This window comes from Symphodus melops (genome assembly GCF_947650265.1).
Source record: "Symphodus melops genome assembly, chromosome: 8".
Taxonomy (NCBI): Eukaryota; Metazoa; Chordata; class Actinopteri; order Labriformes; family Labridae; genus Symphodus; species Symphodus melops.
In genome coordinates, this window is record NC_136698.1 from 20100133 (window position 1) to 20172221 (window position 72089).

Here is a 72089-nt window from a genome sequence, read left to right on the forward strand (position 1 = left end):
ACTTGGTGGAGACGTCTAGTCTGGCAGCTGTGCGTGCTGATGTGGATAAAGGGAAAAAATAGAATTCAGAGGTGTGCCTGAGAAGTGCAGGACTTTGTGAAAATATTTCTCAGAATGGATTGCCATTTTTCTGTCTCAGTGAGGGAGAGCGGTTTGTGAGGTAAGGCCTGAGCTGCATGTCTAGTGTTGATATGTTTTATCAGAGGTTTTTACCTATGGGAGTTTTACCTATGGGCTGACACAGGAGTCGAGGCACAGATGCAGAGGGGAAAAAGGTTCCCGGCTGATCTGTTTTTCTTTGACAGAGTGTGAATACGAGAGAATCTGAAGTGTGGATTGGAATGGTAAATGGACTTGAGCTTGTATAGCGCTTTTCTAGTCTTCCGACTACTCAAAGCGCTTTTACACCGCAGATCACACTTACCCATTCACACCCATTCTCACTGATGGCTGGTTATATGCCCATCTAGTAACTAATTCCATTCACGTCACATTCATACGCCCCAGACGCAGCAGGGGGAGCAATTTGGGGTTAAGTGTCTTGCCCAAGGACACATCGGACATGTTGCTCGCAGGAGCTGGGGATCGAACCCTCGACCTTCCAATTGAGGGACGACGACTCTACCAACTGAGCCACAGCCGCCCTAAAGGATTGGAGGATTGGAGTGGTCAGAGGATGAGTAACCTACATGTAACGTGGATGAGAAGGTCAGAGATGAGTGGAAGTTGCTTGACAGCAGCAGCAGGTTTTTGTTTTCTTACACCTTGGATGAACATAGTTATGTAGGAATGAGAGACAGAATACATTGGGTTGTAGTAAATGATTTGGACAAAGAAGTTAATTCCAGCAATGTAAGTCTGACAAAATAGAGGACTGGTGTAGTTTCTTAAATTCTCCTTTGACGATGATGTGTAGATGATGAAGAAATATCCGCTGACACTGACTTGCATGTAATATAAAACATTTATTTACAAGAACAGCATCAGTCCAGGTTAGTCATGTTCCTGGGAGAGTCACCAGCCAAATGTGATCCTCTCGAACAATGAGAAGACCTTCTTATTTATACAGTATTGGTCAACAACATCAAGACATTTACGACTTCATTTAGGCTTTGATCATTCAGGTGTGCCTCTCCTACAGTCCTGCACCCCCTGTGGTTCCTCAGGACATATGGCTTCAAAGGTTACCATAGGTCACCATAAGGTGACTTCTTATCTCTCCCAATGTAGCCTAAGTGTCTGTTCTCATTTCAATACTACATTGTTTATCTTTCTCAGTCTTAAGGAATGCCCTCATAAATAAACCCCTACATTGTCTTTGATGTTAAACCAACCTCTAACTTTAAGAACACCATTTGTCCCACAAAAGGTTCACATGTTCCAGCAGCACATTTACACTTCAAATACTTATTTATATTACATTGTCGCATGTAAAATACACTACACTGGAATAATGGATGCTCTAAGCATAGGTCATGAAGTTGCAGATGGAGGCGAGTCTAAAGAAGGAAAAGCAGCCGAGTCTGCTGAGTGATATGCTTTTGGAATTTCCCGCCAGTTAGATGAGCAGGCAATGTACTGGGAGTGAGACTCTTAAAAATGATTTATGCGAATCACTCAAGAGGTTACAGCTGAGGAGTTAACTATAAGTAAGGTCCTTTACCTGCTTTTTGTAAACATAACAATGAGCATGGTCCTGCTACCATCTCTTTTGTTAATGTTAACAGACAAACAGTAAGGTCCTTTACCTGCTTTTTGTAAAGTGTCTCGAGAGAACACCTGCTATGAATTGACGCTATACAAATAAAGATTGATTGATTGATTGGTTAGACTGAGCAGAATCTACATGATGGTTTACGAGTGAGGACAGCTTTATTATTGATTTCAATGACTGCTGTGGTATTATTGTGTATAACAGGGGTGCCCAACCTTTTTTGACCCACGATCTACTTTTCAAGTAGCCAACTTCCCGTGATCTACCAGTGCAGTGTCAACATCGCAAACCCACACACATTGTTTCCAGTCTGCAGTAACTAACTTCACAACACAACGTTGTCACACAACCACGAGGCATCAATCAATCATCAGAAAGAAAGCTAGCCGGGTTCATTAGCGAAGATATTAAGAAAACAAAGGGAAAAAATTATTCATAACACCATTCTACAAGTCTACAAATGTATTCCTTTGATAGTTAGGTTCAATCAAAACACGAGTAACAGTAATAACAGATTTATTTTTAAAAAATGTCAACGTATGTTCATGTTATCGTGTCCCCCCCCCCTCTATTGTTACCTGCAGAGAAGCTGTTGTTCTCGTATAATGTATTCATAGAGCGCCGGTATGAACACGCAGCAGGTGCATACTTCTCATAGCGACAGGTCTCACAGGACAACTGACAGGAGCGACAGGCACATACATTAATTAATGCTGCAAAAGCACTCTGGACCAGGTGCATCGAGTGTGTGTGCTTATGTCTGTGTTTGTGTGAAGCATTCTGAATGAGTTAAGAGGCTATTGTGCTAATGTGATACTGTGGCCTCTGGCCCTGAACCTAAATGGGCATATTCTTTATGGCTAATCTTTTGCCATTTAACACCCACACACACACAGCTTAAACAGAAACACTGATGGGGTATGAAACCACCAAAAGAATGTCTGACTTCTAGTGGTTATGTTTAACCTTAAAGCCAGGGTGGATACTTTTTGAAAACACCAAAAGCAACGCTCCGCTCTTACATCCACAGGCTCGATTGCTCCAGAAGCGGACCTTAGCTCATCACTTGCATTGAGTAGAAACTACGTCGTCTCATGTGTGATTCAGCAGTAAGCAGTGTTGGATGTAACGTGTTAAAAAGTAATACATTGCTGTAATCACATTAGTAACGAGTGGTGTTAGACATTACTGTTCTGAATGTAGTAATCACATTACAGTTCGTCAAGCTTGTTTCTTATGTTACATTGCTTGGTTAATCAATTTTTACAGCATAATCCCACACATTACACACAATGGGTGGGCGTCAATAATGGAACAGTGATTGGTTGGGTTTGGCACAAGGTGTCTTTTACCATCACCAAGGGAAGATGGGATAACAATGGCAGCGTCAACAAAACGAGACTTAATTTGTTGAAGTTAGGAACATAACTTGACTGTAAGGTGCACACTTGTTGGAAACTTCTCTCCATTGCTTCTAACACTACCTCAAACTTAACAAAGCACTTTTTAACAGAACTAGAAGGTAATTCAGGCAATTTTATAGAGCAAGTAGAAAGAATGTAACAAGTAAAGGCTGGTTCACATGGCAAGATTTTAAAATTGTCGACCGATTTCCCAAACCTTTGAGACCACATACATGGTGATAACTAAGCAGAGGTTTTATAGTTTTAGTCGTACAGTGTGTGGTGTGCAGCCACACGGCAACATCAACACACCATACACAAACCGAAATCTCGCAAAACCTCTCGAGATCAAATGTGATTCCAGAGTTAACAAATTGACAAAGAGGATGCAATATGTGCTGTGTTTTTATCTGAAAACACACATTTTAAAAAGAGGTGTTGGTCAAAAGAGTGGAGACTATGGGGAGCATGAACTATACTTGCTACATGATGATATGGAGGTGAGTTGTTGTTGTTTTGCTCCTGGTGTTTCCTCGCCACTACATCACCTCACTTTCTGATTAGCTACACTCGTTTTCCCCTCGTGGGACACCATACACGGTAAGAAATCAGGCCAAAACAATCCAACATGTTGAGTATCCCCGATTTCAGATCGGAGCGGTCCCGACATCCTTCCAAATCAGATGAGAGCAGTCTAAACACACCACACACGGCAGTGTTGGGGTTTTCAGGAGCGAATACCTGACCAACGGTTAGGTTGGGTTTTATGACGTAAAATTTGATTGTCAAAATAAATTTAATAATTAAGTTTATTTAATTATTAATATAAATCAATAATTATTATTAAACTGAGTTTAATAAACCTCGGGGCACCACCCTGTAAACAGGGAACAACCAAAATATTACAAATATCAGTCTCAAATTAAATACCAATATTAATAATTAATAATCTGTATTTAATTGAAGGTGTGAAATCCAAACACAAAGCCCTTTCACCCAGCCTAAGTCACAATGCAAATACACAGTAATCACAAACGACTGCTCTGTAAATTATAACAGAATTTATTTAACAAAGCAACACCAAGTTAATCAATGAAACTCAATCAAACAACAACTATTATAAACTAAACTAGACAATTCCAGCAGAAATTGTGAGGGTGGTTGCCGTCTGTGTATGTGTTTCTGAGTTATACTGCAGTAAAACTGTTTAACTGTCGTCAGCTAACAGCTAAGACAGAACTCTGTCCCACTGCTATGGTCCCACTCAAATGATGATGTCATCACTCTAACTCTGAATACCTGCTGCTCACTGATTGATAGAATGTTCTGGCAGTTTGGCAGATCAAAGCTGAATGTCAACCAAAGTATTTGAATGGGCTTACCACTGCTCGCAAAGCCTCAAATATCTTAAAAACTAAACATGGTATCACTGATCCGTTTGGACTGTGAGCGACAGCACAAATAGGCGCACGTTTTGATATATTTTATTTGTATGTAACATTCAGACTGGGACCACAATGGCAATTTTAAAACATGAGTGAAAATTGTGAAATTCTGGAGGTTAGGTAGAGTGAGAGCCCAATGTGTGTGTATGTGGTGCGTGACTCAAACATTTTATTGTTTTATTTTTTGCTTTATGAGTGAGAGGACACTCAGAGCTTTCTTTCGATGTATTTTGTTTATATATGCGAGCAATAATGACTTCAGGATGGCGATTTACAAATATGTTTCCAAAACCTAAGTTTTTGGCAGTTACACTCTAGGATTTGAATTTTTGCCATTCATTTTCAATGGGTCAAATTTTTGTCATTTAAACTCGATTTGTGTCCACACCGTGTGACCAAAGTTTCCACAAAGTAATAGCACCCATGTCATGACCGAGCCGGTCGTTTTGATACCTTTTTTGTGTGTGTGTGGCGCAAACGCTGTGGGAGGAGTAGCGTGCGTAAAATTGAGGATATAATAATAAGAATATTAACAATTGTAGTAGTGTGGTTTGCCTTTCAGGCAACCACCCTAACTACAGGTAATCAAACAAAAACAAACAAGCGTGGCACATGTGTGTGTGTGTGTGTGTGTGTGTGTTTCTGTGAGAGTGAGTGAGAAAGAGAGAGAGAGAGGGAGTGAGAGAGAGATCAAAATGGCCGCATGGCAGACGCTGAACACAGGCCTCCTAACCTGGTCTATTGTCTAGAGACGGAGTCAAACACTGTCTCTACCTGATCTATGTTTCTGCAGCGTCTGGAAAGCCACAGATCTCTATGTGTGTGCGTTTGCCGAAAGGTGCGTGTGTTTCTGTGAGAGTGAGAGAGAAAAGAGCGTACCTCAGAAGCTCAATCGCAGCCTGAAGCTCACGCACAACTCAGAGCATAGTTTACCTCACTACTAGAAGCCAGTGGCTGGATTTGTATCAGACGGCGTTCACACTAGTCTTTCTGACAATGAGTCTATTACCCGGTTATGACGCGAGAGTTCACAGAGAAACACACGGGACGCAGCGGCACAAAAAAAGAAAACAAAAGAGGTTTTACTCTGGTAAAACCTAAGACACAGTGGTCAAACACCAAGCAAATATTATCACTGTTAACAATAATAACTCAGTTATTAAACACACTCTCTATATCTAACTGCCCAGACCTAGCTAAGCCTCACTTGTAACCGTTTTGTCCACGGTTGATGAAAGGAGCAACAAAGAGGGTCCTTCGCTGTGGCGGTCTCTAGCGTCTTCCTGCAGTTATATGGTGATGGCGGCGCGTCCCAGAGGGTGAGCAGAACCGCGGTGTCCTCCGTCGAGCTAGGTGATCTCCGTGGATGTCCTTTCTTTAAAGGACGGAACGAAACGTAATCCTTACAATCTCTCTCAATACCGTTTTACTACGGGAGAATTAAGACGCTCTTCTTGGAGATGCCTTCAAATGGATGATCTGAGCTCGGAATTCAGGGCGTCGGTATGCTTCAAGGCCTTTGGATTAGCTGCGCGCCAAAACTTTTAAACAAAGAGAAGCGTGTTGAAACAGGAAGCAGAGTTGGTATCCTCGATCGTCGCCAGACGACGTATGAAAGAGACAGAACACTAGTTGTTCTGGGATTTTGTAACTTGGGCTGTGTGGGGGAGGGGTGCACCTTCAGTCCCATCCAATGAGAGGAGAGGGGTTTCGGGTCCCCCTTCCTTTCACATGTAGGTGTGAAATACTGCAAAGGCCTCTGGGACCTTGAGTCTTTTGTCCTGGTTTTCCAAAGGACACAGCCGGAACTTTGTCATCCTGGCTGGACCCAACAGCAGGATTATTTTATAAGATTATTTTATGATAATCATGTCATGATCTTGATTTCCTGTCTTGTTATTAGTTGTCATGTTTTCCCTAGTGTTTCCCTTGTGTCTGATTACCTGATGTGTCTCACCTGTGTCTTGTTAACTTCACCTCCCTTTTCAGTCAGGTCTGTTGGCTGCATGTCCTTCTCCCAAGTGTTTTTCCACTCTAGTGATTACCTGATTTGTCTCACCTGTGTCTTGTTAACTCCACCCCCTGTTCAGTATATAATGTCTGCCTTCCCCTCATTCTGTGCCAGTTCGTTTTCGTCTCTCTTTGTTCTTTGATTCCAGCATTCCAGCTTAAAATCTGTCTAGCCTTCTGATCCAATCCTGTTTGTTTTTTTACTTCGATTTTTGCCTGCCGTCTTTGTTACCTTTGCCTGGATTTTGTGTACCGACCACTGGACTGAATAAACGGATTGAAACTGCCTGCTGATTTGAGTTGTTGCGTTTGGGCCTCTTCCTCTGTCCGTGACAGATCAGGCGTCTTTAACGTTATCGGAAGGGGAGAATCGGGGCCAAATTCGGACTAATTATCCTGCTGTGTGAACCAGTCTTAAAGTAATTAAGTACTTTCTTCAGGGAGTAATCATGTAATGTAAGGCATCAATATTTTTGAAAGTAATGTGTAATAAATAACTTCTTTGAGTAATAAGTCCCAACACTGGCAGTAAGTAAACACTAAACTTTATCAAAGGGAGTTAATGTATGTTCACTTAGGTTTGTGAGCAGGACCACACCTAAGCCACACCTCCAATCACCAGACAAGTATACTTGTACTAAGCCTACTTATACTAAGCCATCCTACTCTACTGTTTGTTTAGACCCACCCTCCCTAATAATAATAATACATTTTATTTGTAAAGTACTTAACATTTGTGAATTCCACAGGGCTACAGAGTTTAAAAGAATAAGAGTTGTTAAAACATCTAAAAGCAAAATTAGCAGAAGGCTTTTCTAAAAAGTTGTGTCTTAAGGCTTTTTTTAAAGCAGCTGTAGTCTGTGGGGTCTTCAGGTAGTCAGGGAGATCGTTCCACAGTCTTGGGGCAGAAGTAGAGAAAGCCCTATCGCCCATGGTGCGGATCTTGGTCTTTGGTGTTACGAGGGTGTGTGTGGTGGCCTGGGGGGTGAAGAGCTCCTGGAGGTAAGGTTTGGGGGGCAGATCCATGGATGCACTGATGGGTGAAGAGGGAGACCTTATATTCAATTCTGAGTTTGACGGGGAGCCAGCGAAGGGATTTGAGGATGGGCGTGATGTGTTTGTGCACCCTCATCAGTATCCTGGCAGTGCTGTTTTGAATGTACTGAAGCTCTTGATGCTCTTGCCAGGGTACCCAATGAATGAGTGCATTGCAGTAGTCCAACCTGGAGAAGACGAAGGCATGGACGAGCTTCTCTGCATCTACAAGGGTGAGTGAAGGGCGGAGTTTGGCAATGTTTTTGAGGTGGTAGAATGCGATACAATTCTCCAAAATGGAATTCTCCAAAAAATCAAAATTGACTTTCTGCAGCTGCAGGAAGTGACACGAAGCAGCTCTTCAGTTAACTTTATCACTCTCCCGATGCATGGCTCTGGACATGGGGAGTGTTGTTGATAAAGCCAACTACCTGACACATGCATTGGTTCTCCACAGGCATTTTCCTTCAATTTAAAACTGGAGTCAGGAACAAAAATCGTAATGTTAAAAACACGGAAGTGCCTGGTTCAAAGGATGTCAGTCAAATTCTGATTAGCACTTATCAAGCTTTAATATAAGATTAATTCACAAATTTTTCCCAGAAGCACAAAACATTAAATGTGTTTGCATGACAAAAAATTATGATTTATTCAAGAATAGTTTCTTTGTCAGAGCTGTTAAATATGTGTGTGCACAGACAAAATGAAACATAGGAAAGGTCTTTGAATCCCTCTTCGTACAGATCTCACGTCCTCTGGAGGAGTGCCAAACGAGATCAACTGCGGTGGAATTTCTTTGCTTCCAAAGACACAAACGCATCAATTACAGCCCACCCTGGCTCTCCCTCTGATCCCCCTGCCATCCGTCCCTCTACTTCATAATGCAAAGCACTCCTCTCCTCTTCTCTGTCATCTTCCTCTGTGCTTCATTTCCATATGAGAATCCACAGGGAATTAAGCAAACGTATGCAAAATTCTCAAACATATGCATTGCACACTGGTTTCCTATTAAGGGCAGCTTTAAATATGCAAATTAAACATGTAAATACAATAGGTGGGCAAGCATCTCCACATGTTGAAACATAGCCCATACTGTGTAATGTTCAGATAAAACCTCTCACAATTGTGTGTGTATGTTTATATGCACATACATAATCCAGTCCTCTACACATTTTTTTAAAGAGAAACTAAATACAGTTAATTTAAGAAGCATAGTTATGTAATTAGAAATCATTAGTCCAGAGCATGTCATTCATCTGTGGTTTGCTTTGCATTTCAAGACAGCCATGGTCCCTGGTGCCCTCTATTTTTTACAAGAGAAATATTAACAAAGCTGGTGATTGGCAGTTGAAAATGTTAGCATGGCCTTCATAACACACAGCTCGATAATACCGTGGTTGCTGATTGAGAAACCACCCTCTTATCCAATTATACAGGCGTATGTTTCGACACATAGTGTGCTAATAAATGCCTCGGTTTTATGACTGCTTAATCTCAAGGGACACACAGACACAGACACAGACACACAGAACGAGATCAGGAAGGCAGCCGAGCTAAGGAGCCTTTTTTTTAATCACTGGCCACCCACACATTATGTGAGTTAGTGCAGTCAGAAGAAAGAGAGCTTTATGGGCTGACGGAGCAAGGAGAGATTTACACTAAAAATGGGTGGAAAAGAATCACAAAATTGATTGACCAAACAAATACAAATGAAACAAATACATTTCATCTGTTACATGCATGCACTTTTACATCTTACTCCATCTCTGTCTTCTGAATCTAACTCTGTAACTTGTGTGTTTTAACTTGTACTACCATCTAGACACTTTACTCTCTGCTGTTCTTTGTATCTCTCGCTGGTTCACACGGCAGGATTTTGAAATTATTGGCCGATTTCCCAAACTTTAGAGACCACACACAGCGATAAATAATCAGAGGTTTTACATTTTTGGTTGTACAGTGTGTGGCCACACGGCCACATCAACACACCACACACAAACCCGATTTCCCTCGCAAACGTCCCCTGATCAGACAGGAAATCTCGCAAAACCTCACGAGATCAAACGTGATTCCAGAGTCAACAAATGGACAAAGATCATTTGTGCTGTGTTTTTATCTGAAAAAACATGTTTTAAAAAGAGTCGTCGGTCAAAGGAGTGGAGACTACGGGAGCATGAACTGTACTTGCTACATGACGATATGGAGGTGAGTAGTTGTTGTTTTGCTACCGGTGTTTCCTCGCCACTACGTCACCTCGCTTTCTTATTGGCTACACATCACAGTCAACAGGCTCGTGCTCGTTTTCCCCTCAGGGGGAAACACCACACATGATGAGAAATCAGACCAAAACAATCCAACATGTTGAATATCCCCAATTTGAGATCGGAGCGGTCCCGACATTCTTTCGACCAGACGAGAGCAGTCTTAACACACCACACATGGCAGGATTATTTTATAAGATTATTTTATGATGATCAGGGCATCCTTAAGATTATCGGAAGGGGAGAATCTGGGCCAAAATCGGTGTAATCGCGTCAATTACTCTGTAATTGTATTCTAACTTTGTACTAATACTCTCGACACTTATTCCTCTTTGACACTTTATTCTTTGTTGATTGGTAAAATGTTTTAGTATAGTTGCACTGTCGTTATTTGCTGCTCTGTGTGCCCTTGAATTCCCCCCCGGGGACAAATTAAGTTTTTGGAATTGAATTGAACTGAATACATATCATCTTACACAGTATTCTAATGAAGAAATGTGACAACTTCCATGGGTGCAGATTTTGTGATGGACATGTAAAAGGTATTAAGATGCTGCAGGATAAAGGGTTAGGGCAGAGCTGCTTGGTATGTCTCTTCAGAAACTGCTAAATTATGATGAAGAGTGAATTACTTAAAGGAGCAATATGTAACTCTGACCCCATTTGTTTAAAATGGGTTCTGCAGTCCAAATTCAAAACATTGGAGAGCTGAAATTCCACAACCACATTCAGATGGTAACAAAATCGGCTTACTACCATCTAAAAAATATTGTAAAAATCAAAGGTTTTCTGACCAAACAGGATTCAGAGAAACTTGTTCATGCCTTTTATTTTCAGCAGGCTGGATTATTGTAATGGTGTGTTTACAGGCCTCAGTAAAAAATCAGTCAGACAGCTGCAGCTGATCCAGAACGCTGCAGTCACTAACACAAAGACAGTGGAGCACATTACACTTGTGCTTCAATCACTGCACTGGCTGCCTGTGTGTCAGAGGATCAACTTCAAAATCTTACTACTGGTCTATAAAGCATTGAATGGTCTTAGCCCTAAATACATGTCAGATCTACTTGTAGAATATAAAACATCCTGATCACACAGGTCCTCAGGAAGAAATTTACTCAGTGTTCCCAGAGTCAGAAGCAAGCAAGGTGAAGCAGCTTTTAGTTACTACGCTCCTCACCTGTGGAACAAACTCCCTGAACACCTGAGGACTGCTGGTACACTCAACTCCTTTAAATCAGGCCTTGAAACTTTATTCACTCAGGCTTTCCATTAGATATATACACTGTAAAAACTGAGATTGGGGTTAATTAATATTCACCAAATAAATTCAAGTAAAATATACATAATAAAGAAAACTATGGCTTGTTTTGATGAATGATTAGTTAAATTAAACAAATATCAAGAAATTCTTAGTAAAAATTTACAGTGATTGAGTGTGTGTAAAACCAACTTTGAAAATGCATTTTTGGATTGAAACAAAGCAAATGCAAAAAGTTGATTAAATTTAATTAAGGGGAGGTCTTTAATTTTAATGTCTATAGACTTCCGCCCACTTATTTTCTCTTCACGGAGTCATGTTCGTCGTCAGTTGCCACCACACATTGAGGACTCGGCTACTATTTCCTCAGGTAAGACCTGTTTTTCTGATGTCAGTCAAATGTTTGGCACCAAGTGCTTCGAAGTTCAATATGTTTTGGGCTGCTGCGAGTTAGGCTACTAAATAATAGCCTACAACTTTAATTACCTGTTTAGACGCAATAAATACTATTTTTCCCGAACTGAAGCATGAGTAGCAGGGGAGCTAGCAAACGCGCTTCGTCTGCATATTTCACCATAGGTTCATGCTGAAACACCCCCACACAATAAGGACTGTAAAAGTTATTGTTTAATTTTGTTAAAATGTCAATGCATGCGTATTATCGTAGTCCCTAAAGGCTACTTTTAACTCTTTTCCCAATATGTAACCCCCTCCCCCACCACGTACACACGCGTGCGTTTAGTCTATGGCGCGCGCACACTCCGACACAGCTGTGAACGAGGGAAAATGCTAGGACTTGAATCGTCTGCTTCAACGCTCATGGCTGAAAAAGGACAGTCTGTGGTAAGTTAGATATATTAAGCCAACATAATTTCGTTTCAACTGACATTAAGAAATATAGTTTTGTTACATTATTTTTTAATCAAGAAGCGTTTTTCGGTTCATACTTTCAAAATGTGCGTTTTCCGGGAGTAAAATAAAAAAAAGTGGCCGAAATGCTCTTGTTGCACGGTTGTACACGATTTGTTTCCCTCCTTTGCTTTACACAAAGCTCTACTATTGTGTTTTAGATACTCTGGTTCCTAGTGTACACAACATTGTGGGCTTTATCTGGCCAAAATGATAAAAAGAAAAATCCACCGTGCTGACTCAACCGCTCATCTAATGTATTTATAAGTCCATTTGTCTGCACGCTGCATGGTAACGTAAAGCCATTCATATCTTCTATCACAATGTTATGTAGGCTGCAAGAGCTCACCGTCCTCAGGTCCTGTTGATGCTGAAGCTGGGGGTGGGGGCTATCGTGTTGCAGCATTCTCATCTGAAATTAGTTCATCAAGATTTGCGAACTTCTTTTTCTCAACATTTAAATAATTAGCCATTCTGATAAGTCTTTATCCTAGGAAAAATAATCTTCTTACTTTTCAGCAAGATGCTGGAGCTAGAACAAAGACAAAAAGGTAGATCATGTTTTACCCACAAACTGTCACCTGCCACTAAAACTGATCTGAACTAATCTCCAAATACTGTTAATGATAAATGGGAACATTATTTGATTTGACATCACCTTAAATTCAAAGATTTTACACATTTTGTGCCATAATTTGATATCAGTTATGAAAGTGTCTGAACGGGTCTTGTTATTCATGTATGTATGATCTATAGTGTCCAGCATTGTTTTTCATCTGTACGGTAGTTTGGTTTGGTGGTTGTCACAAATTATAATTTTACAAGTTAAATAATTTTGTTGGGATATTTATCTTATAATTACTTTAAATATAAGTTAATGTTCTCCTTTTATCTTACAGAGAAATATCCCCTTGATGAGGAACTCTGACTTTCTATCAACAGGTATGTTTGGCAATAGATGATATTTTATGACACCACATTTCAGCTATAATGATGAGCATGGTTTTGTTATCTGCTCTTTCATTAATGTTAACAGACAAACAGTAAGGTCCTTTACCTGCTTTTGTGTCTCGAGATAACGCCTGTTATCAATTGACACTATATAAATGAAGATTGATTGATTGATTGATAGAGTATATAAATTAAACCCATACAACATAAGAAAATATGCAATGTGCAAGAATTTTATGATATATTGCAATAACAATACAACAAGCAAAATTACAATTAAAGAGTTAATTTAAGCTTTAACTCCAAATATCTGGAGTTCTTCGCATTTTACACTAATCTTGGAATTGTAGTTGTTTTTATCGAACTTCATTAAAATAACATGACAGCTTATTATATGCAGGCCTCTATCCAGATCATGATACTCATTACTCTAACATCCTACATATAATCTAATAGCAAAAGTTTAGTCTGAACATTTTTAGCGGTCTGATTTAAAAACTCCTTATCAACTTAATTTATGTAATATATTCGACAACAACAACCAATACTTAATAATTTATACCAATAAATAAGGTACTTTATCTTTCAAAATGTTAAGTTGTATATTAATTATGAGATATATTGGTGTATTTGGTGTATGGACAATGCGCTTTGAAGCTAAACACAGCTTTTTTAAGCAAGTTGTGAGGCACACCAAGAACTTCAAGAATGTATTGCTGACCCTTTCAACGAGACACCAAATGATGATGGCATACCAGATGCACACATGATGGACAACAGCCACTGTGTGTTACAACAATATCTGAGGTGCCTCTGGATGTGCTACATTCAGACTTACAAGGAGCTTTAAGAGAGAAATCCCCACTTCTGTCTACTGTGCAGATGGCAAACACCATCACCTACCATGGAACTAAGTATGGTGTTGGGATGACCTTGTCTTTTGGCTCCACTGGTGGACTTCCTGACTTTGCAGAGATTAGTCAGATAGTAATTTTGGACAACTGTGTGCATTTTATCGTAAAGTTACTTGCTGCTTGGTATGAAGAGCATCTAAGATCTTTTCAACTGGAGGACACTGGAAAAATAACTCTGTTGGAGCATCAGTAACTTGGTGATGTGTACCCCTTGCCTACATACATTGTCGGTGGAAAACACTTGATGGAGGTCTGTGTACATTTTATAAAGTTTAGAATAGCTTGACAAATGTTAAATGAATGCTTTTGTAAGCATATACCAAAGGAAAAAATACTGCTCAAAGCTTGCACTTAAACAGTGCATGAGACTTTATGGTGATTCTCACCATTAAACAGCACAGCTTCTGGCTGCTTAATGAATACTAAAGTAAGGAAACAATAGATCTAACTACAATTTCAGAAAAAATACATATTGCTTTTGATTAGTTGTGAATTCAATCCTTCATTACAAACCTCAGGGTCTGATTGACAGAAACCATAATTGATTTTTAGTTCTTGGATGGATTTTTGTTTCTTTTGACTTGTCCCTCATCATGAGCCTATTTCTTAACTGAAACTCACTTTTTATGTTAACAGCAAAATAACCTTTTTTACTGCAGGTTAACTATCAATTTAATATTAATAGATATATTTTTGGTCTTCTGTCTGTGATGCTGTTAAACTTGTCTTTTCACAGTGTTGTGAGGAACACAGAGATGGAGGCAAAACTTCGAATATTGATTGATGACCAAATTGAGAAGTTGATCCTTCCATCAGGCATCCCATCCACCGTGGAGGAGCTGCAAACTGTTGTGAAAGAGACTTTTAGTCTATCTGACAAGTTCAGTCTTCAATATCTTGACCCAGAATTTGAAGATTTCTTTACTCTCAAAAGAACAGACCAAATCAAACACAAGGACACAATAAGGGTTGTCAACTCGCCTCCGGTCATTCTCAACTTGTTTCCAGTTGATGAAAGCTTAAGCAGTTCATTTGGCCAGACAACTACTGACTGTGACTCTGCATCAGTGTCATTTACTGTATCGGATTCATCACAGGACACTCTCATTTTGCAGAGCCAAAGTAACGCAGAACGAAGTCAGCCGTGGCCAAAAACGTTTCCCATTCCCCAGTTTGCTTATGAAATGGAAATGTACATTGCAAGAGCAACAGAAGAATTCAAGAAGAGTGGCACTCTCCTGACTCCCTCAAAAATTCAAGGCAGATATACTTGAGAAGCTTGCTGAAACAATATATGCATATACTGCCTATCCATCCAGCGCTCAAATAAGTGATGTTGCAGAATCTCTTGTTGCAAAATTTCCATGTCTCAAGGAACCTGGCTCATACTCTGGATTCTACGGCTGGCAACAAAGCATAAAATACAAGATGGCCAATTATCGCACCAAACTTCGTGGCTTTGGTGTTCCCGAGGTTTTATGCAATGCACTGAAACGCAAGAGCTCTGCTGACCAGAGGTCAGCTAAAAATGTGAGGAAGCCTCGAAAGGCTGAGATCAACTACCTCCCTCCTTACCCAGCAGGTAAGGATGAAAACAGTCTAGAACAAGAGAGGATTCAGTTGCTCAGTGAAGTCGTGAAGAGGGACAACAACAAGATAATAAAAGAAAAAATGGCAAAGACATTTGCCCACAGAAGAAATGAAATCATCAACCATTCACCATGCATTGAAGACATTAAAGCCAGATGGCTAGCTCTTTTTGAGCCATCTCATGTGAGTTACATGTAGTTGCTATTAAGAAATAATTTTTTCTGTTACAAGTTTTAATACAAATCATACATATAATGAAAACATTGGTGTTTTCATGTTGTATAAAGGATTGTCCATCCATTTTCTGCCGCTTATCCGGGGCCGGGTCGCGGGGGCAGCAGTCTAAGCAGAGACACCCAGACGTCCCTCACCCCAGACACCTCCTCCAGCTCTTCCGGTGGGACCCCGAGGCGTTCCCAAGCCAGCCGAGAGACATAGTCTCTCCAGCGTGTCCTGGGTCTACCCCGGGGCCTCCTCCCGGAGGGACATGCCCGGAACACCTCCCTAGGGAGGCGTCCAGGGGGGATCCGGACCAGATGCCCGAACAACCTCAACTCCTCTCGATGTGGAGGAGTAACGGCTCTACTCTGAGCTCCTCCCTGGTGACCGAGCTCCTCACCCTATCTCTAAGGGTGCGCCCAGCCACCCTACGGAGGAAGCCCATTTCGGCCGCTTGTATCCGAGATCTCATTCTTTCGGTCATGACCCAAAGCTCATGACCATAGGTGAGGGTAGGAACGAAGATCAACCGGTAAATCGAGAGCTTCGCCTTTCGGCTTAGCTCCTTCTTCACCACGACGGACCGATACAGCGACCGCATGACTGCAGACGCCGCACCGATCCGTCTGTCGATCTCACGCTCCATCTTCCCCCCACTCGTGAACAAGACCCCGAGATACTTAAACTCCTCCACCTGGGGCAAGGACTCCCCACCGACCCGAAGGGGGCAAACCACCTTTTTCCGGTCGAGAACCATGGCCTCAGATTTAGAGGTGCTGATCCTCATCCCAGCTGCCTCACACTCGGTAGCGAACCGCCCCAGTGCGCGCTGAAGGTCTGGGTTCGATGAAGCCAACAAGACCACATCATCCGCAAAAAGCAGAGACGAGATCCTGTGGTCCCCGAACCGGACCCCCTCCGGCCCCTGACTGCGCCTAGAAATTCTGTCCATAAAAGTAATGAACAGAACCGGTGACAAAGGGCAGCCCTGCCGGAGGCCAACGCGCACCGGGAACAGGTCCGACTTAATACCGGCAATGCAATGCTCGTCCGGAGGTGGGAGTTAAAGACCTCGCTAACAGAGGGTTCAGCCGGACGTTCCCAGCAGACCCTCACTACACGTTTGGGCCTGCCGAGTCTGACCGGCTTCCTCCCCTGCCAGCGCATCCAGCTCACCACCAGGTGGTGATCAGTCCTCTCACCGCGGGCAACTCCAGAGAAGTAGAGAGTCCAGCCCCTCTCAAGGAGCTGGGTTCCAGAGCCCAAGCAGTGCGTGGAGGTGAGCCCGACTATATCTAGCCGGTACCTCTCAACCTCCTGCACAAGCTCAGGCTCCTTCCCCCCCAGTGAGGTGACGTTCCACGTCCCAAACGCCAAAAGCTGCGTCCGGGGATCGGGTCGCCGAGGCCCCCACCGTTGACTGAGGCCCCGACCCGATCCACACTGCACCCGACCCCTACGGCTTCCTCTGTGGATGGTGGGTCCACAGGAGGACGGGCCCGCGCCGTCCTTTCGGGCTGAACCCGGCCGGGCCCCACGGGCAAAGTCCCGGCCACCAGGCGCTCTCCTGCGGGCCCCGACCCCAGGCCTGGCTCCAGGGTGGGGCCCCGGCTCCGCCATGCCGGGCGACGTCACGGTCCTATTTTTGTTAATCATCATAGGGGTTTTATGAACTGCATTTAGTCTGACCCGTCGCCTAGGACCTGTTTGCCTTGGGTGACCCTGCTGGGGGCTCAAAGCCCCCGACAACATAGCTCCTAGGGTCATTCGAGTGCTCAAACTCCCCCACCACGATAAGGTAGCAGTTCAGGGGGGAGAATAAAGGATTGTGAGAACAATATTTACATTTCAAATACTTTAGGGTTTAAAACTGATTTCTTGTTTGTCTCTCAGCTTCATGATGAGTTTCTAAGGATCACGATGGTCAGCCTTGAATCCCAGTTCATGTTCAAGCTTGATGAATACACTCCCAGACTGCTGAAAATCTTCCACTCCAAGGGCGGAAGTATGGGTTTGAAGTTAAAGTCCATCCTACTCAAGGTATCCTCAAACACTTTATGTTAGGCCAAATTGGAGTTCAGACATTTGGGGGTCGAATGACTCTACTATTATCAATTTTAGGATTTGGAAACACATTGCAAGGGTATGCAATGTCAGTCATGTGACCATGAAGAAGTTATGCTGCCATTTATCTGTTGCTTCATTTAAAATAACTCACCAGTTTCTCTTTAACTGTGAATAATGATCACAAAAAGGTCTGATATCACACATGTTCAGCCTGTCACCAGATCACACAGAGAACTGACTGCTTTACATGCTGAACGTGAGCAGACGCATGCTGCTGTAAAGGAAATCTCTAGCCAGAACTTCTGACTCCCTCCATGTTATTTTATAATAATACATTGTTGTCTTATACTATATTAAGTAGATGAATTCTATGCCAGTTAGCCAGCTAACAAACTATTAACCTGTTATAAAAATGCAGTGTAAAGAGTTTTAAGGTTAAATGATGATATTAAGTCATAAAGTTGATTGTTTTTTATTTCAGGTTCCCAGCAGTCCCACCATTGATGAGAGTAGAGAGGCTGTAATTCATTGTTTGTTGGCTTATCTTGGGGAATTTACTGATCAGCTCCTGAAAGAATATGATGTAAGTTTAAGTCCATCTTAAAAAAATGCAAGTGCTGTCAATGTTAACGCAAGTTATGATTTATTCAGAGACCTTGATGCAACTTCTTTTTTTTTTTTTTAAGGCTGTGTGTGAGTTCAGGTAATTCTACAGATTTTGGACTTATGCATTGGCTCCACTTTCCAATATGAAAAATGAAAGAGCAGTTCCTCTAAAAACGGAACTGCATGTGCTCATTACGCAGCCATTAGTGAGTAGGTGTAAAACAACAACCAATAAAAATACTCCCCCCTTATTAGAGTTCATTAGCTTGACCACATGAGTTTATAATAGTGACCTTTGTCTATGGCTGTACAGTATAATGTACACAATATTCTAACAATTTCAGGATACTGATGAAGACAGCGTGGCACAGGACCTGGCTGTACAAAGCATGAAGATTTACAGAATCAAGACCAATGTCTCAGAGGACCCCGAAGACATTGGAATTGTGGTTGACGGTGTCAAAGCTCTTACTGCTTTGAAAAACTTTCCCAGAGCCTGCTCCATGCTTGTTGGGCTGACATGTGCAGTGGATCTGGCCTATCCGAAGGAACTTCGATGCACATTTGAAGTTTTTCAAAAACTCCTTCTTGAGCTGGATAGTTCAAAACTGTCCCCAAAAGTTACCAGCCTCAAGAATAAACTGTTAGCTTGAAGAAAGGGACTATTGAAGAATGAGGTGGATGTTAGTTAAGTCTCTGTCAGGTGTTGCTCAGATGTTCAAGTTCTTTTTAAATGCAGTAATTCCACTGCTCCTGAAGAAAAAAAGTGTCTTCTTTCAAATGTTTTAAAAGGGTATTCCAGATTTGTTAGTATGCCAAGTTATAGCAAAATGAAAGGTAACTCCTTGTTCACCCGACCTTTTTGAAGCTTGCTGCTCAATGAAAATCTGATCAGTTACTTGTTGATGAAACAAATTTCCTGAGGATGTGTGTATGTTGTACACAAAATGTCATACAGTACAAAGACAAGAATACATACTTGCAGTTCAGAAATATTGTTCAAATGCTAAGTACTTCTAAAAATGGAAGTGCTTGTGATGGACAGTTTATTGTGCAGTGTTGTTAAATGTTTGAGCTTTTGAATCTTTGAGTAATAACGGGTTTTTGTTAATACATAGATGGGAGCCTAGAAACTATGTGAACAAGATCCTGTTGCCTGAAGTGAACATGTTTGTGAGCCTTTTTTGTTGCTCCTCCTAATGTTTTACATTTACATAATATAGTAAAAAAGGTTTTATAAGCTTGTTTAGAGAAACCTGCACTTGTACATGTTTATACTGTCCTTTAATGCACTGTAATCTTGTTGCAATATGAAGTAAAGCTTACTACAAAAGAGCCAAAGTATTGAGTAGATTGTGCTAAGAAAATGTATGGCAACAAAGTGACAATCAAATGCATTGAATAGATTTAACGCAATGTGATACTTAATGAATCATAAATTCCATCAATTATTCCGGGTAAAAATAATTAGGAAAGGCTGTATAAATGTGTTGAATTTATTGTTTATATTAAGTGATTCCTAATTTTTTTTTTTGAGATTATCCATAAAAATTATTTAATTTTGATTAAATAATTAGTAAATTCAAATATATTTATACCAAATAGTAAGTACATATTAATACGTTTTCTCTGTATTTTCAGTAGATTTTAATTCATTTCCACCAAATGTGTAATTAAAAAAAAGTAAAATTACCTCATAAATATGATTAATTTTTTTGGGAGAAATTGTGTTTGATTTACTTCAATTTTTTTTTGCCATACAATAGCATGTACTCATTTTTTTGTTTTAAATTTGGTTAAATAATTTAGTAGTTTTTATTTAAAGTTGAAGAACTTTAAATCTACTTAATAAATGTATGTGTCACTTTGTTGCCTTAATTTTTTTTAAGTATCTAATAGTCAGACTTTTTACAGTGTACTTGCTGCCTTACTGCAACACACCTTTCTTAATAGTTTTTAGTAGTTGTTCCTTTATCGAGTACTTTTACATTCTCCTCTGTCTTTTAATGATGTACAATCAATCTTTTGCTGTTTTTTTATTTTTTTGTTTCCTTAATTTCTGTTGCACTCTTTCCTTAAGCTTAGTTTTAATGTATTTCTGTTTTTAGCTCTGTTAGAACTGTGAATTGCCTCGTGTCTGATCAGCGCTATATAAATAGAATTGCTTTTCTTACACTCTGAATAGAGGAGAAATAATCACAAAAGTGATCCTGGTCTGCTTCCTCATCAAGAGTGTTTAGTATAATCTTGAATACAACATTCACAGAATAAACAATATACAAGAGTACACATTTACACATTTTCTTACATTACAATGAATAGCTCATCAAAGTGCATGAATCAAAATACATAGGACATTAAACAAACTCATCTTGGTTCACATTAAACAGAGCTCACAACAGAACACGCTCCACACCACGCGGCTACGGGGTTTCCTACGCAGGGAACACAGGCTTGTGTGCTAGCCTACATACATAAAACTTTTCTTATGTTACTCAAATATCACCATGACAACGTCATGAAACTCTTCACTTGTTAGTAACTTATTTCGGACATTATGAGCTGTATTTTTAACACTAAACATACCTGAACAGAGGAGAAATAATCACAAAAGTGATCCCGGTCTGCTTCCTCATCAAGAGCGTTTAGTATAATGACGAAAACAGCGCGATCACTCAGTGGATCACAGATCAATCTGAGTTTTAACACTTAAGAGTCAATTAAATCACCTGTTTAACATTCTTATTATTATTATTTTAACACTTTAACATTTTTTTAACACTTAACATTTTAACATTCATTAAGCATTTAATGCAACTATACAAGTTATCGCTTTTCAACCTATCACACACACCCCTACAAAAATAGATGTCGTCCTGACATCACTTGATCCATGAATTAAAGTTTTTCAAACTCTCAAACTCATTTCCCTCTGATTTTCCTCACTAGTCCTTAAAAGGGCATCTAAATTAACAGCTTCTGTTATAACCAAGTACTTAATATACTGTTGTCATAACAAAACTTAACGTAAAGATCTTTTTACTCAAACTGTCTCTTACTGTGCTTAATAAACTTTTGTACTTAGTTTCCCTGCATGAATAAGGGTTGGTAAACCAGATATGGGTTAGTCCATATTGTCACTGGCTGAACTTCTCTGTACAGTACAGGTTGATACTGGTAATATGGTTCATTTGCTAGAGCTGTACTATAACATGTTGGGGGTCCTAGTTTGTCATAGATAAAGGTCTTGGCAGCTCATGTCTTTGTTCCCTGTCATCATTATCTAAATATGGCCGCTGGGGTTGAATCTCATCCTGTGCTTCTTCAACTGCTCGTCCATTGTCGCATTGATTCTTGTTTTCCAACAGCATATTGTCCTGCTCTGTACCAGAGTCATCCATAAGTGTTAAGGGAACTTGTTCATGCACTTGTCCATCATCACATAGCACTGGTATGTCTTGGTCACTGTTGTTTTCTGTGTCTGCATGCTCAATGGTTTGATCTACACTTGGCATTTGAAACTGTGTTACTGGTATGTAGTAAGACAAACATGTTCTATTGTGTTTTGGTTGTCGCTGTCTTTGTTTTGTTTTTGTCATGCTTGGGTGCTGTCTTAGGCTGAATTTCCAAAGGTAAGTGATCACATGGCAGCAACAAATTGCGATGCAAGGTTCTTGATCTTCCTTTTCCTTGTTCAGGCTTAACTTCATAGACTGGGATATGTTCTCCAACCTGACGTACAACAACATAAATATGTTCTGATGATTGCGAAGCTTTCCAGTGCCTCCTCTTGGTGTCAAATTTCTCACAAGAACGCGGTCACCCAGGTGCAGCACCGAACTTCTCACTTTTCTATCATAGTGTTATTTACTTCTCTCTGATGATTTCTTTGCATTCTCTCTGACGATTTCATATACGTCTTGTATTTCTCTTTTCCATTTCTCCTCCAGGCAGTGAATCTTCCTCTGGTCACACGCACCGGGTCACCTGCAAATGCAAAGCATATACGCCAGCACGGGGGTACAAGACTATGAAGGCCTTAGGCTACTGTGGTGGAGTGTCGCTACAATACTTACACTCGAGGCAGAGTTTCCTCTGCCCCTGCGTGTGTTAGGCTCATAGACTGTAAAAATAATGGACGGGACAAGGTCCCCTGTGAAGTGAAGCTTTTTTTTTTAGATCGCCCCCTACTGACTGGCTGCAGTATAGGTCATAAACCCCGCCTCCTCAATGATAACAGACGGGACTTGGGTCAAACTGTTAAGTTAAAATACTCGTCACATAATTTTTTTCCAGACCTAAACTCTGCTGTGATCATTAGATATTATCACCCTACATGGTGTTCAAGTGCTCATTTTTCTGTGAAGTTTGTTTTAAATAAGTTATTCGAGGTTAAAAAACGGGATTTTACGTCATACATGGCGATGATTGACAGCTGCGGATCTTGCGTAGCGCTCTTGGTAAATAAGCAGTTACGTCGTGAAGTGAAGCGAGACGACATGGAGCTTTTCTGTTCAGTTTTTTCGTCTTTTTTGAGCTGGTGAAAGCTGTTTTTTCAGCAGTAAACTAATGTCACGGACCTGTGGACTCTAAGGGAGCTTTGCAGTTTTTTCGGTAAGTAATAAAGTTTGATTTATGTGTCATTGCTTAAAGCGCTATCGAGCGAGCTAACATATTAGCAGTCTAAGCTAGGTTAGTTAGGCATGATTTATCTTTTTATTTTACTTTTTAATGTGAGCAAACCTAATAACTGACATACTGTGTTTCTTGATATTGTTATATCGTTTTTGTGAGTGAAATTGTATTTAAAACCAAAACATCTTAATTAAAATCAGCTCATAGATACCGTTCATTGACTGTACAGTTATGTTTCAGTAAATAATAAATCGGTCTGGTAAGGTTTTTAAAAAAGTATCTTGGACAAAAACAAAGCTAAATACTATAAATCTGTCCTGTATCATTACTGATGTGTACATGTTTACAGTCTGTGTAAAGAGTGTGTTATACAGAGATTAACATGTCACCATGCAGCCTGATATTTATAATACTGTATAATGAGGTAGAATATTTCTCTAGATATCAGGATAAAACTAAAGTAAGCTCTGATTTAATATAACTTCTGTCTGATTTAAGAGACTGACAGAAACGTGAACACAAACAATCAGCGGTGGGGTAATATAATATTAACCGAGCATTACGCTGCTTAAACCTGTCAAATATTCAGCATGAGCTGACACACACACTACCAATCCAATAATCACAAGTTGATCATGTTGTACATTTAATGACGCTTATTAATAAATGGTGTTATAACTTCACAAAACCTGACACAGACTACAAAAACAGGCTGCTTGTGATGGTGGTTAGGAGGAGACAGACAGGCTCAATAACAGAAGGCATAAAGATCACGTTTCTCCCAAAATTATATATTAATGTTTTTTATTTTGCATCTATAATCATTAATGAAGATTTTATGTCTTTTAATAGGTATTTCCCTGTTTTCACCAACATATTATACATTAAACTGAGGATTTCCTTTTTCTCATGTTCTCTCTCGCTCTCTCTCTTCCAGCTCGTCCTCGGAGGATTGCAGGACCTGACCACTGCTTCTCTTACCAGGGCGTTTGGTCTGATCTTACACTGGACAGCGGTCTGATGTGAAACAGTGGGCCGAGTGTCGCGCCTGAGCCACAGAGGACGCAGCTCGCACGTCCTGAGCAATGTTTGACTATTCATTCAAAAGATGAACGGAAGAAAAGAGAGGCTGTTTAATACCGAAGTTTTTCTTATAAGCCACATTTTGTTTTTGTTATTTTTAGATTAATCTGCTTTAACTTTAAAATACTGTGCATTCATTTGCCTCTTTCAAACCTGTATAACCCACAAAAACCTTAAATACTACCTCCATCTAACTGAACAATCAAGTGAAAGAAAGTAGCTTAAAATACCACACTATGTTTTTAAGCACAATCTGTATTTGTTAAAGTTACAAGACTAGTGTTACATTTCATGTGATTGAATAAAATATAATAATGTAATTGCCTTCTCAGTCGTGTCTGTATCATACCACTCTACTGTCTTTATGTGCATGCTGTCTTTAACACTAACCTGCATTAAATGTTCAGCACTCGAGTGTTGAAGTACTTTTAAAGCTATTTGTTTCCCAGCTGTGACTTCTGTCATTGCCCTACAAGAACATGAGACATTCTATGTTTTTACAGCTTAAAACAGGAGAGAAAAGGTTTAAATCAATGAATACTTTATTTGATTTATAACACATAGTGTGAATGATGGTTCAGTTATAAAAGTGAGGAGGTTACTGGTTTGAATCCCTGTCTGACAGGAGTCTCTCTGTGAGGAGTTTGCATGCTCTCTTCCTTCCACAGTCCAAAGGTGTTCACCGAGAGGAGAACAAAGTAAGGGAGACCATCAGGTGAGCTGGCAGGGGTATCTGTATCAGCCATCTTTCTTCTTCCTTGTGTCTAAAATGAGGATAATGAAAAACAACGAGATAAACATCTTAGACAAGGAAAAGAACCAGAGAAAAGGTCCATACAAACAGAAACTTTCATGAAACAGATTCATTTACCAACTCCACAGTTATGCACAGAAACACATATACTCTGTAAATGTACATAGAACTGAAGTAACTACTGACAGCAGATATGACTTTAGTACTATGTGCACCACTACTTTCAATCATATAACATATTTTCACCAGCATATGTTAGATCTGTACACAGCTTATGTTGCTAACTTAGCTAAAAATAGTTTTAGTTCGTTTTTTGCCAAAAATAAAAGGTTTAATAACCCACAGAGTTAAAGAAGATAGACAGATAGATAGACAGATAGATAGATAGATCCTGAGCGAAATTCAAGGCATCCAGTAGCAATAAACAAGACATACAGGACACGAAAAAACGTTTAAATTCAATAATTCATATAAAAAGTGTGATTTTCTTAATTTCTGAATGAACGTAGGGTTACGTTGTAACCTTGGTTCTCTGAGTGAAGAGACTATCTCTCCACCCCGTTACATTCTATGTACGGGATATGATCCCTTGCTCGTCAGAGTCCGTGGATATTTCTTTAAGACACACCGGCATAACCGGGCACGCCCCACAGCTCACCTATAAAGCACCTGTGCTGGTGTGCAATCATTGATAGTTTGATTGGAACGTGTCTCCCAGCGGCCTAGAGGCTGGAGAGATAGTCTCTTCACTCAGAGAACCAAGGTTACAACGTAACCCTACGTTCTCTTTCGTCTCGAGACTATCTCTCCACCCCGTTACATTCTATGTACGGGGTAACTCTTTAAGACACCCCGCTGGGAGACAGTGCAACCCAATCCCATACACCAGTGTGTAACAAATGAACTTTTTACAAATATACACTATTTACATGCCATCCAGGACAAGGCGCCGCAAGACGCAAGGCCAAGCCTAGGAGGCAGAGGGGCTGAATGAGCCAGTCTGCAAGACGCGGGACTGACTTAGAACGCGGGCAAGGCCCCACCAAGCCCGTGAATCGAGGCCACTCCGGTCAGCCTACAGCCGCTAGGCCGACCGAGGGACCCCATTGTCTACCGAGAGGTTACACCCAGCACCCGCTCCCCAAAGGAGGGACTGGCTGCCACATTGAGCTGGTAGAATCTGGAAAATGTGGATTTTGATGACCATGTGGCCGCAGCACATATGTCAGCAAGTGAGGCACCGCGCCACAAGGCCCATGAGGTAGCCACACTGCGAGTCGAGTGTGCCCGAATCCCAGATGGAGCAGGCACACCCGAGAGGGCATATGCATGCTGGATAGTCTCCACAACCCAGTGAGACAGTCGAGGTTTTGACAAGGGCCGGCCCAAGTGTCCATGGTCAAAGCAAATGAAGAGCTGGTCAGACCTCCTGAAAGCCTGTGTACGTCGGATGTACTGAGCCAGGGTCCTAACTAGACACAAGACAGGCTGGTTCTGTTCTCCCTCCTGACCATCCGTGCCAGAGGAGAGTGACCGCAACTCGACCACCTGAGACAGATGGAATTTAGATAACACCTTAGGCAGAAATGCCGGGTTGGGTCGGAGGACTACACCAGATCCATCTGGAGAGAATCTGCAGCAGTCTGCATGAACAGACAGTGCGTGGAGCTCACTTATTCTTCTGGCAGAAGTTACAGCCAGCAGAAATGCTGCCTTAAAGGAGAGCCATTTCAGATTCACTTCCTCCAGAGGTTCAAAGGGCGGGTGCCGCAAGGCACTGAGGACTAGATCCAGGTCCCAAGGTGGAACTGGGGGTCCCCTCCTGTGGATAGTAAGCCTCTGTGCACCCCTGAGGAACCGTGAAATTAAGGAACAGCCTTCTTCGGTAAGTGCGTATTCACCAAGTCGAACTGCCTTAATTGCTGCCACCATGCCCCGCAGCGTAACAGCTGAGTTTCGAGCCTCTAGCTGAGACTGCAAGAATTGCAGGACCTCCTGATGCGTGGCCAGGTAGGGGTCCACGTTGTGGGCCCCACACCAAGATGTAAACAGACCCCAACGGTACGCATAAGCAGCCCTAGTAGATGGTGCCCGTGCTTCTTGCATTGTTCTCACTACAGGTTCTGGCAATCCTAAAGCAAGGAGCCTGTCCTTTTCAGGGGCCAGGCCACCAACCTGAGCCCTGCTGGAAATGGATGGAAGAGGGTCCCGCTGGCTTGAGACAGCAGGTCTCGCCGAGGCGGGAGCTCCCATGGCACGCCGTCTAACAGGGGCGGGATTGACGAAAACCACGTCATGTGGGGCCAAAACGGTGCCACCAGTATCAGCCTGACTCCCTCCAACTGCACCCTTCGGAGAAGGGGCTGAAGGAGAGTGAATGGGGGGAAGGCATAGAGCAGAAGCCGTGGCCAAGGATGAGCCAAGGCATCCCACCCCAGAGGAGGATTGTCGTTCTTTAGAGAGAAAAAGAGAGGACAATGAGCCGACTCTCTTGAAGCGAACAGGTCGACTTCCGCTCTGCCCAGGCGACGCCAGATTTCCCTGACTACCTGTGGATGAAGCCTCCACTCCCCAGGGTGTGGGCCCCCTCTCGACATTATGTCCGCCGCTGAGTTTAACAGACCCGGCACATGCACAGCTCTCAAGGAGCAAAAGAGGGGCTGAGCCCACTGCCACAGAGTGGTTGCCAGTCTGCACAGCAAGGGAGACCGCAGGCCCCCCTGCCTGTTTATATAAGCAGCTGTCACTGTGCTGTCTGTCCGAACAATGACATGATGTCCTCTCAGTCTCGGCAGTAGTGCTCTGAGGGCGAGGATAACAGCCCTCAGCTCTAGGACATTTATATGCTGGTTCAACCAGCGGCCGGACCAGTGTCCACTGATCCCGCAGCCCTCGTGAACGGCACCCCAACCTAGTAGGGAGGCGTCTGTGAAGACCAGCTGGCGATAAATCACCGGTCCCAGAGCATGGCCTAACTTGATGTTGGCTGGGTCTCTCCACCACTGGACAGCACTGTGCAGCCTCCGAGAGACAACCACCCTTGTTTGGTGACATCCTTGTGGATGCAAGCCCTGGCCCAACAGACACCTCTGTACAGGTCGCATGTTTAAGAGGGCAAGAGGAACCACCTGCACCATGGCCGCCATAAGACCCATTAGTCGGAGGCAGAGCCCCCAAGTGACCTCGGAATGAAGCCGGAAGTGACTGAGGCACCGTCTGAAGGATTGCACTCTCTCCGGTGTTAGCGAGATGGTCTCCCTCTTGGAGTCCAGAACCATACCCAAAAACGTGGTAACCTGGGAAGGCTGCAGAGTGCTTTTCTCGGTGTTCACTCTGAGACCCAGCTCCTGAATGTGGTTCAGGAGAATGGCCACATGGCGACGGCACTGTTCCTCCGATGACGCACAAATGAGCCAATCGTCCAGATAATTCAGGACCCTGAGCCCTTGCTTCCTCATGGGGGCCAGTACAGCATCCATGCATCTTGTAAACGTTCGGGGAGCGAGAGATATCCCGAAAGGCAGGACACAAAACTCGTACACTCTGCCTTCGAAGCCGAACCTCAGGAAGCGCCAATGGCCCTTCCAGATGGGAATCTGGAAGTACGCATCCTTGAGGTCTATGGTGGAAAACCAATCTCCGGCAGTAATGGCCTGCCTCACCCTGGGAACCGTGAGCATCCTGCACCTCAGGGGCCGAAGAAACTGGTTGAGCCCCCGGAGATCCAGAATTGGCCGAAGGCCCCCATCTCGCTTCGGAACTAAAAAGTAACGGGAGAAAAACCCGGCTTGTTGGTCTTCTCGGTCCACCTCTCTTATGGCCCTTTTCTCCAAAAGGGTGGACAGTTCCTCCCGCAGTACCTGTGCCTGCTGAGGATCGGTTACATTGGTGAAGGTTGGCAATCTTGTCACGGCAGGTTTGCGATAAAATTGAAGGCGGTAGCCACGGGTCATGGTAGACACTACCCACTGATCCGCCCCCAAGGTTAGCCAGGCTCCCCCGTTGACGGCTGGTAGGGGAGGCTGGCATGCCATTGGAACCGTCAGGAAGGAGGGGGGCGCCGTGATGGTCCCTGAGCCTTCGCATATGGCTTTCCAGTTTTCCCACGTTGGTGACTACTACACCGACGGAAGGCGTCCAACTGGGGCCTAAGATCCCCTGGCCCCCATGTCCGGACCTCTGGTGTAGGCCGCAACTGAGGCGTTGGAGTCCTTCTCTGTCTAGAGCCCCTGAAGCGCCTAGCCAGGTCCCCTGAAACCTCTTGTGCACAGCGGCGACCATCTCGTGCCTGCTGGAGCAAAGTAGCTGCCTGAGGTCCAAACATGGCCGAGGGATCCACTGGCACTTTAAGTAAGGTATCCCTGTCTGAGCTGAGATTGGGACAGCCAAAGATGGCGTCGCACAACCCAGAAGGAAGCCATAGAGCAGCCTGCTGCTTCTGCCTGCTCTCTCATTACAGAGGAGAGGCACTGAGAGGCTAATTGAATCTCCCTGGCAATACTAGGGTCTCCCGAACCGTCTCGTAGTTGAGTTGACAACTGACGGAGATAAAGCGACATAATGGACCCAGTGTTAGCCAGACGGGTCTGTGTAGCCATGGCCCTGTGGAGTTTAGCCAGCAGACTGTCCATTACTCTGCAGTTCCTGCTGGAGCATGTAGCTCTGCCAAGAAGCGAGGTGGAAGGGGAAATTAACGGGGAGATAGCCTGATCCACCTGGGGGAGGGTTCCACAGGCGACCTGATCCTTGTCCTGCATGTCTGAGAGCCTTCTACACGCTGATGACCATTTATGTGTTGCTGCCGGAGAAGAAAACTTCTGGCACAACAAGTCCTTAAAATCAGGAAGAAGGGGCACCTGCGTCCGGGACGGACGTGATGCCACATCAACCTCGAACCTGGAAGCAGTGGGTACAGGGTCCTGAGGTAGGGCGATATCCAGAGCCCTGGCTGCCCTGCCAATGACCTCATCATAATGGCGAGCTAGCTCACCTCTAGAGGTGCTAGCTGGCGGTCTCTGCCCACTCGACAAGCCATCGTCCTCAGAAGAAAAGATTGTCTCGATATCAATCTCCTCTCCACCCTCTTCCTCCTCCACTCCGAAGCCCAGAGCGGGAGAAGAGTTGGGACCAGAAGTGGAGTGAAGCACAGAAGGCCTCACAACAGGGGCGGGTAGGGGTACCTGCCAGGCACCTGAACACTCCCCTGTTTTCAAAGTGAGGGCTGTTACCCCTCTCCGCTTTCCCTGCAAAGGAGCAGAAAGGGGGGGGGCAGCCCGTTTTGCGGCAAAGAAGCGGCAACGGGCCTCCCTAGTACGCGCAGGCATTATAAAACAATCCATGCACATCTGAGGATTTTCTTTTGAGGACAACGCATGCTGATGCCCCAAACATAGCACACATCTATCATGCCCATCTTCCAAAGGCATGCTAACTCCACAGCCCACACAGGAATGTCCCTCCCGGGAAGCCATAGTAGCAAGGGGCGGCACTGTCACTACACGGGGGCGGAGCTACAGGTAATTATGCGGAAGCACGGCAACAGGTAGCCACCAGCTACCACACTATCCAGCTAACTCTTCCTTTCCTCTCTTTTTTTTTTTTTTTTTTATACGCCTCCCTTCTTATGGCTTAAGAAGAAGGAAACGTTCATTGGGGGATTATGGGTGTCTGCTGCAGCCGACACAGTCTGCGCCCAACACAGACACGTTAGCGTCTCGGCTAGCGCGTTAGCCCGCAAGCCGCGAGCAATACACTGGCCGGACCTCCCCGATGTTGACAAGCCCTCTTTGACTCTCTTGGGGGATTATGGGTGTCTGCTGTAGCCGACACAGTCTGCGGCCAACACAGACACGTTATCGTCTCAGCTAGCGCGTTAGCCCGCGAGCCGCGAGCAATACACTGGCTGGACACCCCCGATGTTGACAAGACAGCCTGCGTTCGGCACGTATCCTCTGAACGCGTGAGCTCACGAACCGTGAGCAATACGTTCATATGAACACTTTGCCACTGCAGTTAACTGAGAACCGCAATTGGCTCGGCTGATACAGTCACCCCGCTGTTAGCCGACTTCCGTCTGCGCTCAGCACGGGTACCCACCAGACACGATGGCTCTCACGGCACCGCAAGGCTCCGGTGGGGACACAGCCGCCAATCAGGCTTCCCCAGACGCACCGTGACCGGGAGGTCACCAGACACGATGCCCCAGGGAATATAACAGAGGCTACCAGCAATCCAGGGAGGCTGCCAATAGACAGACGCCCAACTTTGGTAAGTGGATAACTGCTGGAAACCCTTTTCCTCCTGTTCTTACTTTTTCTTTTGTTTAGTTTTTAGTTTAGTTTTTCTTCGAAATCACACAGATCGTGAACACTGACTTGAGTGGAGATCAAACAATCAATGATTGCACGCCAGCACAGGTGCTTTATAGGTGAGCTGTGGGGCGTGCCCGGTTATGCCGGTGTGTCTTAAAGAAATATCCACGGACTCTGACGAGCAAGGGATCATATCCCGTACATAGAATGTAACGGGGTGGAGAGATAGTCTCGAGACAAAAGAGAACTACGTTTAGATATTTGACTTGAAATATATGGTGGTTTTGTACTCACGTTTATGGTCGGTAGATGAATTTCTCTCCGTAAAGATTCTTAAGTTCTTGGCGTAGCTGGGCTGCGTAAGCTATCAGAGCGGTACGCAAAGTGGGCGGGGCGTGTTGCCAGGGCTCCTCCCGCCGGACCCTACTGCGCAGACTCTGGTTGCAAAATTCCAAGATGACTGCGCCCATGAGGGCCGTAAAAAAGCTTCACGAACGTAGAACGGAAACAGCTACAGTCCACACCCACTGGTTAGGCTTCACAACACTCCTTCACTCAGTCCCGATCTCTCCCGGCTGGCTCCTGTCCTCTGCACGCTGAGACACCTACGCAGAAACAACAATCGGCAGTCAAACGTCCTAAAACAGCGGGATTCCTGTTTAACTTTTATCCAACAAGTGCTACTATATGTTCCCAAAGGGTACTCACACGGAAGGCAGAGTCCTCCTCTGCCCCTGCATGTGTATCGCCTTGCAGTACTTGCGGTCTTAGCGTGCGTGGTCCCCGATGCGTGTGCCGTCCTATACTTCTAAACTTCTTAGTGGTGGTGCGTAGTCTTCCTGCTCCTCTTCCAGCTCTTCCGGTTCTACTTGCGTTTGTTGCTTCAGGTCTCTTTTATTTGTATTCCTCCGCGCCAAACACAGGTGCACTGATTTTAAGGTCTCAGGGATTGGGGCAAAGTCATGTGATGAATTAAGTGATGAAAGCCTGTGACTATGGCAGTTCTTATAATATAAATAAAAGGTCAAATGCACTGCAATGATAAAACCAACACAAAAACACTCCAAAAACACAGCACACAATAAAAACAAAAAATAAAATGCCATAACACTTATGCTGGATCACAAGTGTTTACTGCGAGGATGGGAGACACTCCATATCGATGAAGATGGCATTCTTCGCAGAAAAACAACTAACAAAACACAGCTTGTATTACCTGAAAAGTACAAAGCCACTGTACTAAAAGAGTTGCATGATCAATTGAGCCATCAAGGCATCGATCGAACAACATCATTGATCAGAGATAGGTTTTTCTGGCCTTACATGCAAAAAGAAATTGAACACTATGTTGCAAGAACATGTAGTTGTTTAAAACAAAAGACACCAAGCAAAGAAACTCAAACACCCATGACCAGCATTGTAACCGCACAGCCATTTGATTTAGTGTCGATTTTTTTCACAGGTTTTTCACCTTTCTATCTTCTTTTCAGAAGATCCCCAAGGTTACCTATCGATCTACTCTTTTGTCTGACTACGGAAACAGGAAAGGCAAATCATCGTACATACATGGACGAAGGGGACGGTGCCATTTCTTTAAACATTCTTAGCCCACGTGTTTTTATGGACTTTTAGCATTATTATTTTTATTTGTGAGTATTTTTTTTTTATCCTGTTTTTATTATCATCCTTGTAATAAATTGTAATTAAGCTGCGTTATTTTTGTTCCTCCTTGTCAACAGTGTGCTCTCACCCGGTCATTCCACTCTACTTGATAATAATTTTCTGGTCAATTTCAGTACACTTCTCATATTCTCCATAGCCCCCTCCTCATTACACACTTACTTTGCATACTGAAAGCATTCAGTTCATGTCCAGGTGGTCTGTTGTCATTAATTTTACACTGTAGTACAGGACCAATGTCTTTGTCTTCTTGTTGTGATCGTCTAATTTCATCAACTGAGAATGGTTTTTGTGTCTCTTCACGTACTGTACACCGGAGAGAGTTAACTGCTGGACACACCCACATTGAGCTTGAATCTTGAGTCTCGACGGCTTGGGTTGTGGCGGCCACACAATCTGATGTCAGCTCTTCAGTGCATTGTTCCATCATCATATCAATGTTCACCGGCATTCTAGAAAGACTATCTGCATCCACATTCTCTTTACCTGGGCGGTAGCGAATAGTGAAGTAGAAGTCTGCAAGCTCTGCGACCCATCTACATCCTGTTGCGTTGAGCTTTGCACTGGATAAAACATATGTAAGGGGATTATTATCAGTAAACACTGTGAAAGTGGGGGCGTAGTAAAGATAATCCCTACATTTTTCTGTAACTGCCCACTTTAAGGCAAGGAATTCTAACTTTCCGGACTGTAGATGATAATTTTTCTCAGCAGCAGTCAATGTTCTTGAGCCATAGGCTATCACTCTGAGTTTGTTATCCTGCTGTTGGTAAAGGACTGCACCGAGGCCTTGGTTGGAAGCATCAGTGTGGAGCACAAATGCTTTTGAGAAGTCTGGAAACCCAAGGACTGGTGGCTCGATCAAACAATCTATTAGCCGCTCTAATATGCGCTGATGTTCTTCCTCCCAAACAATTTGTGTGTTTGAAAGCACTCCTTTGTTTTTAGCTTTCACCTGTCTCGTGTTTGATTTTTTTCTGTTTGGCACATTAGCCTCTCCTTTTGTTCCTTTCAACAAGTTGTATAGTGGGCCAGTAATACGGGAAAAGTCTGCACTTACTGGGTTTAAGCTTGATGCCATAGTTCCTCAGTAGCTTTAGCACTTTTCTGACATGGTTTAGATGTTCATCAAAGGACTGACTGTACACAAGCGTGTCATCAAGATAGGAGACACAGATGTTGTCTTGCACCTCTTCCAGACACTCCTCCATGCAGCGCTGAAATGCGGTGGCAGCGTTCATTAGACCAAACGGAATTCTTATCCATTTGTAGAGGCCCCATGGGGTCACAAATGCAGTGAAGGGCCTGCTGTTTTCATCCATAAAACCTTGATGGCAAGCTTTCCTTTGATCTAGCAATGAAAACCATGAGTTACCTCCAAGACTGTCGAGATAGTCCTGCACGCTTGGGATAGGCTGTCTGTCTGGGTGAGACTTTTTATTCAGTTCTCTGTAGTCGATGCAAAGACCTAAACTCCCATCTTTCTTCCTTACACAAACAGGTGAGGCGTAAGGCGAATTAGATTTCTTCACCCACCCTTGTGCAATAAGATTATGCAGATAATCTTTCATCTCTTCATACAACGGCTTTGGCACAGACAGGTAAGTGCGTGCTACAGCATCCATGTCTTTATGAGAGGTTTATTTATGAGATGCTTAACTTAAACTTTTCAATACATCCGATGTCATCATCTGACTTTGAAAAAGAGGAGCACTCTTCACGAAGCATGTTTTTTACAGCTACTCTTTCATGTTCATGTAAATGACTCAAGTCAATCGGGGGATCCCATGGAGTTTCCTTAACTGACTCAGTGTGCGCTTCTGATCAGGAGCACATACTACAAGATGTGGATATGAGGCTCAGGTAAGGTAAGGCTAAGGTAAGTTGAGTGACAGTAAAAAAAAAAGAAAACAAAACACCTTCCATATCAGATTATCTGTCACTTGCAGTGACAGTGTTCCTGGCAGGATATGTCCCCCAGGGCTCCACAGCCTCCATACAGTCCAAGAACATCAAAGGCATATCTCTGATCACTCTCTGAAAGATTTTTTTTTTAATCAAATCTGAGAACTGTCAGATTTTCACATAGATGTATCAGCGTTACGTTTGGGCAATCCTGTTCGACTTCAACAAGGACCCTGTTTTTCTACCAATGCCTCGATATGATTTTTATTATTTTAATTTTTAGTTTGTCAATGGAACCTGTAGAGCATCATTTTAACTGCACTGCCAAAGGGAATTCCCTCTTCAGTAAATGTAGCTTTGATCAGTTTGTATGAATTCTTTGTCTGTACTTACTGATCTTTTGCATTTTGGTGTCCTGGTTGAAAACAGGTCATGGTCAATACAACAGCCTTCACACATTTCTAGATAACCAACACACAAACCAAACAACCTTAAAGGTAAGGCCAATACGACATGTCTATTGTCAGACTGTAAACATTATTTACTGACACATGTGAGGTTCTCTCATTCATTATTCATTACATTGGGTACACAATATAAGCTGATTGAGGCTATATGTTACCTGTCCAACAATGGCTAGTAAGTGACATGTATGACAACTTAAAGTTCACATATAATACTTCCTTACAACCAGTCCTAGAGCTCCCCAGAAAATGTGTGTGAAGTGTCTTGTTGTAAATCCACTCTGATCCTGTATTTGATCAGCCCTCCTCAGAACAGGCTGTTTCTGTGTCTGTAGCTTTAAATGTAGATGAGTCTGTCTGGAAAGGCTTGGGTGGCTTGGGCTTTCTCACTCTATGACTTATTGTTTACGGTGAGAAGGCAGACTGAGAGGGCAGAACAAACACCTCGCTGTTGGAGTGTCACCCACCTGGGAGAGGGTTTACTGCGCCCTATGTATAGGTGCGTATGAATGGGTTGGGATTCTTGATGGCCGCTTTACAGAACAACCTCTATCATTAGTGTGTGAATATCTAGTTGTAACATCAGTGTGAAAGCAATTTGAGTAGTTGTTATGGAATATATTATTACAGCCTTGGCTGCTACATCAGCCTTTCCTGTGTTTTCCTGTGTTTCCCTACCCCCGCTTGTTCTTGTTTGTGTGGCTCATCACTCTCCGGTCCTGCCTCCTCGTTACCTGGTCAAGACTCTCCACCCCCTCCTTGCTGCTCACCACCAGTGGTAGATAGAGTCGGCTCCTTTGAGAACCAGTCATATCTTTGATGGTTTCAAAAGAATTGTTCCTGTCATCTAATACTTGCTTTCTTTTTTGCTGTAGTTGTCTGCCTGCCTGCCTGCCAGGTTACCTCAACCTCTTTTCTTGGATTCTTTTTGGACAATAAACACCCCTTACGCCAACCACTGTGTTTGTCTGTTGCACTTGGGTCCCAAAGTAGAAATCGTAACAGTACGATCTGGTCACCATGGACCCAGCAACCACACTTACAGACATTCTCCGCCAAGCCCTCTCCTCTCAAGGGACTCTGGTTGGTCAGCATGACCAATTACTCCGTGAAGTTATGGAGAATCTTAAAACCCTGTCCGCTCATGTGGTTCGGATTGGTTTCCAGTCAGCTCGCCGCCCCCACACCTCAGCCCCTGCTTAACCAGCCAGTCACTGCAGAATCACAGTCTCTCCATCTCGTGATATTCAGAGATAGTATTGATATTGATATTCAGGTGATCTAGGATTATGTAAGGCTTTTTTGATGCACTGTAATTTAGTATTTGCGCAGCAACCCTCTGTTTTTTCCACTGACCGAGCTAAGATAAGTTACATTATGGGTTGCTTCAAGGCAATGCTTTTTAGCTTGGGCATTAGCAGTATGGGAGAATCAGCCTATAGTTAATTCTACATATTCTGAGTTCACTGCAGAGATGAGGAAGGTTTTCGACCACCCTGTTTGTGGTAGAGACGCATCCAAGCGCCTCCTTCAGATTCGCCAGGGATTCCGCAGTGTGGCAGAGTATTCTGTAGACTTCAGGACTGTTGCAGCTGAGTCAGGTTGGAATGATTAGTCTCTGCAGGGGTATTTTCTTAAGGGTCTTTATGAGGACATTAAGGATGAGCTCACTGGTAGATTCCCCGGTAGATGCTAATGCGTTGGATGGGAGGCTGTTAGCTCTAGTTACCCATCAGACAGTCCCAGTTCAGTTTATCATCAGTGGTAACTATAGTGAGAGCATCCAATTCCACATTATCACCTCCCCTAGTGTACCGGTCATCCTTGGACAGCCCTGGCTCAGACTGCACAACCCTCATATTGACTGGAAGGCTGGAAAGGTAGTAAGTTGGAGCTCTTTTTGCCATTCATCATGCTTGCAATCTGCTATCCCACCCTCTGAGGGAGCTCTTGCACCATCTGTCCATAAACCCCCAGACCTCTCCAATGTTCCCCCTGAATATCATGATTTAAGCGAAGCCTTCAGTAAGGAACATGCGCTTCTTCTGCCACCTCATCACCCTTATGACTGTGCAATTGATTTACTTCCTGGATCTCCACGTCCTACCAGTAGGCCCTATAACCTGACCAGACCCAAGCGTGAGTCTATGGAGAAGTATTTAAATGATTCTCTCGCTGCAGGCTTAATTCGGCCTTCTTCCTCCCCAGTTGGTGCAGGCTTCTTTTTTGTTAATAAGAAGGATCACATCAGGGAGGGGGATGAGTGGATAACTGCATTCAACACTCGCCTTGGACACTATGAGTATTTGGTAATGACCTTTGGTTTAACTAATGCCCCAGCATACTTTCAAGCCATGGTTAATGATGAGCTCAGGGACTTCCTCAATCCTCAGTTTTTGTTTACCTTGATATTTTGATTTTCTCTCGCACCAAGGAAGAACACACCCAACATGTCCGTGAGGTCCTCAGAGGCTACTTGAGAACAAACTTTACATTAAAGCTGAGAAGATCTAAGAGAGATCTAATCAGGACCTTGAGGCTGCTCTCCGTTGTGTCTCTGCTAAGAACCCTGCCTTCTGGAGTGACCACATTGCATGGATTGAATACGCCCACAACTCGTTGACTAGCTCAGCCACTGGTAGGTCACCATTTGAAGTGATGTTGGGTTATCAGCCTCCCTTGTTCCCTGTGCAGGAGAATGATGTGACAGTTACTTCTGTCCAAACTCTGCTTTGTTGCTGCTGCAAGGTCTGGAGGGACACCAGGGCCGCCCTTATTCGCACTGCGGCTCGTAATTGTCAGATTGCTGATCGCCATCGGGTTCCTGCCCCTGCCTATGACCAGGTCAGAAAGTGTGGTTATCGTCCAAGAATATACCTCTAAAGACTGAGTTCAGAAAGCTTTCACCAAGGTTTATTGGCCCTTATGAAATTGCCTCTGTGATTCACCCCACTGCTGTCAAACTGAAACTGCCCAGGTCCCTTAGGATACACCCCACTTTTCATGTCTCCCAAATCAAGACAGTCTCATCCAGCAACCTGTGCCATCCTGCCGATCCCCCCCCCCCGGTCATTGACAACCACCCAGCCTTCACAGTACGACGTTTGTTGGATGTACGCCATCGGGGACGTGGATTTCAATACCTTGTTGACTGGGAGGGTCCTGGATTTCTAGATAGCTCATATTGGATCCCACTCTCATCCAGGATTTCTATGAGGCTCATCCTGATAAGCCCGGCAGATCGCCAGGAGGCTCCCGTTGAGGGGGGGTACTGTTACAGCCTTGGCTACTACATCGGCCTTTCCTGTGTTTCCCTACCCCCGCTTGTGTCTGTCTGTTCCTGTTTGTGTGGCCGGTCCTGCCTCCTCGTTACCTGTTCAAGACTCTCCACCCCCTCCTTGTTGCTCAGTAGAGGTGGGAGTACCATCATTTACTACCAGTGGTAGATAGAGTCGGCTCCTTTGAGAACCAGTCATATCTTTGATGGTTTTAAAAGAATTGTTCCTGTCATCTAATACTTGTTTTCTTTTTTGCTGTAGTTGTCTGCCTGCCTGCCTGCCAGCCTACCTCAACCTCTTTTCTTGGATTCTTTTTTGACAATAAACACCCCTTACGCCAACCACTGTGTTTGTCTGTTGCACTTGGGTCCCAAAGTGGAAATCGTAACATATATATCCAAATCGAACTGTGAACCAACAGAGGGCTTCTGTCTCTGTTCTCCTGGCTACCTCACTCAGGAACGTTCCAATATTGAATTCCACAGACACAAATCTTGCTCTCCAGGGGGTTTGTAGGACCTCCATCTCATGACTTCAAAGGATCCCAATAAACATTCTGAATTGAAACAGACTTTTTTTTCACCTCTGAGGTATATTTCAGAGACAGGCAGAGTAAACATTCACATCCTGAGGTATCTGATTTACATGACAAGTAAAGGGTCTGTTCTCCTCTGGAATGTGCCGAATGGATTGTACGACAGAACATATGGAGGGACTGAACAAAGATCTACGAACAGTTTGTTTGTTTATTAAGGAAAGTTTGTTTGAGTTCTCAGGGGGATAAGCTTTCTAAGGACATTGAGAGTAACAGTTTCATGCAACCTAGATTCCGATATGACCATGTATGGCAAAGTTATCCGAAATCAACCTTTTCAGAAAATGACCGCGTGCACTTGTTTAAAACTTGTATGGATTTCTTAAGATATCTTCAAGCTCGCAACTTCGTTAGCAATTCATTTCCAGATTTCCCTGCCCTTCCTGAGGTTTTAACTTTTGATGTCTTTTTAGAACCCCTATTGTCACTGAAGGGGGCGATTTCTACTATTTGTTCTATTATTTGTTCAAATATCCACAGCTTTTCCTTAGACTCCTCACCTGGACTGAAGACTGTTTGGGAGACAGATTTGGGAGAAATAATTCCAGATGATTTTTGGGAAGAGATTTTAAAAAGAGTACATAGGTCATCCATTTGTGCCAAGCACAGTCTCACCCAGTGCAGGATTCTGCACCGAGCTCATTATACCAAAGTTCGCCTCGCGAAAATGTTTGAAACAGTGTCACCTTTATGTGACAGATGTCGACAAAGCCCAGCTAATTATACACATATGTTTTGGTGTTGTCCCACTTTGAATAGATTTTGGTGTGAAGTGTTTGACACATTATCTAAGGTCACTGGGAGAGGTCTTACTCCTAATATGCTTACTGATTTGTTTGGTGTGCTGTCAGATTAACCTCTCTTCTTCTAGTAAGGACTTGATAGCATTTACAACTCTATTGGCTAGGAGACTGATATTGTTACAATGGAAATCCGCAGCTCCACCTCCCCATTCGAGATGGATTAAAGAGGTGCTATACTTTGTTAAACTTGAGAAAATCAGGCTGACCCTCTCTGGTACTGGTAGTAAATTTGAAAAGACTTGGAATCCCTTTTTATCATATGTGGAAGGCACAACGTGTCATATTCCTGTGGACTGATTATTCATTTTGCCTTCTGGACCAACTTTTTATTTTGGAGGGGGTATGTGCCGGGGTGGGGTGTTTGTTTGTTGTTTGCTCTTAAACACAATAGCAAAACATTATTGAATGTATGACTGAAACTGCTGGGTTTTTTTATGTTAAAATTCAATAAACAGAGTTGACAAAAAAAAAACAACTTGTATGGCGCACTACTGCCCTCCAGAGGTTGAAACGTAGAAGGTACCTTAGGTACGTTGCATGGTTTGTTCTGTCAGAACAATTAAAAATACATTGATAATCATCAGAAATGATATATCCAGATATTATTCTTTTTCCATTCTCTAAAAAAACCCATCTGTCTGATGTTATGTGTCGTTTCGTTTTTGACGTAAATTATCAGAGTAAAACCTGACTTTCAACATAAAAGCTGGAATTAGATAATAGTTCATGTTTGGTTTTTATGTTGATGTCATCACAATGCATTGTTACTTCAGTATAAGAGTTTGTTTAAATCTTGAGTATGGTGTAGTGCGATACGTCTCAGATAAGAGTTTTTCTTTTTAATCAATAAGGAAACTAATCCAAACCTTTCGATCCGAGCGTCTACGTCATCAAAAGGGGTGGGTGGTGGGTGATTTACTCAGAACATTTGCATGAATGACGTCCGTTGCAAACCTTGTGGAGGCGGTAGTATTTCTGTCAGGCTTTTGCGTGTTCTACTAGTTTACGTCACAAAGAGTTTGGACGGAAAGCTGGACGACTGCAAGCCCAAAATAGGCATAAGTGTCAATGTTGAAATTCTTTAGAATGCAGAGGCTGTGAATGTTCAGTTATAGTTTAATCATTGCATTTCTTGTAAACTATTATTGAAGCAAGATTAAAAAAAAAATGCAGACCATTTATTTTTCTGTCATTTACACATGTTAACACGTCTTTTATTGTGCCTATGTCTCTTCCTAACTGCAGCCTGCAGTGCGTAACACTAGGGCTCTTGGATTAGCACGTTCTTTTCAAGTGAAAGACGCAATCCTCACTGCACGCTGTTAGTAAGTCAGATAGCACATTTTTTTGCAGGTGGTATCAAGATTGCACACATTTTAATACATGAAAACGTTTTGTAAATAAGGCCCATAGTGTCCTCCTAACTCCCAGAATTCAGTTTATCCTCGCCCTTAATCTAAATTAATTTTTCATCTGTTCATCTATTTTTTGTCCTGAACTAAATCAATAAGTTTATCAGACGAATGCTAGACCACCATACCATACTCAACCAGTTGAAATAATATTTAGCATTTCTTGTGTTGACCTCCATCAAATATATCAGTCACTGTAGTTTAGATTTCACATTCATAATGCATTTTATTCATGTCCTTATTCTGTTAATGTACACATTCCTTTAATTAAATTCTGCACATAAAACTCAGAAGGTTGTCAGTGTGATTTTCGGTTAATAAATTGATCCAGAATTCCTGATTCAGATATGAGGTTGATTTAATTCATAATTAATAACTTTATTAACTTTTCATAATTAATATAATTGTTCCTGGCAAGCCAGGTGGTGCCCCTTTTCTTATGAGGTGTGTCTGATCATTTAACACTAAAATATCCCCAACATAGTTCTATGTCTAGAAAAGCACTATACAAGATCAAGTCCATTTACTATATATCATTGCCAAGCCACAGTTAAGAAGTCTACACGGAACGTAGCCATGTGAGGAATTCTGAGAATATTTTTAGAAAAAGGTCATTAAATTCAAATATCACTTGTTTAAATAGTTCATGAGAATTTTCTAGAAATAGAATAGAAATTGCAATCTTACTTCAGAGACATTTCCATATTGAGCAAGACTGTTCATTTCAAACTTAATATGGTATATTAATAAGCAATATATAAATGTAAAAATCAAAGTTTCTCAAACCAATCAGAGAGCAGGACAGAGACATTGCTCTCACTCTACATTCATACAATCTTCCCCTCAACATAACGTGCTGAGATATAATATTGATATGCTCCTTGGCTTCAGAAGTGCTGGATCTTGTGAAACACAGCTATGCAATAGTGTGGAGAGATGATGAAGTGATGAAGCCAACATGGGAGCAGTTGGCTGTTATGATGCTAGCTTAAGGGCTGATCCACATAAGAGGGGAATTGGAACTTCTTCTTCTTCCAGTCCTTACTGTGAACCATGATCTATGTTTGCACCAAAATGACTTACTCAGCATTCTATGATTGTGTGTATACAGTCGATCTCATGAAACAACAAGCCTTTGATGCTCTAAGTACTGATCAAAGTAGATTTTCATAAAAAAAGGAATAAAGCAAAAAGGGATTTATTTAATTTTTTTCTGCAAACGTTACTAATGCATATGCATTAAGAAAACCATGCAGCCTGCTCATATTCTCTCTGCATGTAGTCCAACAATGTGTCAGCCGAGGGTCCCCACTGACAGCAATGTGTCTTTTTCTAATCAATTGTCATTAAGATGAGGATAATAGTAATGAGGTCAAAATATGAGGTCGGAATGAGATACCTTGTACCACAATGTGATTGACTTACTACATGTGTTTTATGTTGTATTTTCTCGGTCCAGTACGAAATTTTGAATAAATAAATGGTCATTGTCATTTAGTGACAAATTTAACTGTTAAAAGGGCAGTACTCTGCCACAAAGTCTTTGAAATTAATACTGCAGTCCAAATTCAAAACTCTGGAGAGAGCTGTCTCCTCCTTTCCTCTCCTCCAGTTGATGTGCATGCAGGTTGCCATGTAGTGGACACTGTAGCTTCAGTATTTCTGCATCGGTCTGTAAACCTTTCTGTCTGTAAACCTCTCTCTATTTTTCGAAAGAATCTCCAATATTGATCCTAGTTTGACCACTTTTCTGCTCATCGAGATTATTAGAAACATGCAAATACTATTTCAGCCGGGTACAATCATTTCTATCTAGACCAGTTCTCTGGGCCGCTTCCATCGTGCAACACCTGACATCTGATCTGATAATGTAGGTTACAAGGTGTAACCATGGTTCTCTGAGTGAGAGACTATCTCTCCACTACATATTTCATATGTATGGGGCATAGTGTCAGGTGACGTTGTGGACAATTCAGCTTTAAGACACTCCACCTGTGAGGTGGCTAATGACAGTATAAGAGCACCTTTGCACTACTCTGTCACTGATTACAATTTTTGATGGAACATATCCCCTTGTGGCCTCGAGCTGGAGAGATAGTCTTTCACTCAGAGAACCATGGTTACACCTTGTAACCTACGTTCTCTATCGTATCGAGACAATCTCTCCACTATATATTTCATATGTATGGGGCTCTGTAAGACACACCACAAGAGGATAGAGCAGCACCCTCCCAAAACATGAACTGTGTGTCCATTGAACGAGACGTAGCCGCTACCAGTGCTCCAAGCAAAAGAAACCACCAAGTGGATGTCAATGAACTCTATAAAAATATTCAAATATACATACCCCCCTGGCCAGCAAGCACCGCTGACTGCCAGTCATTGCCTGTTGCCAAGGTGCCTAATGCCACAAGGCTAGCCTGCCCTGCAAGATGCTGAGGCTCGACTAGAGAGGTGAAGTCACCACTCCGAACAGCCATGCCAGGCTAACGGAGAAGGGAAAGTAAAACATGACGCTATCGCTGGGCTTGACCAACATCCGCTCGCTGAACGACTGCTTGCAGCCTCATTAATCTGGTAGAACCAAGCCGTGCTGATCTCACTCAGAGATGCACCCTGCCACAATGCCCAGGAAGCTGCCATGCCCCTGGTAAAGTGTGCCGGCACCCACAGGGATCCCTGTGCCCACATATGTCTGCTGGATAGCCTCTACAATCCAGTGGGAAGAACGGCATTCGACAAGGATTTACCAAATACTCCGCCGTAAAACAGGTTCATCGGTGCCCTGTGCACAACACCTGTAGTGCCCGCACAGTACACACCAGTGAGTTTCTGTGCTCCTCTTTTCCTCTCTGCCTCTGGAGTAGAGAGCCGGAGCTCAAGCCATTGACTCAACAGAGAGTCAGAAAGAACCTTGGGAAGAAATGCTGGATACTGCCTGCACCATCTGGTAGACAACCTGCCGAGGTCCACAAGAAGGGAGAGAGCCTGAAGCTCCTCACTCCGCCCGTCGGTGGCCAGCGCCATGACAGGGCAGTCTGAAGGGCGAGCCACTTCAGTTGACCGAATCAAGGGCCTCGAACGGAGTCCATTCCAGAGCCTTTACAACCAGCTCTCACCTAAGCCGGGAGAGCCGGTCTACAATAACAGTCCATATGACTTCCGGCTCCCATGAGGAATTGGGACAAAGCCACCAACTTCCTCCAATTGGCATCGACCTATACGGGCTGTCTTGATACCCGCCACCATTCCTTGCTTGGGTGGAGGGCGACTTCCCTGCCTCCAGGAATTCCTGCAAACTGCAGACTCACTGGTGCCGAGCATGCTTGAGGATCCACCTGCTGTCCCCTGCACAATGCCATAAGGACCCATCTGTGACGATAGAGTGTCCTAGATGATGGCGCACGAGCACCCTGCAGACTTTGGACCTTCGACTGTGACAGCTCCATGGCAAACAGCTCGGTCCTCTCAGGGGCCGTGCCCAGAGTTCCAGACCCCCGGGTGGTGATGGAACAGAGTTCTCTGTGCCTGTGACAGCAAATCCAGTCACACTGGAACTTCTCACAGAGTCCTGTCCTGCAGTGGAGGGATCTCCACGAACCATGTCATGTAAGGCATGTATGAGCCTGGGCGTCCACTTTGAGGGGAGGCCTGTCTTCCCAACCGAGAAGAACAGGAGATAGTGGGCTGATCTAACAGATCGACCGCTGCTTGTCCGAAGTGGTGCCAGATACCTGCTACCACGAGAGGGTGTAGCCCCCAACCTCTGGGATCCGGAGGCTGAAGGCCACACCCTGGGACAGCCAATCCACTGCCAGAGTGTTACCTCTGGCACATGAGCTGCCCCTCAGGGACTGACCCCTGGGGTACGCCCAAAGCCACAGCCAGTGTGCCAGTACACACAGGCGTGGGGACCCAAACCTTCCTCTGTCGGTTGATGTAGATGGCTGTGGTCACACTATCCGGTCGGTCGGTCGGTCGGTCGCTCTGTAAGACCGACAGATACTTTGTTTGTTATAGTTTATTTTTCTTGTTTGTCAACATCAATTCACATAGTAGAAACCCAGCTCTTCCTTCCCTTCCTTTGAAATATCACCTCCCTCTATGATGTAAACACTCAAAGTGTCCTCTTCCTCCTTCTATATAAATAACTCCCGTAGTAATAGGCTCAAACCATCACTGCCTCTCAGTGCATGGCTTTAAAATAAAACAAATAAACAGAACTGGTGATATATTCATACTGTAATACAATATTTATGGCTCAGAAAAGGTGATATGAATATAAATGGGTTTATCAGAAACTGGTGCATTTATGTTGTAAGGACAGTAAAGGTCTTCACATGTAACCCACTCACTGATTCTGCAGGTGTTTGCGATTTGTGAAACATACTGTATGTGACTTGATAGTGCATAATAATGAGTTCATTTTTTCAGAAATGTATTTAGTGCTAAGGTTTTTAATGTGTTTTTCCATATTTTGTCACATTTTTCTTCACTATCTGTGGGTAATGATTTGTTTGTTTTTTTACGATTTCACCCTTCTATCTTTATGATAATTAGTAAAAATACAAGAAGAAGTCTAGTTCACAAACAAAAACTAATTTTGCATTAAGATAAACAGTGATTATAAAAACAATTTATTTCTTTTGAGTGACTTTGTGAAAGAAATATTGTTTCTCAATGAATTCTGTACATATTTTTTGACCTCATAGATATATAACCACCCAGGGCTTAAAGAGCCACGAGCAAATCTAGCATGATTTTGAAAGTAGCATTCCCTAAATGCTCTGTTTACACTCAGCCCCTCCCCTCTGTACTCCTTCTAAAGCCACGCCCCTCACATGCATGATCACTGTTGCTCCTGAAGCTGACCTCAGCTCATGACTTGCATTGTGTTGAAACTACTTCTTCTCATGCCTCATTCAGAGTTAAGTAAATACTCTACTTGATCATACAATTTTTTTTCACTATTTTATTACTCACAACGGCCAACAACAAATTCACAGTATAAACTACATAGGTTACATGCTTTGAGTGTGGGCGACAGAGCAGGGAAACAGAGAGACATGATCAGTGCATCAGATTGGTTCCACGAAGCAGACATTGGTCAAACATTTTACAGACTTATGACTACTACAGATAACAGATTTTCGGTGTTCCTTTTTCAGAGCACAGAAGTAGTTAGTTCCTGCCAAGACCTAAAGACAATTTCAACTAAAATCTTAAAAAGTGGATCTGGAGGAAACTATCAATCCTGCCTTTAAGGGATAGCATTGGTGCTGTCAGATATCATTCAAACTCTCAAGCGTTACCATGGAAACAAAGTTACAGCTTTTTTAAAGCTATAAATATGGTAACAGTATTTATCAGGACATAAAGTTATGGACATTTACTTTGGTCTTTGTAAGTCTGAGTGCCTGAAGTTATGTTATTGATTTATTGACTGCCATGCTCCTCAGTTCTGGCCTTTCACCCCACCATACATCTGTTCGTAGGGAAAAAAACATCCAGGGAAAGGACATTGAGATAGTGAACTTTTATAAGTGTCCACAGGGTGTTCACCTGAACAATAAACTGGACTGGACTGACAACACACAGGCTCTCTACAAGAAAGGCCAGAGCAGACTTCACCTGCTGAGACTCAGGTCTTTCGGAGTGCAGGGAGCACTCCTGAAGACTTTTTATGACTCAGTGGTAGCATCAGCTATCTTTTACAGACTGGTCAGCTGGAGCAGCAGCACCACGGCTGCAGACAGGAACAGACTGAACAAACTGGTGAAAAAGGCCAGCTCTATCCTGGGCTGCCCCCTGGACTCTGTGAAGGTGGTGGGAGACAGGAGGATGATGAAGAAGCTATCATCCCTGGTGGAGAACATCTCCCATCCCTTGCATGGTCCTGTAACAGCACTGGGCAGCTCCTTCAGTGACAGGCTTCGCCACCCACGGTGTCTGAAGGAGAGATACCACAGGTCCTCCCTTACTGCTGCAGTCAGACTGTTTAACCAAGCCTGCTCCCAGTGGATCAAACACACCAAACTGGACAATTTACTCCTACTTCTTGTGCAATAGTAATGTTATAAGATGTCAACTGATCTTATTTATTTTTATTCTTAAATTTGATTGCATTGCAATATCTATTTATGGGACAATTTGTCACTCCATGATTATGCCTATGATTATGTGTGTCTTACATTTACATTTACATTTACAGTTCACATGGGTGGATAAATGTATATGTGGGCATGTGAGTGTTGGCAACACTCAAACTACAAATCCTTTATGATAAAATTAGCTGATCCTATGTCTCTATGTCATCCCAGGGTGTTAGCATCTTCAGAAAATAAGTCAGAAAACATGCTTGACATTTAGTGTTAGGGTTTATTTACAATGCAGGTCACACCTTCACATTTACACCACAGTCAAACACTGATGGCAGATATAAAAAGAGGCTATGCAGAGTGTCCATCAGCTGTCAATATGAAATCTATTGAATTTGATGACAATGTTTACAATAAAATATCTAAATTAATCAAAATTTGACTAAAAATTTTTTTTTAAATAATTTATTGTTAACTTAAATTAGCTAAACATTTTTCACAGTTATCAAAGGCCAGTGTAATTCATAATTTTAAAGCTGTAATCGTCATGATTTGTCCAGTTTGTACCCTCCCACATGTGTGTTGTCTGTGTTCCCCTGTCTGTCTGCTCCTCCTGTGTCTCCTAATTAGGTCGCGATTGGTAGCAGGTGTCTCTCCAGGTGTAACTCATCACAATCACCTCTGCATATAAGCCGACTCTCTCCACCCAGTCAGTGCCGGATTGTCTACTACGTGGTATTGTTCTAACCAGGCTCAGTAAGATTTTTGGCTTCTTGTGGTTTGATGTTCTCCTGTGTACTTACCTTGTGTTTTTCCCCCGTACCAGTTCCCTGCAAAGACTCACCTGCCCTCCCCGTCGACCTGTTTGTCTGCTGTTTGTTACCTGCTGTGCTTCACCTCATGCGTGCTGGATTTTTGGATTTCACCGGGATAGTCACTTGGATTTGGATTGCAACATCGTTCATGGACGAACTGGGACTTTTGCACCTTTTTTCACTCGTCACATTTATCGTAATTGAATAAAATTTGTGGTTAAAGAACTATTTTCTGTCTCTGAGTCATGCGTATGGGTCCACTCCTTTAGTGAAACATAACGATAATGTGACATGTGTTGTGTTGGGTGCCATTACAAAGCTGCCATGACAGATGCAACATATTCATTGTTGCCTTGGTAACACCAGATGTTACGTCAAATACCGCTACATAAGGAAGCTGCCGTACTGTTACTTTGATAAAAGTGTCATGTCATTTATACTCGGATACATAAACTCTCTGGTAAATATATTCTCTTTCTCAGATCGGTTTCGCCCGCTTGTTTTGACAGGTCAACATGGAGTCCTTTTTCATTTGGGGTGGGTAGAAAAGAGAATCCCTCCCATGATTCCTGCCAGACGTCTTTTGTTGTTTTGATTGAGAGCCCCCTGGAGGCGTACTCTACATATTAAATCCTTCACTAATCCTTCATACTTAATCTTATGCTGCTTTTGAAGCAACAGGGGTATTCTGGGGTTAAGTGACACAGCCGAAATGTGGCTGCGAGAGCTGGGGATCAAACACCTGACCTTCTGGTTAACAGACGACCAACTGAAGCGCTAAGGTCAGAAAATGGTGTTCATAATCAGAGTTTTTCCTTAATCCTCAGGAGGGAAATGGGGTCGTCACGGTTGCTCATATGCACTAACATTTAGAAAAATGTAGAATATGAATAAAATTAAAAATGTATGAAATAAGCAATGTATATATACAAAGCAGAGAAAAGAATAGCCTTTTCATAAGCACAAGCAATATGTATAAAAAGTGCTGTATTGAACAGTAGACATCACTATTCCCCGAAGAGACAAGCCGCCTGAGCTTTGCTGCCCTTTTTGTAGTTCTAGGCACACATTAGACCTCTGTAAACAATTTTTAAACAATACACATAGAGATAAGCTCACCTTTTTAAAGACAAAGGGCATGTGCTTTGGCTGTCTCTCTACAGGCCACCTTAGCAGGGACTGTGCAAAACGCCTTACCTGTAGAGTGTGTAAACTAGCGCATCCAAGTGCACTGCACATAGAACAGATGATAATCGAGAACACATGCCCCCTGCAGTTAAAGGCAGCCCATCTGCAGAGTTATGTGGCCATATAGAAGCAGGAAGCAAAGGGAATGTTTTGTCTATTGTCCCCGTTCAGGTTAAGGCAGCGAAAGGCAGTCAGGTGTCTCAAGTCTACGCCCTACTGGATCCTGGGTCTACAGCTACATTCTGCTCAGAGAAGCTCATGTCACAGCTCAACCTGAAAGGCAAGAAAACTAACATCCTTCTCAGCACAATGAATCAGAAACAGTGTGTTCCAGCTCACGTGATAACCGGGATTGAAGTTTCAGCACTGGACAGCGACAACTTCTTACCTCTGCCCGCAGTCTTCACGCAGCCAGAAATGCCAGTCTCGAAAAACAACATCCCCAGGCAAGATAGCTTAGCTCAGTGGGAGTACCTGAGTAAAGTCAAACTTCCAAGCATCAGTGCAAAGGTAGAGCTACTGATTGGCACAAATGCACCCAGGTTATTGGAGCCATGGGAAGTTATCAATAGCCAAGGGGAGGGGCCCTATGCAGTTAGAACTCTATTGGGGTGGGTTGTAAATGGGCTGCTGAGAGGTGGTAGTGATGGTGAGGCAGAGAGGGTTACTGTTAACAGAATATCAGTAGCTAGTTTGGAAAGGCTCCTGATCTCTCAGTACAATCAGGATTTCAGTGAGGTGGCATCTGAAGAAAAAATGGAGATGTCAATGGAGGACAAAAGGTTTCTGCAGATAGCTGACGAGGCATTCCTTGAAGACGGGCATTATACATTAAGGTTACCATTCAGAAATGCAAATGTCCAGATGCCAAGTAACCGTCAAATTGCAGAACAGCGCCTCCAGAGCCTAAAAAGGAAAATGGAAAAGGACAAGCAGTTCAAGCAGGATTATGTTGCATTTCTGGATGACATGTTTGGGAATAAATACGCAGAAGAGATCCCTCAGGAAGAGCTGAGAGAGCCACTTGGAAGGACTTGGTACATACCACATCATGGAGTGTACCACCCCAAGAAGAAAAAGCTCAGGGTTGTTTTTGACTGTGCAGCTTCTTTTCAAGGAGTGTCCCTTAACAAAGAGCTTCTGCAGGGTCCAGACATGACCAACTCTCTTCTTGGAGTCATTCTAAGATTTCGCAAAGAGCCGATCGGGATCATGGCTGACATAAAATCAATGTTCCATCAAGTAAAAGTTCAGAAAGCTGATGTGAACTTCCTGCGCTTCTTGTGGTGGCCACAGGGTGACACCAGCCAAACCCCCAAAGAGTCGAAATGCTTGTACATATATTTGCTGCAGTGTCCTCCCCAAGCTGCTGCGAAAAACAGCTGATGACAATGGAAGCTGTTTTCCCCCTCAGGTAGCTGAAACAGTTAGACATAACTTCTATGTAGACGACCACACTGTGCAGCCAAGGTGGGTTTCAGCTTACTCAGTGGGTTAGTAACAGCCGAGCAGTTTTAGCCTCCATCCCCAAAGAAAAAAGGGCAAAGGAAGTAAGAACACTGGATCTGGACAAAGCCAGTCTTCCTGTTGAAAGAGCGTTGGGACTGCAATGGTGCGTAGATTCTGACCATTTCAAATTCAATATCCATCTCGGACAAAGGCCACATACCCGACGAGGTATACTGTCTGTTGTCAGTTCAATCTTTGACCCGCTTGGCTTTCTCGCTCCTCTCATCTTACAAGCGAAGCAGTTGCTACAGGAGCTCTGCCAAAGAGGCTTTGGATGGGATGAGCCTTTGCCCCAAGCTACCTCAGAGAAATGGGTGGAATGGATGACCAGTTTAGAAAAGATAAAGAACTTCAACGTGGCACGTTGTACGAAGCCTCAGAATTACGGAACATCAAAATGTACACAACTGCATCACTTTGCAGATGTCAGTGAGAGTGGCTATGGTTCAGTCAGCTACATTAGGCAGGTTCACTCTCAAGACGTTGTGTATGTTACCTTTGTTCAAGGAAAGTCAAGAGTTCTTTCGTTAAAACACATCACAGTACCTCACCTGGAGCTGGCTGCGGCAACACTTCTGGTAAAGGTGGACAGAGTGCTGAGGAGAGAATTACACCTTGAGCTCAAACCCTCAGTGTTCTGGACAGACAGCCAAACAGTGCTCAAGTACATTGCAAATGACCATGCAAGATATAAGACATTTGTGGCCAACAGGGTTTCTTTTATTTGTGAAAACAAGGGTTCAAGGTTCAAGGTTCTTTATTTGTCAAATATGCCACATGTTAAACATACAGCACAGATGAAATTGCATTCCCCCCCCCCCCCCAGTGCAAACCTGCAGTGCATAAAAGAGCACTAAAGAAAAACTAGCAATACTGTACAACAAATAACTTAACTAAAGACATTTGGACAACAAATAACGAACAACAGACAACAAATAACTTAACTAAAGACATTTGGACAACAAATAACGAACAACAGACAATAGACAGACAAGGGCACTTGTGAGTGTTACGCTTTGAGGTAGAATGTGGATAAATTACTATGAGGTAGATAAATTACAGTATTAACAATATAAACAGAGTGCAGATTAAAATACGAAGTTAAAGTGAGGTAGTGTGCAGTAGTGCAAATAGCAAATTACTATGAGGTAGATAAATTACAGTATTAACAATATAGACAGAGTGCAGATTAAAATACGAGGTTAAAGTTAGGTAGTGTGCAATAGTGCAAGTGCAAGTAGCAAAATTACTATGAGGTAGATAGATTTCAGTATTAACAATATAAACAGAGTGCAGATTAAAAATACAACGTTAAAGTGAGGTAGTGTGCAATAGTGCAATAGCATAGTCAATACAGTTCAATAACGGCTGTGCAGAGTTTTTAGGGTGCGTGAATTATTGGAGCATGCGGGGGGTGGAGGAGGGGGGTGATGCCAGGTCCTGTAGGGGCAGACTGTGGCAGGATGAAGGGGGGGGGGGGGATGGGGGGCAGAGGGGGCAGAGGGGTGAGGGAGGGTAGTGATGGGGATGGAGGGCAGAGGGGGCAGAGGGATGAAGGAGGGTAGAGAACTGAGGGCAGAGGGTGGAGGAGGCGGAGGGGGGATGGGGGCAGGGGCAGGAAAGGGGATGAGTGGACGAAAGGGGGGGAGGGCAGGGAGGGAGTTGAGACTCCTGACAGCCTGGTGGAATAGACTGTTCTTGAGCCTGCTGGTTCGAGCACGGAGACTCCGCAGTCTCTTCCCAGATGGCAGCAGGCTGAAGAGGCTGTAGGACGGGTGGATCTTTCTCACAGATCTTTCTCAGTGGAAACATGTCAGCAGCAAAGACAATCCTGCTGATGATGCGTCAAGAGGATTGAGTGCAGTAAAGTTCATGCAGCAAAGCAGGTGGATTCATGCCCCAGAGAAAAAAAACCCCTCTGTTTTCACCACAGGGGTGAAAAGCACTGAAACTCCCAAAGACCAGCTTATTTCTTTTTTCTCAGATTGGATGAGATTATTAAAGGCAGTGGCATGGTTTCTAAAATTGAAGAAGGCTTTGATGTGGACAGTAAAAAAGAAAATGGAACTTATTCCAAATCACATCCTCCTGCTCAAAACACAGCCTATTTGTCATGGTTTGGGTTTTGTTCTGCATTTAATCCTGTTTCAGTTTTCATTATTTCCCTTGTGTTCTGTGTATCTATGTTCCTAGTGTGTTTTCCTGAATTCTTGTGTTCTTCTATGTTGCCTGTTAGTTTATTTCCTGTCTTGTGTTTTAAGTCTAGTCTTTAGTGTTTCCTGTTTTATTTTGTATATCTGGTTTTGGTGGTGTCGGTGTCAAGTTGTACTTTGTACTTGTCTTCAGTGTTCTGGTCTTGTGTCCTTTTGTTCCTTGTGTTTCCCGCCTTCCTGATTACCCTGATGTTCCTCACCTGTCTCGTTAGTCTCACCTGCGTCTGATTACCCCTTGTCTATTTAGTCTCTGTGTTTGCCTCAGTTTCTTGTCGGTTCATTGTATTGTCATTGTCTCGTGGTCTGTCGTCCTGGAATGTGTTTCATCTCCCTGCTCCCTGTGTTTTCTCCGTTGTGGTTTTTGGAACGTTTTGGATTTTTCTAAGTAAGTTTTTGTTTTTGCCTTTTTTGTTAAAATAAATAATTATTTTCTGCAATTGGGTCCTCCTCTCCTTTTTCCTGCCTGCACGATCGTGACAGAATGAACCGACCAATCATGGACCCAGCGGAAGATTTAGATTCCATGGACTGTTTTTCAAAAATTCGTTATTTTCAAAACATGTTGCTCTCGATACGGAGCACTTTTGAGTCTGAGCGTTCTCCATTTGATGGCACCCGCCTGGCCATTTTTACTGGCACTCGTGGGGGCCAGAAGAGGAGAAGTGGACGCCATGGTTCCCGGTTGCCCAGCATTCCAGTGACTCTGCCCTTGTGCTTCCCAGACCCACAGCAGCCTAAACCTCAGTCCAGGCTTCGGCCTCATGGTGCCTCAGAGCCATCTGCTTCCTGTCCCCGTTCCAGCAGAGCGCTGTCTGCTACCTGTCCCTGTTCCAGCAGAGCGCTGTCTGCCTCCTGTCCCCGTTCCGGCAGAGCGCCGTCTGCCTCCTGTCCCCGTTCCGGCAGAGTGCCGTCTGCCTCCTGTCCCCGTTCCGGCGGAGCGCCGTCTGCCTCCTGTCCCCGTTCCGGCAGAGCGCCGTCTGCTTCCTGTCCCCGTTCCGGCTGAGCGCCGTCTGCTTCCTGTCCCCGTTCCGGCTGAGCGCCGTCTGCTGCCTGTCCCTGTTCCGGCTGAGCGCCGTCTGCTGCCTGTCCCTGTTCCGGCTGAGCGCCGTCTGCTGCCTGTCCCTGTTCCGGCTGAGCGCCGTCTGCTGCCTGTCCCTGTTCCGGCAGAGCGCCGTCTGCTGCCTGTCCCTGTTCCGGCAGAGCGCCGTCTGCTACCTGTACAAGTTCCAGCAGAGTGCTGTCTGCCTCCTGTCCCCGTTCCGGCAGAGCGCCGTCTGCTTCCTGTACCTGTTCCGGCAGAGCGTCGTCTGCTTCCTGTACCCGTTCCGGCAAAGCGCTGCCTGCTTCCTGTTCCTGCAAAACGCCGTCTGCCACCAGTCTCGGCAGAGCGTTGTCTGCTTCCTGTCCCTGTTCCAGCAGAGCGCTGTCCGTTTCCTGTCCCCGTGCCTGCAGAGCGCCGTCTGCTTCCTGTTCCCGTTCCGGCAGAGCGCCGTCTGCTTCCTGTTCCCGTTCCGGCAGAGCGCCGTCTGCTTCCTGTTCCCGTTCCAGCTGAACGCCGTCTGCCACCAGCTTCGGCAGAGCATTGTCAGCTTCCTGTCCCCGTGCCCGCAGAACGCCGTCTGCCACCAGCTTCGGCAGAGCGTTGTCAGCTTCCTGTTCCCCTGCCTGCTGAACGCCGTCGTCATCATGTTGAGGTTCCCTCGGCATACAGGCCGACGCCCGACGACGTCTCCTCGCTGGTCCGGCCACCTGGCTGCCCATCTGAACTCTCTCCTGTTCCTGCTCGGTCTCCGGGCCGCCCCCCAGAACTCTCTCCCGTGCCTGCCCGGCCTCCGGGCCGCCCACCTGAACTCTCTCCCGTGCCTGCTCGGCCTCTCGGCCGTCCCCCAGAGCTCTCTCCCGTGTCTGCTCGGCCTCCTGGTCAACCCCCAGAACTCTACCCTGAGTCTGTTCGGCCTCCCGGCCGTCCCCCAGACCTCTCTCCCGTGTCTGCTCGACCTCCTGGCCGCCCCCCAGAGCGATCTCCCGTGCCTGCTCGGCCTCCTGGCCGTCCCCCAGATCTTTCCCCTGTGTTTGTTCGGCCTTGTATGCCTGAAGGTCCGGAGTCCCTCCTCCGGACCCCCTCCACCCACCCTGGGGTGGTTTTTTTGAGTTTTTTGGGACATCTAGGAGCTGTCCCTTAAGAGGGGGGTACTGTCATGGTTTGGGTTTTGTTCTGCATTTAATCCTGTTTTAGTTTTCATTATTTCCCTTGTGTTCTGTGTATCTATGTTCCTAGTGTGTTTTCCTGAATTCTTGTGTTCTTCTATGTTGCCTGTTAGTTTATTTCCTGTCTTGTGTTTTAAGTCTAGTCTTTAGTGTTTCCTGTTTTATTTTGTATATCTGGTTTTGGTGGTGTCGGTGTCAAGTTGTACTTTGTACTTGTCTTCAGTGTTCTGGTCTTGTGTCCTTTTGTTCCTTGTGTTTCCCGCCTTCCTGATTACCCTGATGTTCCTCACCTGTCTCGTTAGTCTCACCTGCGTCTGATTACCCCTTGTCTATTTAGTCTCTGTGTTTGCCTCCGTTTCTTGTCGGTTCATTGTATTGTCATTGTCTCGTGGTCTGTCGTCCTGGAATGTGTTTCATCTCCCTGCTCCCTTTGTTTTCTCCGTCGTGGTTTTTGGAACGTTTTGGATTTTTCTAAGTAAGTTTTTGTTTTTGCCTTTTTTGTTAAAATAAATAATTATTTTCTGCAGTTGGGTCCTCCTCTCCTGTTTCCTGCCTGCACGATCGTGACACTATTCTACCCCCTGGAACGTTCCAGAAAACTGACCTGTATGCAAGGCGCCGCTGGAAACAGGTCCAGTATATGGCTGATCTTTTCTGGCACCGATGGACAAAAGAATATCTTCTGCTGCTTCAGGAGAGGCAGAAGTGGACAAAAGTGAAAAGGAACTTTAGTGTTGGAGATATTGTCCTGGTGGTTGACCCCATGGCTCCTCGGGGATCATGGCCACTGGGCAGGGTGCTGGAGACCAGACAGGATGGAAAAGGTCATGTACGCTCTGTGAGGTTAAGGACTCAAACCTCCGTCATCGAAAGGCCCATCTCCAAGCTGTGCTGCATCTTGGAGTGTGCAGAGTCCTTTTATATACAGTAACATTGGAAGGGATGTAAAGTATACTTTATTTATTTATGCAAATTATTTAATTATTGTAATTGTGATGGCTCCTTTTGCAGCTAATGATTTAAATTGATTCTGTGAGAACAATTGAGGGCCGGTGTGTAGGTGCCAAATTGAATTGAGTTTATTTTTCTTTTTAATTCCTAACTTAATTTTTGTGCGCCCTCCATAGGCTGAGTGGCGTGTCTATAAAGAGGAGTGCTGAGAACACCTGGGTGAAGACGGGTCACGGTGCATACCATCATTGACCGCAAGCTCAGCAGTCATGTTTAATGATTGGCATTACGTGTTTTCGGTTTCCTTGCATTCAGTTCATAAATTTTTTTGTTTACTTTGATTTACAATAAAACGACCAGCAACTTTAAGCATCATCTCTCACTGGATTTATTTTTGGAATCAAGTCTGCGCGTTTGATGAACTGTGCCCGTTTCTTCCAGTGGTAAAAATGATAAAAATCCTGGAGGTTACAGGACAAACCTGATTTTTTTGAGTTTTTGCCACTTCACACATTATTAAAAATAAATCCCAACACGTTTGTCAGTCCCTAACCTGACGGATGTGGTTTCACCAAGAGTCAAAGCATTTAATGAGGTCAAACAGGCTTTATGCCTTGGAACAAGAGCCAGGAGAATAACAGCCATCCCAAAACAGTGCTGCATCCACATGCAGCACTGTTTGTCATTCAATGAGTAAGAAATTCCAAACCACATTTTCAGTAAAGACTGGAATAATGCGAATCAAAACCAGATGATGATGGAAAGCTGTTAAAGCCTGTAGGAAAGCGGCTGGATGACATAATTCCTTTCGATGCTTGGTCACTTTTTACCTGAGGGCTAAATCAATTTCCATTTATATCTATTACACCAAACCCCAATTCCACGTTTTATCAGCTTACCCGATTGGCAAAACTCGCAGACTGTCTGATATCTGAGATAGTAACACAGACAGAATTGGGGGAAGATGTTGGAGTGATGTGTAGGCAGACTTTAACAACACAGTGTGTGTGCACATGCCAGAGTGTGTGTATGTGAAGCTCCCGCTGTGTATTAACAAGCTGTGCCTCTGACACTTCCAAAGTGCAGTAATACAGTTAGAAATCACAAACCACATACTGGGGCGGCAACATTTCTCCATTATAGATGAAATGTGTAAGTACAAAATATGTCATGATGGCTGAGCTTCATTTAGGCATCTTTGTGGGCAAATACATTTAAAGAAAGTCCTCAGGCAGTGTTGTGACTTCACTATTCACCTTTCATCATCTCCTACAGTCCCTTTTCTTTTCATCCATCATATGACACTGTATCTTTGCTTTCTCGTCCTTTACTATCTATCTTTCTGTGACAAAAAGCACCTTGTGTGATCAGATGAGTCTAACTTGCTTGTTAAATAGCAAACACAAACATGATGAAGACATAGGAATGTTAAAAATCAACGATAAATGAAGAAAAGGAAGTTACAAAACACACTAACTTCTCCTCTTAACCCTAGAACACTAATGCTTAAATTAGTAACACCATCACTAATGCCGGGTGATATATAATATCCCAAATAAAAAGTATCTGTCATCAAAATATGACAACACATGATAAAATTGAGTGGTGGTCTTTCATTTTCCAAGTGTGCCATGTCTAAGATGAAAATAAGTATCATGGGGGGACCCTAAAAATCCTCAAAAATTACAGGAGAATTTAAAAAAAAAAAAGACTAAAAATAAAAATGCAACTGGAAACTTGGTCTTTGATTCACTCGTTCCTGGGATATGTGAGACTTCCCTGGTGAAGGCACTGAAGGATAATAATAGAAATCTGACTCCTCTAAATAATTACCTCAACTCTCTCTGCGCATTCTTTTGATGGGATGAGATGAATGACTGAAGAGGTCTCTTTCAGGGTAACGGAGTTTATTAACCCGATGAATCAAGAATACAAGTTACAGAGTCTCTGGGTTCAACACTATGTGTCCCTGATGACAGACAGCTACCTGGTCAGTTCGCGAAGTCTGAGCCCTGACTATCTTTCCCTGAACCCTTTTATACACTAGACAGAGAATATCTAACCAAATTATGCATTTGAGAATGTGTGGTTTCCCTCCTCTTGATTGGGCAGCTTTCCAAATTATGCGCCTCCTGATGTTTGGTTCTGCTTCTCTCATTGGTGCATCATACTCCTGAATCCTTTCACCTTCTGTAGGGGAAGACACATCCTGCCTGGCATGTTTCTTATCACAGGAAGATGTCTAGTCTAGTCATCATTTCCTTTTAAGCAACAAACCATTTGAGTGATTATCTATCAAGGCCCACTGAACCTATCAATTTGGATGAGTGATTAACTATTCAGGGCCTTAAACTAAACCTATGTTTGATTTGGTGGTGAGTGATTCAGTTTAAAGGGCCACATCAAACACATGTTGGAATGTGCACTCACTTCTGCAAGCCCTCTTCACAGAATACCTTTAACCTCTGAACTGAAATCTCAAACTATTAGATTAGAACACTTCGAGTAAAACATGATATAATATAAAAGTGAAAAACAATCATTCATACAATGGATATCTAATCATTCCTTTGTATTTGGTGATCAAACCTTTATTCCAGAAAGCACATTGGATAGAAGCAGAAAGAGGCCTAATATTCTATCAATGGGCACAATAAAAGACACGTCAACATGTTTAAATGACAGAAAAATAAATGGTATGCATTTATTTTTTATCTTGCTTCAATAATAGTTTAAAAGAAATGCCATGATTAAACTATAACTGAACATTCAAAGCCTCTGCATTGTAAAGAATTTCAACATTGACACTGTCGTCCTATTTCCCTCTTCTCGCCAACATTACATTTTAAACTGGGCATTTCATTTTCTCGGGTTGCGTGTCTCTGGTGCACTCCAGAGCGTGCTCGTCTCTTCACTCTACAGCCCTCTCCCCTGTTGCTGCGCTGTGGGACTGTTGTGTTCCAGAAAATCTTTGGAACCAAGCGCACGACTCAGAGACAGTTTGACGTTTACAAATAACAATTTATTAGAAACGTGACTCGGGGTGAAATAATTGTGCAACACGATAATAAATGTGACTCTAGTGAACCCTAAAAACCCTAAACCCAAACACGCGTGACGAGGAGCCAGATTGGACACACGAGACGACACGGGGAAGACGGAGTCGCAGGAAGGACGGGAACGGGAACTACAGTGAGGGAGAAAACACGAGAGGTTAACAAGCACGAATAAACACAAGTATCCAAGATAACTAGAAGAGCGATAGCTGACACTGAGGTACAAACCCATGGGGATGAAACAATAAAATGGCGCTGGCTTCCTGGAAGGAGCCAGCTTAAATAGCCAGTTGATCAGAGTGGAAACACCTGTGACTGCAGCTGAACCTAATGAGTTGATTAGTGAGGGAAGGGAGACACGAGGGAACTGACAGACAGGGAAACAAACACAACAAAACTGCACATGGAAACCCCAAACATGACAGGGACGCTTGAATGGGGGGGCTCACCATGCTTGTACCCCCAACTTTAGTACCTGTTGCCATGGCATTTATGTCCAATCGGACACAGCGCTGACAAGCTTCTGGTGTGCAACGATGGCACGAGTGGCACACACACTGAGCACCAGTGCCACAGAGGACTCGCACCTCCTACGCAATGTATTACAATTCATTCAAAGAGGGAGGGAAGAAAAGAGAGGCTGTGTTTGATTCCAAGTTTTTCTTATAAGCCACTTTTTCCTTTTGTTATATTCATATTTATCTGCTATTACTTGAAAATACTGGACGTTCATTTGCCTCTCACTAATACCTATTTTCTGCTTGCAGTCGTCTAGCTTTCCTTCCAAACTCTCTGTGACGTCAACCAGTAGAACACGCAAAAGCCTGACAGAAACACTACCACCTCCACAAGGTTTGCATCTGACGTCATTTACGCAAATGTTCTTAGTAAATCACCCGCAAAACGCCCACAAGCCAAACATGCAAACTTTTGCAATGAACATGCAATTTAGTACTCGTTAATTGAGATCTTGTTCTAAATGTTGTTCTAATATAGTTATTCCTGGAAAGTCAGGTGGTGCCCTATCAACGAGGAACTGATATTATCGACTTATGTTTAATACACTTAATGTCTTTTAGGAAATATTGTCTAATCAATTAAATACCCAACACAATTTAGCTTCAGCTTTATTGATCAGCACAGTAGCAGCGAAACACAACAGGAAGTGACGCAATACTCACTGTATAATACATCAGGACGACCGTTCTGATCCACTGTGATGCAGTGACGGGATCATGAAGAGGTTTTAAAAACAATGAACGATGATCAATAAAGATGTTGCTGTGAGGTTGATATTATCTGGTGATGGTGTGGTCACACTTGCATCGCTGCTGGAAGGATCTTTTAACATCTTGCCTTCAACTCTCTTTGAGAGTTGTTTATAGCTGCTTTCAGCTTTTTCAGGATTGAAGTACATCACATCTGTTTTGACCTGGGGATTTTTGTTGAACAGTAACTACTTTCAAGAGGATTTATTGTTAGGCATTTAATGTAGGTTTGCAGTATTTATTCATGAGAGCTCAAACAAATTACAAACCACTGCAGGTCAGATTTATAACATTAAGAACAAAGAAGCATTACTTTAACACTAAAAGAAAGCCATTTTGTAACTGTGAATGGTGGACATCAAAGGTGAAAATGGCACTGTTGTCAGAATGTAAGATAGTCTCCAAATGTCCAGGTTCATGGCTGTTTAATGGTTACGTCATGCAATACTATGGCAAAAGAGAATGACAAAATACCTGGTCTTCATACTTTGTGTAAGGTGCTCACTGGCAGAACTATGAATGCTTAATAGCTAAACGATGATGATTGTTTTTTTCAGAGGACTGCAAGTACACCATTACCCCACTGGACCCACACGATTGAAAACACACCCTGACTCATTGTGTTTAGTTCTCTGGAGGCTCCGGTAAGAGAATTTAAAAAGCCTTTGGCAAATCTGTTTCCCAATGCAAACAGATTTGCAGATTTACTAAGCAAAGCAGGCTGGAGTACAAAGCACCAGGCTGGTGGCACCACTCCTACAGCTTTTACTCCTCATTAGACCATACTCATGCATCAAAAGTAAGAGTAAGGGGTGTTAGACTGTTTAGTAAATAAACCCTATGGAGTACAGGATTGATTGAAAAGACTCAATTGATCAGTTAGGATGGGTAGTGTTACTTAAGGGGAATGGGTTAAGACTGTAGGTCTGTACTTCACAACTATTAACATAACCATAGGCTGAGAGCTCAACTATCGTTCCGGTAGCGAGCAGGATTGCAAACTCCACAGGAGCTGCACAGATAATGCACTTTTGCAATCTTATTTCCCTCTGGTAGAATAAGGATGGGGTGAGAATAATAGTCAGTCTGTTGCGTCTTATCTTCTAAATGTTAGGATACTTAACATCTGCATGCTCGCATGACCTTGTTACAATTTCAGTATAAGCATTAAGAGGCCTGACTAGTGCCTCAAGCATGGCTACACTCCCTTGTTTACTCCAACAATCCAAACGGTGCAAGTCAGCAGCACATGACCACATTTAAAATCCCACTCTTTCCTCTCATTTGACCCCAAACTCTGCTATGACTTAACTCTCTTCAGAGACAATTGAAGTGTATTATACATGCAACACAGTGTAATATGAACAATTATGTGAACTGTAAGTGTGCAACAAAAATGAGAACTTCAGTAAAACAATTGGTGTTCTTAAGGTAAGAGCTTGGTTTAACATCAAAGAGTCTGAAGTGGATTATTTGAGGTTAAAGGCTCATACTCCTTCCTTAGGAATGTGTAAGATAACAGCTAGGTATTGTTTGGATGTAACATAGATGACTGACCCATAAGGTGTAGGAAGAAATAAAATAAGTTACCCCTATGTCTCTGTGCTGCCCAGAGAAGATTAAGGAGGGCAGGATGTGGATGATGATGTGGACCTAAATGCTAACTGTTGAACATCTCTCCAGCTACTGTACCAGACCAATTTCCAGATTTTTGGTCCATGGCGCAACCTTCTGATCAATGGTGCTACACGAGGGCAGATGCCAGAGAGAATGAGATGTAAACAGCCCTTTCTTAAATAGCCTGGACCTGGGAGGTTGGCCACATCAGCCCAACACACGGCCAAACACACCCACCTGCCACACTGTTCCTGACGATGAGGGTAATGGCATCAAATGGCAGTGCCGGACGTAAACCTATAGTTACCTGGCCCTGGAAAAACTAGAACGCAACCTAGAGCTGGGCGATACATCGAGTTTTTAATAAATATCGATATATTTATTCAGGCGATATAGAGTAGGACTATATCGTAATATCGATATAATTCACGTAACATTAAAAGTTTCATCCGTAGAGTCGCCAGTATGCCTTTTTCCATCTGTATCTCTTAACCCCGCCCCGCCTCTCTCCCGCTCTGTCCCTCTGAGTGACACTAAACCCCACCCCCGCTCCCTCACAACAACAAGACATCATGGAGGCAGACAGAGACGAGAGTAACGCAACCGAAGAGGAGTTGATCAGTAAAAAGAAAAGCACCGGCTCTATAATTTGGAGATGGTTCGGGTTTAAAATATCGGACGAGCAGCAGAATAAAGTATTTTGTAGAGAGTGCCGAAAACAGGTAGCAACAAAAAGTTCAAGCACGACAAACCTCTTCCATCATTTAGAAAAGCGCCACAAAGTTCAGTACGAAGAATGTGTAAAACTACGTGCTGCAAACCAGAACTTGAGATCTTCGCAGCCTACTCCACTGAAACAAAGCACGCTGAAAGCTTCAATGACTCATGCTGTGCCTTATGAAAGAAAAAGTGAAACGTGGGGCGAGATAACCAAGGCAGTAGCCTACCATATTGCTAAGGACAAGGTCCCCGTTGCAATGGTGGAACAGGATGGCTTTAAATGGCTACTAAAAGCCATGGACCCAAGGTACCAGTTGCCCAGTCGCAGTTACTTTGCAAGAGAACTTTTGCCGAAAATGTACACTGAAGTCAGAGAGACCCTTTCCGTCTGGCTAGCTAACGTGTCTCACTTTGCACTGACCACCGACATGTAGTCTAGCAGGACCTGTGAGCCGTATATGAGTTTGACAGTACATTTTATGGAGGAGTGGGAAATGAAGAGTGCCTGTCTCCAAACCAGCTATTTCCCACAAGATCACACTGGAGAGAACATAGCTAAAGCTCTGCAGGATGCACTCACATACTGGAAGCTCAACCCGAATGGACTGGTTGCTATAACAACCAACAACGGAAGTAATGTTGTCAAGGCGGTGCAACTCAACAAGTGGCAGAGGATGCAGTGTTTTGGGCACAGACTTCATCTGGCCATTGGTGAGTGCAACAGGTATTTCAGTTATTTCCATACAGAACTTATCACAGAGAGTGTGTTTGTGTGTGTGTGCATGGTCAGTCTGAGGTTTATGAAAATGAATGAAGAGAGCTAAGAGAATACGAACATGCTTTTAAAATATCATTTGAGATTTTACACATCTTAATATATACAGCTGTTTAACTAATGTAATTGTGGTTTTATAAAAATAGTTTACTTTACAATACCAGTTCTGGCTCTAATGGGACTACGGGTGTAGGCTACCGCTACATCCTTAAACACAGATTTAAGTGCATTTGCTTTTGAATAATTTGCATCTTCTTACAAAACAATGAAAGAGATTTTAAAATATATTTTTTCCAAATTGTGTATTACAGGACATGGTATGATGCCCGCATCACCCGGGCAATTTCTCTGTGTAAGAGAGTCGTCAGCAGCTTCTCCTAAAGTTGGAGAAAGAGAAGAGACCTGGCTGAAGCACAGATGCAGCTAAATCTGCCTGGTCACCAACTTATCACAGAAGCAGCCACACGCTGGGGATCAAGGTTACAAATGATTGAGAGGGTTCTGGAGCAGGAAAGAGCAATTGCTAAAGTCTTGTCTGCTGACAAGAAAACCAGAGCTCTTGTCCCTACCTGGCAGGACATAGAGGTTCTAGAGTCAGTTCAGAAAGCTCTAAAGCCCCTACAGGACTTCACTGACGCTCTTTCAGGTGAGGAGTATGTGACCCTCTCATATGTCAGACCTGTGCTACACCTGTTTAACTCCAGTCTCCTCGCAACTGAAGAAGGCGATGCCGAGCTTTGCAAATCCATCAAGACCAGCATTGTGGATTACCTCAACGCAAAATATGCAGATCCATCTACCAGTGATCTGTTAAACATCGCCTCTTTGTGGATCCACGGTTTAGGGCCAAATACATCCCGAGTGAAAAATTGGATGCACTGAAATATAAAGTGGTTGAGGAGGTGGAGTCTCTGCTCAGTGATCAGGGAAGCGGTCTGTCTGACCTGCCTGATGCAGCTGTGCCTGAGCCTGCAGATCAACGAGAAGCAGCAGTTGCATTGCCACCCACAGCTAAAAAGAGAAAAAAAACTATCAAGCTTCTTCAAGCACAGTCCAACCAACAGCAACAAGCTCACACAAAGGGAGGCGATAGAGAAAGAACTTTCTAGCTACCAGTTAGTTTGTGTAGAAAGTGAGGTGGACCCTCTGACATGGTGGAAGGGGCATTAAAACTGTCTACAGTGTAAAGTGTCTGGTAAGCTCAAGGGCCAACTCGAAATAAGTTGATGTCCCTCCACATACCAAAACATTGACGATAAGCTTCGGGAACAAGTTTGTAAACTTTCAACACTGCATGCGGACTGCAATTTCTGTAACTACTTAATTAATGTCTAAGGTTAACATGTTGTTGTTAACACTGTCACTGATGTCAGTCAGAGCTGATACAGCTCATCTTTATCCCCGTTTCCACACAGTCAATCAATCAATCTTTATTTGTATAGCGTCAATTCATAACAGGTGTTATCTCGAGACACTTTACAAAAAGCAGGTCCAGGACCTTACTTTTTTTTCTGTTAACATTAACAAAAGAGCAGGTAACAAGATCATGCTCATTGTTATGTTTACAAAAAGCAGGTAAAGGACCTTACTTATGGCTATATTACGAGAGCCCAGCTTAATCCGTCATAGCGTGGCAAGAAAAAACTTCCTTTTAACGTGCAGAAATCTTCAGCAGACCCGGGCTCATGACGGAACAGCCATCTGCTAAACTGTGCTGGGCTTGAAATGTGATGGGGAGATGGGACAAGATGCAGAAAGAAGAGTAGGATAGGATAGGTTTGGGGGGGGGGGGGGGGCTGTTGTTTGGGCAGGCCATCCTCATGAACAGTTCCAAGGAGCCTAAGAAAGCTCAGGAGCTCCCAGAAAAAGGAGAGGTTAGAATATAAAGATAGTGACAAGCAGTAATAAGATATGAAAGCAGAGAGAGAGAGATAAGAGATCCTGGTGCCAGTTCCCCTGGTAGTCTAGGCCTATAGCAGCATAACTATGAGCTGGTCCTAAGCCAGCCCTAACTATAAGATTTATCAAAAAGAAAAGTTCTAAGTCTATTCTTATAAGTATCTAGTGTGTCTGGCTCCCGGACCCCGACTGGTGGACGATTCCAAAGGAGCGGTGCCTGATAACTAAAGCCTCTACCTCCCATAGTACTTTTAGACTATGCATTCTGGGAGCGTAATGTTCTTTATGGATAGTACGGTAGATAAGATGGTGCCTGACCGTTTAGAGCTTTGTAAGTGAGAAGAAGGATTTTAAATTCTATTCTAGATTTTATAGGGAAACAGTGCAGAGAAGCCAATACAGGAGAAATGTGGTCCCTTTTCCTAGGTCTAGTCAGAACATGAGCTGCAGCGTTTTGGACTAGCTGAAGGGTCTTTAGAGATTTACCATAGCACCCTGCTAAAAAAGAATTACAGTAATCCAATCTGGAGGTAACAAATGCATGAACTAGTGTAGTTTCTGAAGTCCTCCTTTGACGATGATGTGTTGATGATGAAGAAATATCTGCTGACACTGACTTGCATGTAATATAAAACATTTATTTACAAAAACAGCATCAGTCCAGGTTAGCCATGTTACCTGGGAGAGTCACCAGCCAATTGTGATCCCTCATGAACAAAGAAAAGACCCTAGTATTTATACAGTATTGGTCAACAACATCAGGACATTTACGACCTCATTTAGGCTTTGATCATTCAGGTGTGCCTCTCCTACAGTCCTGCACCCCCTGTGGTTCCTCAGGACATATGACTTCAAAGGTTACCATAGGTCACCTTCTCCCCCAATGTATCCTAAGTGTCTGTTCTCATTTCAATACTAAATTGTTTATCTTTCACAGTCTTAAGGAATGCCCCCACATAGACCTCTTCGTTGTCTTTGATGTTAACAAATCTCTAACCTTAAGAACACCATTTGTCCCACCAATAGCTCACATGTTACAGCAGCATACTTACACTTCACATACTTATTTATATTACATTGTGTTGCATGTAAAATAGACTTCATATTCCCCCCTTCGAGACTTTAGTCTCGAAAAAGAATTACACACAAAATACTTATGACATAACCCTCTGATCATGACTAACCTTAAAATTTGTAGAGTATGAGAGCGAAAAACCTATCAAGCAGACATCTTTCAAATACCATCATTCAATCTAGATAGGAAAATTCTCTCAACGGCCCCACTGCCCATGGCGACCACTTTTCAGTACTCCAAACCAATTAACATACTAACAAAATCAAATAACTTCATTGGATAATATATAAATGTACTATAAGCACCTCAGACATAAAAACAAAGATTTGTTCAAAGTCAGGCTGGTCAACCCATCAAACCCTTCAATGAACCTATCCTAAAAATCAAAAAGAAATAAACTGTCACAGGGTTAGCAGGCAGGAAACAGGAAGGAGGACCCAAGTGCAGAATAACAAAATTTATTAACAAAAGATAAAACAAAAACTTACGATGAGAAAACTAAATCCAAAAACGAAGAACATCCAAATCCAAAATTCAGGGCACTTGCACAGGACACAACCGACAGCAAAAGACAATGACACGACAAGAAACTCAGGCAAACACAGAGACTAAATAGACAAGGGGTAATCAGACACAGGTGATACTAACGAGACAGGTGAGGAACATCAGGGTAATCACTAAGGCGGGAAACACAAGGAACAAAGAACACAAGACCAGAACACTGAGGACAAGTACAAAGTAAAACCCAACACTGACACCACCACCAAAACCAGATCTACAAAATAAAACAGGAAACACTAAAGACTAGACTTAAAACACAAGACAGGAAATAAACTAACAGGCAACAGAGAAGAACACAAGGATACAGGGAAACACACTAAGGACTAAAGTAAAACACACTAGGGACATACATACACAGAACACAAGGGAAATAATGAAAACTAAAACAGGATTAAAAACAAAACAAAACCAAACCATGACATAAACACCTGAGGTCTTAATATATACATCTGACACAGTTCCCAAAAACATCAATACTAACTCTAAATAATAATCACACTAAAACATCTACTGTAAAATACTAAATAATAATCAATGACATTTGAACAGATATATCAAAATTTTGCTTTTTAGTTGTATCAGCTTCTTCCACAATAGGACTGTAAAGATTGTCCATTCAAGAACTCCCATCATGATCTCCTCATTCAGTCCACTGTCCATCAGGATATCCTCCACTCGCCCACATTTGAACTTTCACATCCTTTAGGCAGAAGGAATCTCTGGACAGTCCATCATGCTCCATGCTTTATCCATGCAGTCACTATTCAATTCAATCCTATACGTTAGCAGATTTTAACAATCCAAATAAACTTCTTCCAAAGCTTACCTGACTAGTAGCTCTGGACTCCAGTACACTAAAGATGTCTTCAACACTGGTGTCATAAATAGTTGATGACTAATATCACTCAGCACATCCAAGCGACAGCCTTCTGGTGTACACCTTATTGTGCAATTCATCTTACATAAAGCATCTCTTCCTAAAAGTGCAATTGATGTATGTTCTAACACCAATATAGGTATTAGTATTTTTACAATGTCTATGACAGAGCTCAATTGGTTGTGTGAGAGGAATCAGCTGTTTCACAATCTGCCATTAATTCTAACAGTTGATCTTTATTTTTAATTGTATTTTTGAATCTTGTTCTGACACCTTGTAGGGGCGGCTGTGGCTCAGTTGGTAGAGTCGTCGCCCCTCAATCGGAAGGTTGAGGGTTCGATCCCCAGCTGCGAGCAACATGTCCGATGTGTCCTTGGGCAAGACACTTAACCCCAAATTGCTCCCCCTGCTGCGTCTGGGGCGTATAAATGTGGCATGAATGTATAGATACTGGATGGGCCACATATCCAGCCCATCAGTGTGAATGGGTGTGAATGGGTATGTGTGATGGGTAGGTGTAAAAGCGCTTTGAGTAGTCGGAAGACTAGAAAAGCGCTATACAAGCTCAAGTCCATTTACCATTTACCATTTACCCGACACTACCTGCTGACACCCCCCTTTTGAATCTTCTGTGGTGTGCTTCTGTAAGGATTCACAGAGATTGGCTGAAGCCTCCTCTGAAACCTCCTCTGAAGCTTCCTCTGAACTGGCTGCTAGCAGGTTAAGATATGAAGAACCCTCTCTATTTGAGTCTTCATCACTGTCTGTCTCATCTGTGTCTTCCTTTCATAGACTTTTTCTTCCTTTCTCTATGATTTGCTCATCCTCATCTGTGATGTGATAATTACCTTCTTGTCTAATCACTGGAAGTTGTGGATAAACATCAGTAAACTTCACTTCCTTCTTGTAAGGCGGTGGCTTTTTGGCTGATACAGTATGTGAAAAAAGGTGTATTAATCTGCTCCATTAATTTTCCTGTTTGGTTGTCATTTGTGTTTATTTATCACTTCTCACCTGTGCGCCGACGTGAGTGGCAGCACATTCAGTAGCTCCGTCCCTGTCGTACTCGTCTTGATATGTTATTCATTTGTTGTGGCTCTGTGCCAACGTCTACTTTTATAGTTTTTATAGTACACTTTCAGTGTATAACTTTATGTATCCTATGGATACTTTTTCGTGTTTTCGCGGAAATAGCAGCGGAAAACTTTCTTATTCAAGGGAGACGCTGCTCTCACTCCAGACAGCGGGACAAGCCGGCATCGTTCACCCGATACCAGAGTAGCTGAAGCGGTGTTACAGAGGCTGCAGAGCCGGCGCTAGGCTAAAGGCTAAGCTAGCGGCTAAGCGATGGAGGTACAAGCCCTCGGTTCCGGTGATAGTGATGGGGAACGTAAACTGTCTAACCAACAAGACAGACGAGCTGTCTGAGAGTGCAGTTTAATGTGCCTCACAGAAACCTGGCTGATTCAAAACACCCCGGACGCTAACGTGGATCTACCGGGCTTCACTACAGTGAGAGCGGACAGAGACACGAAACGCAGCGGCAAACGGAAAGGAGGAGGACTCGCGCTGTTTATTAACAACAGATGGTGCCACCATGGACATGTCACTGTAAAGGAGGCAACGTGCAGCAAAGACATCGAGCTGCTGGCGGTAGGTCTCCGTCCTTACTACATGCCCAGGGAGTTCTCCCACGCCATTGTTGTTGTTGTTTACGTCCCCCCGCGAGCACACGTCGAGACTGCATGTGACGTCATCCACTCTAACATCTCGAGATTACAAACACTGCACCCTGATGCTTTCATTGCCATCTCAGGGGACTTTAACCGTGTTACATTGAACTCCACACTACCGGACTTTCACCAGTTTGTAAGCTGTCCCACCAGGAAGAACAGGACAATAGACCTCCTGTATGCAAACGTGAAGGACGCCTACACTGCCACCCCCTTACCACCTCTGGGGAAGTCCAACCACAACCTGGTCCTACTCAAGCCACAGTACAAGACTAAGATCCAGAGACAACCGGTGACAACACGCACCTTCAGAAAGTGGTCTCCCGAGGCAGAGGAGGCTCTCAGAGACTGTTTTGAGACCACTGACTGGAGTGCCCTGCAAGAGACTCATGGTGAGGACATTGAGGGGGTCACACACTGCACAACTGACTACATGAAACTTCTGTATGGACGTTGTGGTTCCCACTAAGACTGTGCGCTGCTTCCCGAATAACAAGCCCTGGATCAACAGCGATGTCAAGGAGATCCTTAAAAGGAAGAAAATGGCATTCAAGGAGGGAGACCAGGCAGAGCTGAAGCGTGTGCAGGGGGAACTAAAGGTTAGACTCCGAGAGGCAAAGGAGGAGTACAGAAGGAAGGTAGAACAGAAGCTGTAGCAGAACAACATGAGGGAGGTCTGGGAGGGCATGAAAACCATCACAGGCTGCAAGAAGAAAAACAACAACGCAGAAGACGGGGACCCTGAGAGAGCAAACCAGCTCAACTTGTTTTTTAACAGGTTTGACTGCCCCATCGCTGCAGCCAGTGCCTGTCCCCCCAGCATCCCTCTACACACCCCCTCCCTCCCTCTCACTCCCCCCAACACCTCCCCCCCTCTCACTCTCCCCAACACCTCCCCCCCTCTCACTCCCCCCAACACCTCCACCAGGACAAACACAATCTCCAGAGACAATCCATCCCCCCTCCCCCTCACCATCACCAGAGACCAGGTGAGCAAGGAGCTGAAGAGACTCCGCCCCAGGAAGGCAGCAGGCCCGGACAAGGGGTGTCCCAGGATGCTAAAGGCCTGCTCTGCTGAGCTGGGGGAGCCACTTCAGCACGTCTTCAACATGAGCCTGCGGCTTGGGAAGGTTCCTGTGCTCTGGAAGACCTCGTGCCTCACCCCGGTCCCCAAGAAGAAAAACCCCAGTGAGCCAGGCGACTTCAGACCAATCGCTCTGACATCCCACGTTATGAAGACCTTTGAAAGGCTTCTGCTCCAACACCTCAGAGCCCAGGTCCAAAACGCACAGGATCCCCTGCAGTTTGCATACCAGGCAAAGGTGGGCGTGGACGATGCTATCCTCTATCTTCTACACAGGACTCTCATCTGGACAAAAGGAGCAGCGTGATGAGAATCATGTTCTTTGATTTCTCAAGCGCTTTCGATACCATCCATCCCCTCCTACTGAGAGAGCAGCTGACCGAGATGAGGGTGGACTCGGACTACCTCACTGAGAGACCACAGTACGTCAGACTGAACGACTGCACATGTGACACTGTGGTCAGCAGCACCGGAGCACCACAGGGGACTGTGCTCTCCCCTGTCCTGTTCACCTTGTACACCTCTGACTTCCAGTATAACTCTGAGCTCTGCCACATGCAGAAATACTCGGACGACACTGCAATAGTTGCTTGTGTCAGGGATGGATAGGAGGAGGAGTACAGGAGCCTGATCAAGGACTTTGTGACGTGGTGCAGTGACAACCATCTGCAGCTAAACACCTCCAAGACCAAGGAGATGGTGGTGGACTTCCGAAGGAACAAACCACATCTAGAACCTGTTTCCATCGGGGGGGTCAACGTGGAGGTGGTCAGGACCTACGGGTCCTACTCTGGACAAAATGCTCTCTATCATGGACAACACACACCACCCTCTGCACAGCACCTTCACCGGGCAGAGGAGCATGTTCAGTGACAGACTGCTGTCACAGTCGTGCTCCACGGACGGACTCAAGAACTCTTTTGTCCCCCTGGCCATAAGACTGTACAACACTTCACTGTCACGGCAGGGAAGAAGCACATGGTGAACCCTGGACTCATTTTTCACTTTTTTTCCTCACTCCTCATCTGCACTGCTGACCTCAGAGTCAGCCTCCAGTTGGACACTTTAATGCATATTGATAGTCACCTTACTGAGCACAGGTCACTTTAATGATAATCACCCTAATCATGTCTGGTT

General features: G+C 43.6%; 1 protein-coding gene and 1 long non-coding RNA gene across 6 annotated transcripts; both read left to right on the plus strand.

The window, feature by feature from the left end:
• The first annotated feature begins 11338 nt into the window (after positions 1-11338).
• Positions 11339-20080, plus strand: LOC306828703 (uncharacterized protein). 5 transcript variants are annotated; one of them, XR_013779767.1, is made up of 6 exons: positions 11339-12980; positions 14640-15676; positions 17606-17752; positions 18261-18362; positions 18466-18591; positions 18730-20080. XR_013779767.1 is itself a non-coding variant. In XM_079351275.1 (6 exons), the coding sequence occupies exons 3-6, from the start codon at positions 15332-15334 to the stop codon at positions 19036-19038; spliced, it is 903 nt and encodes a 300-aa protein (XP_079207401.1). In that variant the 5' UTR covers positions 11339-12589; positions 12938-12980; positions 14640-15331; the 3' UTR covers positions 19039-20078. The 5 variants fall into 5 exon arrangements, 4 of the variants coding, with proteins under 4 accessions (XP_079207401.1, XP_079207402.1, XP_079207403.1 ...); XM_079351275.1 differs by lacking the exon at positions 18466-18591 and having other exon boundaries at positions 11339-12589; positions 12938-12980; positions 18730-20078; XM_079351276.1 differs by lacking the exon at positions 18466-18591 and having other exon boundaries at positions 11339-11972; positions 12938-12980; positions 18730-20078.
• A 2444-nt stretch (positions 20081-22524) lies between these two features.
• Positions 22525-24423, plus strand: LOC306828709. The gene is made up of 2 exons (XR_013779770.1): positions 22525-22999; positions 23958-24423. It is a non-coding gene; the product is annotated as an uncharacterized lncRNA (long non-coding RNA).
• Positions 24424-72089: the final 47666 nt, after the last annotated feature.

Excerpts from the sequence above, each read along its gene's own strand:
- LOC306828703 (XM_079351274.1), top strand. The coding sequence starts at position 15,332 with ATGGCCAATTATCGCACCAAACTTCGTGGCTTTGGTGTTCCCGAGGTT. Across the intron at positions 17,753-18,260 it reads TAAAGTCCATCCTACTCAAG|GTTCCCAGCAGTCCCACCAT; the intron begins GTATCCTCAAAC and ends TTTTTATTTCAG. Across the intron at positions 18,363-18,729 it reads AGCTCCTGAAAGAATATGAT|GATACTGATGAAGACAGCGT; the intron begins GTAAGTTTAAGT and ends TAACAATTTCAG.